This window comes from Onychostruthus taczanowskii, unplaced genomic scaffold, assembly GCF_017590055.1.
Source record: "Onychostruthus taczanowskii isolate IOZ18803 unplaced genomic scaffold, ASM1759005v1 scaffold22, whole genome shotgun sequence".
Lineage (NCBI taxonomy): Eukaryota > Metazoa > Chordata > Aves > Passeriformes > Passeridae > Onychostruthus > Onychostruthus taczanowskii.
Genome location: NW_024499462.1, coordinates 6293018 through 6364427, shown reverse-complemented (window position 1 = coordinate 6364427; position 71410 = coordinate 6293018). Strand labels below are relative to the sequence as shown.

Genomic DNA, 71410 nt, shown 5'->3' with positions numbered 1-71410 from the left:
TTTATTACACTCTCAGAGATTAAAGATCACTATATATTCATAACTACAAATAGGAGGGGTTGTAATTTCAATTGTCTAAGGAGATACGTGTTCCTTTGTGCTTACATATTTTGTTAAAGATATAAAAGAAATGCATGCTATTTCTTGCCCACACCAATATGCAGAATTAAGCTACTAACATCAAAGAATTTTTCTGAGCTCAACTGCAGCTTTTGGAGTTCTGTCACACCGGCAGTGTCGCACAGGTGCCTTTTTAGGGCTGACAGAGGACTTACGCAGCACAGCGGTCAGCATCATTGCTGCCCGACCCCAGCCCTGCCTCCCGGGAAGACCGGCAATGTCTGTCCCCGGGGAGCCTGGGACCGCAGGGCTCTTTCCCGAACGGGTCCCTTTGCTGTTCCTGAGCCAGAGCTGCCTCTCCGAACTGCTGCTGCCGGCCCGTGCCGTGTGCGAGCCGCGGGGGCGGGCCGGGGAGGGGCGGCGGCGCTCGGGCGGCGGCGGGCACTCGCCCCGGGCCCGCAGGAGCGGCGGCACCCATGCCCGGTAAGTGCCGGGGGCGCGGGGAGGGAGGCAGGGAGGGGGTGCCCGGCTCCTCCCGCAGCCCGCCAGGGAACGGGCAGCCTGGAACTGCAGGGCGGGCAGCACCGCCCGGAGCGCCTGACACAGCAGAGCTCGGCCCTGGAGACAGGCACAGCAAATGTGGAGTCTTGCCTCCGCTCCCCCTCAATTATTTAATTTATAGTGGGGTTTAGGCCCAGTATATCATTAAATAATATAAATTACTTAATTTATATGTGGGCTTAGGCGGTGTCTTTATATGGGGATTAAAACTTGTGTTGGAGAATGTAAAGCTGCAAGCTCGTAAACTTGTTCATAAGCCAAAAAGCTTACTGCAAAGTTAAGTAAAGCTTATTAAAAGCATACAATCACACAGCAAGCGAAAAGGGATGCAATTCCAGAGGAGACAGAGGATGCCTGTCAACACCTGCTCTGTGCTAGGATAAAGCTGGTACCTATTAGCAGGAGACAGTCCCCTGGCTCGGGTGGGGGGAGATGAAGGAGTCCAACAGGTCTCTTCCATCTCCTCTGCCATGATCCTGTTCCACAGCAGGATACAACACATCAATTTCTCACGATGACAGGTAGTCATTTTAAAAGATACATATTTTCTCCCTGCACACAATGGATGCACCTTATCTCAGTGGTCGATTTGTGACTAGTGCTACATTGTGCCCTAAGCCACTGGTTCTGTTGCTGATCTAATCAGACAAGATGGTTTAAAAGCGAGACAAATTCTCCTTACTCTCATTAAATTACAGGTAACTATTGAAATGAATAAAACTTTACCTTATATCTACAGCTATGTAAAGTTTAAAAAAATCCCAGAATTTGAGTCTATGCCTATGGGTGTGTCATGAATGCTTTTCATTCTACAGTGAACAAATTCAGTACAAACTCATTAACTAAGAGATTGGAAACTCCTTCTCTTACTCCAAAATCAATGCACACCTTACTGTCTTTAATGGTAAATGGTGACAAACTGGCTATAGGGGAACACAGGACTAGCTGCTGAGAGCATCAAAGATTTGTAAATGAAGAGGACAAGTTAAACAACGACCTGTACAGCTTGCTTGAAATGTTAACCTTTCAGATCCTTATGTTAGACAGTAAAAGCACCAGCCATATAGATATTTGTGTTGTTTACAGTGCACCTACACAAAGGAAACCATAATTTCTATTATGTTTATGGGTATTAAACTGAAGCATTTTTTCTGCATTTGGCCTTCTCAGATGCAATAAAATGTGAGTCTGAAGATATATTTGAGCATGCCCTGCAAAACTAAAAGGAACAAACACACAAAATTCCCATGCTCATATGCATTTCCGCATACTGCGCATTCTTATAAAGGAAAACCAATTTACCTACATGGCACAATCAGACTTGTCTCTGTATTAATATTAACCCACATCAAGCAGGTGCTTGTTTCCTGTTGCTCAGAATAAGGACTGCACTAATAGCCTGGCTGAGTGCTGGACCCTACTCAGTTCACCTACAGCTGCAAGGACAGCAAAGTGCTGTTGCTGTGGCACAGCCGGGAGCAGGGTGGCTGCTCCGTGGTGGTGCTGGGAGACAGGAGTGACTGTGTGACTCAGGGAAGCAGCCAGCCAATTCCTGCAGAGCATAAAGCAACACACCTGGAGGGGAGCTGCAAAACCAACTTGGCTCCAGTGACTCCACCAAATGCAGGAAAACGAGTCAAGATCAGATTAAGGCCTTTGAGGTGCTATGGCCAGGTTAATTTATAGCACAAGGTAATTACTTAAGTGTTCTGTAGCTGAAGGACACTTCATGTCACTTACTGCAACAGGGCAACACTGAAAAAGATCAGCAATATATGTATTTGCAACTCACCTCCCATACTCTTTAAAGCTCTAATGAATAAACTAAATTAAATGAAAATAGTTTGGAACACTTCAAAACTATTATTATTTGATTGTCAAAACTATCACTAGTGTTAACTGATTACTTTGTGCCTGTATTGTCTTTATTTCACTTGTACTGTTGTACAGAGATGGCTAACTGCAAGGTACCTACCAAGTGCAGTCAGATAAAAAGAAAAAGGAGTAAAGCATAATCAAGTTAACTCTACCTAAAAGCAGAGAAGAGGAAAAAATTCAGTACCAGCTATGAGAAAATGCCAGGTCACTTCACTACTTCAGTTTCAGGGGAGACCTTGAGAACTGTCAGCATCGAGTACTCAGCTGCTCCTGAGCTGTCTGCCATGGCTGCAGAGTGGAAGATAGTTCTAGAGTTTAGGTACAGAGCAAAATAATCTTTGCAGCCTAGCACTCCAGCATTCTCAGCAAACATGTGAAAGCAACAAATTGAGCCCATTATCAATTGTCTATCCTTGGTCTAACGAGAAAGTCTCACAATAGAATTTCTCATATTAATATTAAATATATTTCTTAAGTTTTATTTGGGTTTTGGTTTGTTCTCAGTAATTATAACAAGATTTTGTTGCAGTTACGTACTCACGGTTCAGGAAACTGTGTTTAATGGATATTTAACTTGGACTTCACAGATCAGGAAACACATGCATCCTTACAAAGAAAACAAGCCATAGCTTTACTTTGTTCCTTGTGGCAGGGTCTAGACTCAATTCAACATAGATGAATAGTTGGAAGAACAAACCAAACCAAAATAATGGTACCTTTCATATTAGGTGTTCCAGGGTTCTCTTTTTCTTCCACTATGCAAGCTCTAGCACTTCTGCCATGCTACAGTAAATGTTAATGCAAAACAAGAGCCTGAGCAATTCTTTGGCATTTGGTTTTTTTCATGTCTGTAATCTCATATTGCAGTAACTGCAAGTGCTTCTGAACACTGTAATCTGTCACTGCCATTGTCAGAAGTCTTCAGGTGCTGCACCATGCTATAACCAAACAAAAATGTGTATGTGAGCTAAATGCTTCAGTTAAAAATAATTTTGGAATGGTTTTTGTTAGCTTTAATATTCCTGTCTACACCCAAAATATACTTGACTTTGATCTTCCTATGATGTTTTGTGTGCTTTTATGTTTGAACAGAACAAGCAGTTGCTGTGGCTGGAGGTATAATAGGAGGGATCCTTTTATTTTTTCTCATTGGAGTAACTGCATATCTGCTCTGGAAAAAATTTTGCTGCCTCTTTTCTTATGAAAAGCTCATCAATCCTGTCAAAACAACAAATGCAAATGCCATTTTCCAGGATCAGGCAAATTCTGAAATTCATCTAAAAAGCACAAGGTACCTTTTTTCACTTTGTTTTTAAAGCGTATGCTGTGTAATTTATTTCAACTTGTCAAATATCAAATGAGCATGTGATCCAAATATATGCATGTACAGAAATAAAGGAGATCCCTAAATTATATGAAAACATCAGTCATGTTCTGTTATGTTTTGTTCCTTTAGGAACAAATGTTCTGTTCATGTTTTGTTCCTTTAGGAAAAGGATAATCTAACTATGAAAGTGATGATTATTCCTGATTTATTTAAAAGAGAGAATATATTCAAGTGTAATTGGTGAATGGATATCTTTACCTGCTAGACAAACCCAGCCTAGGTTCCAGAGTAATTTCTAGTCTAATAAAAAAAACAATAGGACTTCAGGAAGGAGACTCTTAAGAGAATTAATCATTGCAGGGGTTTTGGGCTCTAAAACAAGCAGCTATAGTTAATTCTTCCTTTCCTTTGAAAGATAAATTCTAAAGGAAAGGAAAGGGGGAAAAAGAATAATCTGTCAGAAGACCTAATGTGCCTCACTGTCTTTTTATGCATTAAGCAATTGATTTTATTTTTACCTTTGCATATCTGTAGAATTTTTACACTCTGACATAAGAACAGTAAACTTGCTACTCTTATCAAGTTTGATGTCCAGCTTTAAACCAGAAGAGTCAATAGGTGCTGTTGTCTTGAGCAGATCCAGAAGTGTTCCATTTATCATTCCACCAACGCTGCATGGGCGAGACTGGATTCACCTGACCAATGAAGAACAGGTTCAGCAAGACAGGGACCCCTTCATGACCCCTCAGTCTGGGCCACGGTCATCATTTCATTCTTTGGGTATGGCATTGCAAAAATGGCACTATTTTTAAGGGTAGGGTGGCTTTACATAATTTAGTAGTTTATTAGATACATAATTTAGTATTATGTATCTTGGGGGCACACCAGAGATTGCATTACACAGCACAAGCCCTAAATGCTCCATACATTTATATATTATATGTATGAGAATTGGGCAAGAATGTAGTCATTTTGGTCCCAGTGCTGTGGTACCTTGCACATTTGGCAGACAAAGCAATCTCTCCTCTCATATTTTGTAAAGGCCAGGAAGTCTCTGTTGTCCCCAGAAACAGCAGTCACCAGCTGCACACTGCAACAACAAATAGCTAGAACTAACAAGGTACAATCACAGGAATAAGAAAAGCAAAGTAGTGCAGCCTACAATTACTCCCCCAAATTTGAGGGAAAAGGAAATAAAATATTAAATTCTTAAAAAAATTGATTGTTAATAAAGAGGGGAATCTGATTTACCCAAATACAGCAGTGGTTATAAAAATGCCTGCAATGGTTCTTCAGGCTAATCTGAGGGTGCTTGTTTTGCCTTTTCTTGTAGCTGGAGCTTATGTTGTAGGAACCATTAACCCAGATCTGTACAAGTTTCCCGAAGACAAAAGTGAAACAGATTTTCCTGATGGCAGCATTGGCCGCCTCTGGTTCTCCATAGAATATGAGCAAGAGTCCGAAAGGCTCCTTGTCTCCTTGATCAAAGTCAGAAAGCTGCAGCCTCCTGCTGACTCCTGCAGTCCATTTGTGAAAATCTACCTGCTGCCTGATGAAAGAAGCTACCTGCAGTCCAAAACAAAACGTAAAACTCTTAACCCGCAGTTTGATGAAAACTTTGTTTTCCAGGTACTTTTTCTTTTGATGAGGCAGATTTTTGTTTGCAAATATTAACTTGTCAAACTACAGTAGATGTTTGTATGTTCACAGTGCTTCTACCAAGATAGAAGCTGTTTCCACCAGAGACAGGATTTTTTACTGGGGCTTCTGGAGAACCTGGGCTTAGAAGTGTGTGGCTCCAGAACTGCTCTTACCTCTGGTCTGTACCAAAGTTAAGGGTTCCAGAACTTGCCCTGGGAATAACAAAAACTCCAGTTTGAACTACAGCTGAGCAGTTCAGCCCAGCAGTTCTAGAAGCCCAGAAGGAGCCAATACCAACATAATGCTTTCACAGCTTTTGGTTTCTTTGCTGTGCAAGTAGGTTAGACAGCAGAACCTGGGAGGTATCTCTGGGCTGCTATTTGTACAGTACTGCACAGCTTGGCTTCCCATGCTAACAGGCTTGCAGCACACATCACAAGGCAAAAGCTTTACAACTAAAAAAAGTTTGTGTTACAGATTCTAAACATCCGAGTCTGAAAGTGAATGGATCACACACACTAGATCCATGTGAGCTAAAAAAGCACCAACTAACTTCATAGCTTTCAAATTAAATCATATTTTAGCTTGTATCTTGACTTTTGCATAGCTCAATTTTTAGGCAAATTTTAAATGTACTTCAAATAAATAAAGGAAATATCCACCTAACCTTACCACAATTTGAAAAATATTTCCTTTGAAGTCATGCTAGAGCAGGAAAGTGTCAGATGTTTTATATATTAATATTCTTCATTTTCCTGTACAGGTTTCCAGTAAAATGTTGCTCCAAAGGACACTAAAGTTTTTGGTTTATCATGTTGATAAACAGAAGAAACATCATCTCCTAGGCCAAGTTATCTTTCCACTAAAAAATGAAGCATTAACTGAGGACAACAAACTAGTCATATGGAGAGATCTGGAGAAAGAAAACTTGGAGGTAGGTGATACTGGGCTGCTTGGCACTGTGGAACTTCTGTCATCTTACAAGTATTGGGAGGATGTAGCTGAAGAAGAACTATGTTCTAATTCAAATGCAAGTACCTCAAATGCAAAAGTACTTCATAAACATTTGGAATAGAAATTCCCATCTTACCAACCTGCAGATCGACAGCTGTTGTAAAGGGAGTACCCAGATGCTTAAAAAAATTACATGAATTAGGAGGTTGTTACATAAGAACTTTTGTTATTTGCTTCTCCTTTCAATTAGTAAGAGCAGAAGAGACAAGGAAATAGATATCCCCGGGAAAAGAGTAATTCTGAGGGTTAGGAAGGCTGATTAATTGGTTCCATCAAAAGTTACAACAGCATAAATAAAGCCATTAGAACTCACTCATACACCTTAGTGTGACAGAAACCATAAGCATGAAAAAGGATTGGTCTCCCCATTTGACCACACAATGAGGGAGTTTTTCAGACATATTTGACAGGTGTTGTTCTGCTTCCAAAGCCTCCTTCAGAGCATGGTGATATCCAGTTCTCCCTGAGCTACAATGACTACCTGGGCCGTCTCACTGTGGTGGTTCTGAGGGCCAGGGGATTAAAGCTCCAGGAGGAGAGCCCTGCTGTTGGTGAGTGGGATTTCCTCCCTGCTATCAGCTCCACAATTCCTGTTTTAATTTGCTCCTTCCTCATCTGTACACCCAGGCTTGTGCTGTGGGACTCTGACAGGAACAAATAAACATCCTGGTGATTTGAGAGGAAACAAGCCATATTTTGTCCTGAGGCAATTAGATTTTGATAGCTTAGTTTTGATATGTTTGGGGTTTGTTTCATATTAAAAGGTTTGTCCTGTGGCAACTGGTGGAGCAACATCCTTTTGCTGCTCTCCAGGCCAGAGAAGGCAGCATTTCAGGGGATATTGACATGAACAGTTGCCTCAAGTCAAATTCCCAGAGGTAACAGCTGCAGGACAACTGCTTATGCTGAACAGCTGTCCTGGGAGGAGCTTGGGAGAAAAAAAATCCCAGTTTAGGGCAGCCTGGCTATTGTTCAAAGGATCATGGCATGGAGTCACAATTTTCTTCCTTAGTGCAGAGGGCTTCTTCTGGTACATCATACTCATGTATCCCTGGTCTCAGAGATTACCTCAAAATGCTCTTTAAAATTCAACACTCAAAAGCAAAAACAGATGAAGAACCAAACTTGTACCTCAGTCTGTAGTGATTTCTTGCAGGCCTTTGAAGCTAAACAATATAAATGCAAAATACACCTACAATTAAAAAAAAAAAAAGAAGTTAAGTCCTCTATATACACACATCACTATGAAGTTCTTTTTTGACTGAACAAATTAAGCCTTCAAAAAAGTCTCCACAAGATGAAAGAAAGGCATAGAAACATAAGATCAAGGATGCAGGGTAAGAATATGGCTGCTTATTTTAACAGCACTTAAATTGGAAAGTGCACTGCCAAACTGAACCCTCAGTGCTTTGTAGGCTCCCTGCTTTATGTCATGCTGTCATGTGTGTTCCATGAATCTTTCACAATCTGATGTTATAATTGGTATTGACTCCCAAAAGGAAGAAACTCCTTAAGCCATCTCCCAACTGCTTCTTGAAGATGTCTTTTAGTCTTGAATTTCTTTTTCCCCAAGGTGTGTATGTCAAAGTCTCACTAATGAACCATAATAAATTCATCAAAAGTAAAAAGACAGCAGCTCTTCTGGGAACTCCCAATCCTGTGTACAATGAAACCTTCAGTTTCAAGGCAGATCAGACAGAGCTGGATACAGCAAGCCTGAGTCTATCTGTGCTCCAGAGTAACAAAGGAGAAAGTAAGTTATATAAATTATTACAGTCAAGGTGTCAAATCTCTTACATATTTGAGACATATTTAAACCTGAGAGGAAGTAATTATTTTTCAGCAATAATCATAAAACATGTAAGAGTTCTGGAGTATTTCAAAGGCTGTCTCTTTAAAAGAAGAATAACTTATTTGTAGTTTAAGCATATGTCTGTCTTTCAGAGGCTAAATTTCACGGAACACATGAATAAAATCACTGCAGACTAGTCAATGCCAGTACAAGGTGCTGTGCCTTTGTTTCATTCCAGTATACCATTAAAACAAGCTTATGTGAACACTTGCATGTGTAACACAGCCTGAAAAACTGTGTGGCTGTTCACTCTAGGCCAATTTGAAAGAGGAATAGGAATTTTAATTCTCTCAGCAGTGAGAAAGATTAGCAAACATCCCCATTCCCCTGGCAGAAAACCTGATGCTTGAGGCCACCTCTTACTGTTAGAGAATCCATTAATCCATTCTGCTTACAAAAGCAAATCAGAATTCAGTATTTCCACTGCTCACAAGAAAAACATCTCTGCAGTGCAAATATGATCTCAATAATTTTCCCCATTCATAGCTGAAAAATCCAGGCATGAATAAACAATCTGTTTCTTGGCAGTGGCAACACACACATTACAGCTGTCTCAGTAACTGCATTTATTTTTTGTAAAGCCAGAACATCATATGAATCCTACTGAGGTTGCCGATGCCCATAATTAGGGCACACTTCCCCAGTAAACCTGAGGTCAAGGGGTAGGGCAGATACAGATCAGATATTTGTGCCTTGGAGATGTTTAACTGCAGGCAAAAGGACAGGCCTGAATTGACTAAACACCCACTTACTGCCATACCTTTTTTAATGCTGAACCTCAGCAGGCAGAAGCTACAAAACCTGAAGTCCAGAGTTATTTCCTTGAGGAATATTTTGGTGTAAAAATACCTTTTAGAACTGGCATTACTTGGAGAAATACATGTTGATATTCTAACGTAGGCAAGGATTTCAGAGAAGCATCAGAGGTGCTCATCACTAACTGCTTTCTTTTTTCCCAGAAACACTTCTGCTGGGACGAGTAGTAGTTGGGCCTTTCATGTACACACGTGGCAGAGAACTGGAACACTGGAATGAGATGATCAGCAAGCCCAAGGAGCTGGTTAAACGATGGCATGCTCTCTGCCACAGCACATGAACAGCACTGAGGAAAAAAAAACCTTCACATGGAAAAGCTCTTACTACCTTTCTCATCTAAAGGATACAAAAATCTTTGCTAAGATTTTGTACCCAAAGAAGAATAAAATAAAAATAAAAGATTTGGTTCCTGGTAGGCTGGGAGTCCCTCTTTCCTCTCTTCAAAATATATGTTAAATTTATTTAATATGCAGCTGAGCAAACAAAACAGCCAAAAATGACCTCTCAGTATTAATTATTTTAACTGGTTAATTCCACTTCTTGGTCATGAGTTCTGGGCACAATTGATCACACATGTAGACAGAGACCAAAATGACCCAAGAACTGCCAGTGATGACACCAGGCCTGTCTGCCCACTGCTCCACATCACCACAGTGGCTTCACCAAAGGGGAGAGAAGCCCAGTGAGCATGCCAAAACACATAAAGCCCAAAAGACACTGACTAATACATGCAGAACTTGTTCAAAAGAGCAGCATTGTATTTAAGACCTCTTTTGAATAGGAAGGGTGAAGGCACTGCTCACTGGTCGCACACCTGGAAGCAGCTGTTCACACCCCTCAGCACAGTGTATTTCCTGTAGGAACTCAGTTCAATGTTTTCAGCTGACCCCAGCTACAGCACTTTGTGTTAAAAATAAGGGACAAGTAAAGAAAAAAGTGACTGGAGGCTATTCCAGTACTGGAATACTCTGAGACAGTAAGATGAGGACATGTCCTGTCCTTTTATATTTCTCTCTAAACACATCTCTGCTGAAGACAAAGCACTGATTACAAGAGCCTTGGGTTTGACCTAGTATGACCATTCTTACACTGAAAATCCAATTAGCTTAAGGCCCCGGGGCATATGTCTGTTTTAGTAGTAGAGTCCTCTTCATTAAGTAAATTACTGCTCTCTAAAGTAATTCAGAGCAATTATTCCTAATCAAAATAAAATAGAACATTTTTCTCTTTTTGATTGCTCTCTGGGGACCTCAGCTCTGTACCCTTCTCACTGTACAGCCATAAACCAGACACACTGACTACTGCAGCAAAACATTTTGCACAATCATGTTCCATAACCTCTACAGCTGAAATCAAACCAACTTCCTTTCAAACAGGACACAGTATTAATTAATTCAAAATCTTAAAAATATTTGACTTCTCTGGGGAGATGAAACCACTTTCCATTTTGATAATAATGTTATTACCTAAAGGAAATGTTATGAATGAGAAGATACCACAGAGGAATTGCAAGATAACAGACCTCCCTGATCCACCATCTGATATGTTACATGGTATCCTCAGTCTGTCTTGCTAATTACAGCACAGGATACAAAACGAGCCTAAACTCATTACATTAAACTGAATTTGACAAAGTGCTTAACACTCATTTATCTTTGCTAAAGGCGTAATATCAGCAACTCAACACCAAAGAGCTGTATTCAAATTTCAGCCCCACAAAACTACTGCAAACCAATCTCATCAGCAAAGTTAATGCATGTGTTCTGGGAAGAAAAACTACTCAGTTATCACACAGTTTACATATTACTAAAATAAAGTGATTTTACCAAATAAATTTTGTATTTTATTATTACAATCATACCATTAAGGATCTTAAAAGTAAGCAGCTAGTAGTATTTCAGACAGCTGGTTTATGAGCTTGTGCAGAAGATGCATGCAATGCACAGTGTCTGTTAACAAATACCCCTAAGGTGGGAAGTCACCTGGCTGACCTGATGCACAGTATGGTCCTCTTCTTCTTATACATTAAAGTAACAATACTTCCAGCTTGTGTGTTCAGTAATTTCAGCTAAATTGTGAAGAAACAAATCCTAATGCACTTACCAATGTACTTGTACTCATGGTCATCCAAGGGAAGCAAATGAGAAAGGTACTTATTGACTCTACCTGAACAAGAGTTATTTCAAAGCAAGAAACATCATCAAATAAGGAGTTCTAATACAATGTTTTCAACTGCCACATAATGAGCAATTTTTTTACTTACTGCCTTTTATATAACATCCATCTGATCTTGTGCTTGAGACTTACCTTGAGCTGAAGGAGGTGGAATGATTACAAGACAGTTCTGTTTTACAAGAGAAAAGAGCAGCAGCAAAATTGCTGAGGGTAAATGGCAAAAATCCTGCTGTTAAAAGAAGGAGAGCAACCACAACAGCAAAACAAAACCATCAAGCTACAGATAGCTCATGGGATAAAGCAAACAACAATTGTGTAACTAAAATATTACTGAATTCTCTGTCTTCCTCTAATTTGCCAGGTCTCAGGAAAATTCAGTCTCTCACAATAGTAGTGAATTTTTCTGAGGAGAAAAAGGAAAACAGATACTTAAATTGTTGGCGTTTATTCACATAATTATTAAAATAAAAATCCATGTATAAAAATATACTTCATGAAAATCCACCAGTATTACTCCAGCAGTATATCCCATTAGCAGATATTCCATACCAGTCCTTTTGATAGTTTTGCTTTTTTCATAAGTTAAAACCAAAATCCTTTATTATAATTTTATGAGATTTGCTTCCTTCAGCTAAGTAATTTTTCTTCTGCTTCCCATCTGTGTGTCCTTGTAGTCCTTGTTACTCAGTTAGTGCAGAGGTCAAAGTTCAGGATGAAAATTCAGCAGATGGAAATCCTTTTGCAAAGGATAGCTGTTCTCATCTAGCACGAAGTGGCTTCTGATTTCCAACAAATAGGATGCTTCTGTATCTGCCAGCAGTGAATGACACAGATCTGCTACTATTGTGCTGTAGGTTATATCTGAAGAGGGCACTGCAAAACACAAAACAATTCAATTTACACTTGATTTTCACAATAGGACCTAACATTCAAGATCTACCTCAATGAAGCTCCACTGAATTACTGGAAGTGAAGTTCAACATCTGCATAAAAAATTACCTTTTATTTTTAATTACTTTTAAAAAACAATGAGCTGAGCCTATTTCTCATTAAACTGTTAACACCTGTGAATTACATAAAACACCTCAAGTCCAACAGGATGTATCAAGTGAAGCTTGTCTGAAACACAGCTCAGTGTTTCACACCATGAAAACATGCCAGCTCCTTCTAATGGCTCCTAAGACATTCTATTTCGCACATAAGGACTCTATTTAGCTATTGAATATTTAGGTATATAACTACAACTACTTAGTTATATAATAGGTATTCACACCTACTTAGTCATATAATAGGTATTCACACCATTCTCACCATCTCAACAAGAGGTTGTTGCAACCTCTTCTCTGAAATTCTGAGTTTGTCAAACAGCCACTGAAATATTCTTTGATGTTGGTTGCTTAGGGCTTTTTTAAACTGCCAATGATTTAAAATTTTGCTTCCATTGTGAACTTTGCTGCCTGTTTCTATCACAAGTAATTAATGAATCAGTACCTACTAATCTCTTCAGCCAGTCTGCAGGAATATTGAGGAAGATTTTTTCCACCAGCTCAGACACCACATGAACATAAATTTCGTATCCTCCATCTTCTACAGTCATCAAAGCAGGTCTAGGCCAGAAAACAAAGTTTCATGAAAGTCATCTGCTATGGTTTGTTTTTTGTTGAAGCAAAATTTTAGAAAGCACTACAACTTAGTCTTACTCTGCAATGTAATACCAAGAAATAGAAAAATGAGAAAATATCTCTGTACTCATGTGTCTAATCTGTAGAACTGGAATAAGTTTGAGCAATAAATAAGGAAACGGCCTTAAATTGAGACAGGACACCCAGAATAGACATTAGAAGGAACTCTTTTACTGTTAGGATGGTCAAGATTGCCCACGGAGGAGGTGGTGGAAATGCAAAGCAGGGACACAAGCTTAGGTGTATCACTAGGAATTGTACCATCTGTATCAACATCACTCTGTATTATCTGTCTTAATACATCACTTTATAGCCACACAGTACCAAGGTATATCTCTTGTTCTGTAACAAATACCAAATGTTTTCACAAACCACTGAACAAATAAAAATCCCTGTTTGGAAATACTCCCAAGGTGAAACTTTCTTACTAAATTGATCAGCAGAAAATTTCAGTGCAAAAATGCCAGGCTTTTCTCTGAAAAAAATGGCCACATAAATTCTACATCTGCATGTGATCCCGTGCTGAGAATACAAACACTGGAAATCCTTATAATTTTTCTACCATCTTTTATGCAGGAGCAAATTGAGGTCCTTCATGCCCATTGAGATTTTATACTCTTATGAAAGATTGGCAGAACCTTTTCAGTTCAGAAAAAAACCTTTCTGCACTTAATCCTCCCTCACAGGAAAATAAATAGCACAAAGATGCAAGATTATTTTGCTTAGAGGAAAAATACTAAGTCCCTACCTGGTTAGATAAATAAGATATTTAAGTCCTAGTTCTTTAAGTAATAGTATTTAAGTCAATGATTCATTAAGTTCATTATGAAAGAGTTTAGAAAGAATTTGAGAAAAAAGATAGAAAATTTACATATTCTAGAATTCTATCACATCCATGGTTGTCTCAAACATTCTCTAGCTACATGTCTTTCTAGTCACAATGATAATTACATTTCAAAAGCCCAAGATAAATGTGAGAACTGAACAATTAGTTAATAAAGATGTACCTACATCAAATGGATCCACTTAGCTTATTTTCTCTAAGTGTGAATACATGTGTCTCACAGTGCCATCTGGTGATAACTCACTATCTCTGCTCTCTGAGAATGTTTATTGAAAACATTTGTCAATATTATTTCTGCACAGCTGAAACTGACTAATCAGTTTAAAAACATGGTTCTGCATTCACGAGATTTCCGATTTAGGCTGGAACAAGATTCTCAAGGAGTTTTCCTTTGGTCCTCAAGCTTTATTCCATCTTAGCTTTATCTGACACAGTACTGGGTAAACATCATTCCTGCATGATATAGTATTCAAAGAAATTAAAAAGTTAGTTTTAAACGAAGAATATAATGTATAAATAATGACTATATAAACAGCAATTCAAGAACAACAAATTGAAAATTCATTAGAGAGACAGGGATTGCTAACCTCACCTTAAACAAAGAATTTCAGATATGGGGGATATTAAAATGGAGAAAGTTTACCACCCTAATAATACACATTACTTTGGCTCTATTTTGTTTACCTGTAGAATGTTTTTACTTTGCTGTATGGCAAACATCTAACACATTGCTTATAGATCATGTTCTCATCTGCCTGTAGTTCCAAACCACATTTGGCACAACCTGAATACGTAATCATAGGCAGAGAAGCCAAAACACATTCCAGTGAAGTGTCAGCAGAGAAGACGAGTTGCTTGTACTGCCCAGTGGAAATGGTAAACTTCAATTCCAAGATATGGGCTTTCACCTGAACCACTCCTACAAAAACAATTCATATATGAATTAAGCTTAATTTGGAACTGCAAGCAAAATCAATGGCTACAGCTGATTAGAAACTAAAATTGCTATCAAGAACTTTCTCTGTTTTTTCCTCTTTGTTACACACACTCAAATATTAAGAGATAGTTTATTCAGTCAAAAATCCTGGTAGAGGTATTTTATTCAGTGAAAAATCCTGGTGGCTAAATATTATTTTAAAATATATAAAAGTAGTACATTTTCAGGTACTATATCAGTAGATGCCACTATAGAAGCTGCCTGAATAAGAGATCAAAATTGTGTGAAGAATTTCCAAGTGATGTTCTTCCCCCTGTTTCAAAGACACTGAAAAGCATAGCTTTAATAACAACTTAGCTTTTCACTATTTATAGCATTAAACTGGAGTTAAATGCTACAAGAACAGCTTTAATTAATTCCTAGAATTTAACACCAACCATAGCAATCTTCTAGGTTCATCTTGGAGAGTATGACTGTAAAATGTCTTCTTTGTCCTTTCGTAAGAAGTTTTCAATACCAGTCGCTATTCTACATTAGAGAATTTTTGAGAAATGCTGATAAACTTTCAGTAATTAGTCACATCATTACTGGACTGGCTGGTGTGGACAACAAAAGTCAGCATTTCCCTCTGTGTTCCAAATCTGTCTTTGCATGGCATCACACACCACAGTTATCTCTCTGCTGGGCTCACGGGATGAAGACTGCATTCAGTTTGGCCAAGTACAGAGCAGCAGTCTCCACAATAAATTCAGAACCAGACCTGGGCTACCCTAAAAAAAACAACCATCTTACCTCATCAAGACAGCATCTATTTTGCCTACTTATGCATGGCACAACAGACATTACAGAGCTATGGCTAACATTTACCTGAGCATTTTTCTTCCAGGAGTGCCGAGAGCCTTGTCAACTCCATGAGGGATGTTTGACTTTTCCGAAACTTCTCTTTAAATTCAACTGCCCTTTTGTCATCATCAAACAAGCACTCACAGGATGACCATGGAGTTGTGTGCAGTTCCAAGTCACCTGAGACAGAACTACACTGGACCAAAAGGTATTTGAAGTCCCATATGTGGTCTACAGAACAAAAAAGCAAACAGAAGAGTTTACTTTCTACACCATGGTTAATTTACAGAAAGCCAAGGTCACTAACAAGACCGAGAAACAAATCAGAAGTCATTTTCATATAGCTTTGGCAACTTCCTTTTAAGGGTGATGACATGTAAGGTTTTTCCTTTTCCTATAAACTTTGCATGAGTTGTCCCATAACAGAAATTTCATTTCACGTCTACCAAATTCAGCTGTCAAGACAACTCAGCCTTTTGAAAAACAAACCAGCTCTGAAATTCATTGTCAGCACTAAGGCTGGCAATGTCTCAGAGAAAAACATCTTCATGTTATTAATCAACTTCCATTTTTAATATGTCCCTGTTTTTAATCTTCTATCTCCACAATTATCAATTTGACATCAACCTAGTTTAACTTTTCTTAAAAGAACAAGTCTAGGAATTACTAGTAAAAATTGGTAAAATTTGGTTGGAGTCACTGCTGAAACACAGTCTACCTAATTCTTGCAAGAGATGCTTTTAATAAGTTACAGCTGGACTTGATCTCAAGATCATCAGGATACAAAGCCTGACACAAGTAAAGTGGAAAGCAGAATTTTTTTTTTAAAGTAGTAGGAAAAAACCCAGTAATTCATGCTAAACCAGACAATGATAAGGAAGGCTCAGAAAAACTGGTAACACAGTTAACACTCATGGATTTTTACAGTAACATAACCAGGCACTACATAAGTAAGTGCATCTTGTATATAGATTCAAGTTTTTAAATATTTATGCCTTCTCAGTCTTCTGAAGTACATTCAAATTCTGTTGCTGATGGCACTGCTTCTAAACAGAGGAGATATGTTAGAATTAGCACAAAATACATTACCCCTCCAAGGGGACTATTTAAAGGTTGAATGGATAAATGTTACCAGCTGAATACTTAAAAGGCACTAACAGCATCACAAAAATCCTTTTAGACCTAACAATAGGTCTAAAACAAGGACCTTACCTTTTTTCCTCTGAAGCTGGGGGTACCAGGCAGCCCCTGATCCCCACAGAACCATCCTATAGTGTTGATCTCTGTTCTGTTCTACTGTTAGAATAATTTTTTTTTGGCTGCCACCTCTGTAGCTGTACACAGATTCTGAAAAAAATTGAAATTACATTACTTCTACAGTAAAAAGCACATAAGCACACAAACCCCACATGCCCCAGTATTAACAGTGAAATCATGGTGTTATCACATTTTTTGTTACAATTAAAAGCAAAGAAGAATACACCTATAATTTCCTCTGGACAGAAAATAACCTGCTTTCTTCTGCAACAGGAATCTAGTTTGATTGAGTGCATAAAGTATATTAATTAACTTTTATCCATCTAAGTACTCAGTAATTGGACAACTCCCTTTGAAGCAGGAGGTATCCAAGCTTCTTTCAGCTCCCATTCATCCTGACTTGTATTGAGTACAAAGAAGTTGTACTCAATCTCTCAGCAACTGTTGTAATTGGAAGTTCCCATAACTTCTGTGGAATACAGCAGAAGAAACATTTCTCTAGAAGTTTTGACATTGAAGAAAACTATAGGCACAAGGTGTACAAGGCAAACTAAAATTATTAGTAGCAGTACATACAAATCTCTACATAGCTCTTATCCAGGATACTCCATGTTTGTTTCAGTTCCACACTAAACTACAGCATTTTTCACAAATAATTTTTGAACAAGAACACCTGGACAAAATATCTAACTAATATCTAGTTCCAAGATTTACATACTAGAGCAAATTATGAAAATTTCTACCTTCAAAATTCTGCATTTAAAACTAATAAACATGATATTGATGATGTGGGTAGAAATTTGTATCCTACTAGTTCAAGATGATAGTGCAATGTGACCAAATTCTTGTGCAAAGCTTGAAATCAAGCAGTGAGAAACATTTTGCTGTGCCAAATTACTATTTAAGTTCCACCTACTGCAGAAGTTGAAGTTCAGTGCATGAACTTACCTGTTAACACAGAAATATTGATAATTTTCAGGACTGAGTGCACCAAAGTACTTGGCTGGAGCTGATCTAGCTGCACATACTGAACATCATCCAGTCTCTGAACTTGTCTTTGTGGAATGTCTCTGAAGTGTGGAAATTCTGATGATATGTATGCCAATAAGCCATGGAGAACACCATCATCCACAAGAGGATAAACTTATATGGAAAAAAGGCAAAGTCACATACTGCTTTTTATGATAAGAAGTATAAAACTTGTGACTTGGAACATGTTTACACTGAAAAAAATCAGAATGGTTTTAGAATAATTTTAAGGTAAGAAATTCCTGAGATATATAACACTCAATTTTAAATTAAACTGTACTTCAGGGTAGTATCAAGAGGAGGCAGATGAAGTTAAGCTAAGTGCAATACTTTAAAATACACCAAAAAACCCTTGTATCATAGCTTGGTAAGAAGAAAGCTGTTCTTGATCACTGACCTCAGAATCTGTCTTAAGAGCTGGCATCACAACAGTGGACATTACAAAGACAGGAAGAGCAATGGTAATACTTCCAGAGTTTTTTCTCCTCAGTCTCCAACCCTCCATGGCCTGCAATTAATCACTTTCCCTGAATGGATCTACTTACTCTATTTTGCAAAAAAATTAATCCTCATGCAATCTCAGACAGCACAGGGACAGGTCCTGGGATAACTGCTCTTTCCTACATTAAACTAATTTTTTTTTTTAGTTCAGACTGGTAGCCACCAAACTTTCTCACCATCTCCACATGCCTATTGATGTCATGTCCACATCTTGTGCTCAGGTGTTCCTGTCATATTTTTCTGTTGTGTTTTGTACCTCTCAGTTGCACACATTTCTATTCTACCTGATGTGTGAGGCATTGCCAGCAAAACGGAGTAATTGAAATAGCTCTTTTACTGTGATTTTCATGGCAACTTATGCACTACAACCTTACCTTTTTGTGTATTGAGAGCTGAGCAGTTCCCCAGATTCAGTAACTGGCTGGTAAATGTTGACTGAAGCATGACCTCTCCACACCAAGGATTTTCATACATTATTACATCTGCAAGAAAAAAGCAACTTTATCAACTCATGTGTTGACAATTTGAAATGTATCATATTTTTCTTGACTTTATAACCACCTTGCATACAGATGTGTATAGCACAGGGTTTGAAAGAGATCACTTGGAAACACAGTGATTATTTTTTTGAATCTACCAACACCATTTACAATGAGTTAGTAAAATTTTCTCATTAGTTTGATGTAATTCTTAAATTTATTAGCCCCCTAGCTGACACTGCTTAGGTCTGGTTTGTAGTAGCACTTGTACTTTTCAGGAACAACTGTTTTAAAACACTGACACCTTACAGCATAGCCCTGACTCTCCATGGCTGTGTCTGAGGGCAAACTTCCATGGAATAGCCAATGTTCCACTGGCAGGATGACTGAGGACTCAAATGATGTAAGAAAACAACTTACAAATGCTTAGCCATAGTTCCAAATTACTTGTTACATTCTTCTACTTTAAACAGGCATTTTTAAGATCCATATTTTAAAAAGGCAAACAAAAGAACTCTCACCTGTAAGCAGTATGATATCCCCAGGAAACACAGTAAGGGACCAAAATGCAGCACCACGCCACAGCACCACCTTTCTCTCAATTTCTGACTGGTCAATAACAACAATTGTTGCCACAGGAACTTTACATGAAGATTTTGGTTTAGTCTTCTTCTGTATCTCTTTGATATAACAAGGATGTACAACTGTGACCAAAATATTGTATTTTTGATTTTTGCTGCAGCAATTCTTAAGCAGTGATAGTTTCTTTTGGAGTTTCTTGAACTCTGCCATCCTGTCTGGATCCACTCTCACCCCGGAACCAGGTGGAGAAGAACTCAGTTTAGCTCTCTTGGATTTCAGCTGTCTTTTAAATGCTGAGTGAGAGAGATGAGAGGAATCTTCATGCTTGCGGGGTCTTTTAGAAGAGTTCTTGTGAGAACAGTTCCCTTGAGAGCACCGTATTCCAGAGCTCAACGGCTCAATAGGGATTTCATTTACAAGTTGCTCAGCAGGAACATTAAGTTCTTGAAACTTTTCTGCATTTTCCTGAGCACTTTCTTCCTGTTTTATAGCTTTAATTGAAACATTTTCCCCATCATCCTCAGAACTAAAAAGTTCAAGAGAACTTGCATTCTCTTCCTCATATTCATTTCCAGTCACAGCAGTAGTACATGTTCCAACACCAGAATCACATTGGAAATGACCATACTGTCCTTCTTCAGCTTTTTTGCCTGCTTCTGTTTCTGATAGTTTCACAGTACTTTCCTGCATCTCATTCTGTGCAAAAACAGCCACCTGACTCAAAGTCACTACACTACGAAACTCTGTGTCTGCTGACACTGCAAAGTCTGCACAGTCATTTGGTTCTTTTGGTTTGGACTCCTGACTTTTTTGGAAAAACATATCCATACATGGACTTAGATGTTTGTGACACTCACTCCTGTGAGCTGCCTGAAGTCCCACAGACCGTAGATGGATGCTGACCTGCTCAGTGCTGGCAACCATAGCAGAAATGTCAGAGCTGCTAATTTCTGAAGGAGGGGCTTTTCTCTCAGTGAGCTCTGGGCAGCAGGCACCTGATGGTTTCTCTTGTCCAGCCGATTCTGCACAGCCCTGGGGCAGGTGTTCATCTGCAGCCTGATCTACATTTGCAGGTGCAAATCTATCTTTGGATTCTTCACAATCAGAGCAAGTTAAACTCGTGCTCTTTTTAGGCGTGCTGGTACAAGTCAGTGCCACAGGGGCAGGAGATGGCAAATCTTTTCCTTCCTTTGCCATGAACCTGCCCTGCTGAGCTCTGTCCCCACTGGAAGGGACCCCTGTGGGCGTGGAGCTCTCTGCCTGGGGCACAGAGGGGGCAGCAGCACCCCGGAGATTCCCAGGAACAAACCCAGGGTTATCGCACAAAAAGCGCAGCTCCCTCCACTGCTCACCAGCAGGGGCTGAGCTTTGCTCTGACCCCTCCCGTGGCCTCGGAATACTGGGGGCTCCCACAAAAATATGAATTTCAGGTCTTTTTGACATTTTTGACTGCTGTGTAAGTTTGAGTACAAATACAGTGGTTTATGCAAAAAGCACAATAATAAATATTAGCAGATGCAAAGAAAAGGATTTTACTTTTTCTTTACAATTTTAAAAATACCTAAAATTCATGGGAATATTTCACAGTTTAGCTGCTAAAAACACTACTTAACTACTTCAAGCCTATAAAAATAGATGTACAAAATCTATAAAAGGGAAATTATTTTAGAAATATTTAGCATTTCTTTCTGTCAAATTTGCCCAGAAAAATAAATTTACAGCAACATTTAGTTTCCGATACATGGGAAGTTAAAATTAAGTTTAATTATGGACCTATTTGTCTTCATTTACTATTGCTAATTAAACAGTCAAATGTGACTTCACTATTCAGTACTTGATTTTAACTCATCTTAAATAGATGTAAGACATCTTCACAGCATAGTTAGATCATTTCATCTCCCAGAAAATTACAGTTTCAACTAAATGATTAAAACACTAGAGCTATTTAAAAGTAAAGTTTGCTAGGAATGCAATATTTTACATGCTGTTTTGGCATGAAACTACTGTTTCAGGCTATTACTGATAAATAATAATTATTTAATAACCACTAAGAGGTCAGTAAAGCTTGAGCAGGTGATTTAGGATTTGCTTTAATTCATTTACGTAGTATCAAACTACTCAAGGAATTACTAGCTTTTCTAGCTAATTAAAAATAAGCCCACTTACACAGCACACAAAAAGAAGACCTTTTATTTTTAAAAATTTCTGCTGTATAATTATTATTTTAATATATGCAGAAACAGCTATAACTGTTCCTTAAAGTGCTAATTACAGCTACTTGTTTTGGGAGTGCTGTTGCTGATAGAAGTTGCTTCAATAGGCAATTCTGCAGATGTAGAGAACACCAGGAAAAATAGGACAGCTAATCCAGCTGTAAATAGAAGGAAAAGACCATTGAAACAAATGCAGCATTGAAAAATATGCAAGGTTTTCATTCAGCACTAATTAAATTAGCAATTGTTTCCTAACAACCCCACTAGGGGTCAATAAATCTGCACGTTCATAAGGCTCACTGTAACATGGAAAAACCATAAACACCCCAGAATAGTGATCTCTGGTATGTCACTGCTGTCACTAGAAAAGCAACATACATCACTAAAATTAGATAGGGCAAAATACAAACAAGCTACAAAACCCAGAGACTAGTATTGATCACTTTTATGCTCATAACAAAATAAATACCACTTACATCATTGGAGTGTTCAAACTTCTGCAGTTGTACATTTAAATTTAGTCCCAGAAAATGGTAACTTTTAAAGGGCAATACCCAAAGCTGTGAAAGCTTTGAGTTATATAAAGAATGGTAACATACAAATAAACAGAAGAACAGAATTTATTGTCAATATTAAAGTAGTGGATCAGGTAAGGGAAAGACTAAGCAATATGATAGTGAATTTGAATCCCTAAAGAAGTGATGTTAAGTTTCGTAGATAAAAGGCTACCAATACATGATGTAAAAAGCTTAGTAACAGATCTGAGACAAACAATGTTACTATCAGTTCAAATGACCTTAGTAAATGTCCAGTTACATAGTAATTTATCAGCCCCTCAATTTAAGTACCACTTCTCTTTTGCTTGTTGACATGTTTAAAGGTTTATAAATCACACAAATTTCTCAAAGTTTTCCTTAACTTTCCAGTCTAACTTCTCTAAACTTAGGATTTGCTTTGCTGATTCACATTTTGCAGTGCCACTACTTTAAGGCCAGGCTGGATGGGGCCCTGAGCAACTTGGTCTAGTGAAATGTGCCCATGGCATAGGGTTTGGAACTTGATGATTTTTAAGAGTCTTTCCAACCTGAGCTGTTCTATGAGTCTATGATCACACCAAAGGAAATGAATATTGATGTTATTTAATGTATGTTTGAAATGAAAGTATAACTAATATTTTCAAAACATAAATTACCTTAGGAATGGCAAGTGACCTCTGCCAATTTTCTGATTCGTGTAACAGGTCCACTACTAAATGACCTACTTTGCGAATTCCAAGTGACTTTTTGGGTCAAAGATGTCAAACTCCTTCCTGTACTAGGAAACATCAGTACCTAAAATCATTTAAGCCTGTAAATCAGAAAGAAAAAAAAAATTAAGTTTACCTAAATTCTCCGTACACAAAAATGTTTAAAGAACTGTTGCTTTGCTGCTTTAGAACATAATTATTTCTCACTTAATGAGTTTTGTTAGTTAAGTACTACACCTTGTTATAAATAAAAGTCTGAGAGAACAATTCACTTCAGATTTTAAAAGGTGAGCAAAAAAGCTACCAATATTTTAGTAAAACTCTACTGCCACAAAAAAATCCATTTTATACTGTAGTTAAATTATCTGTGGGCAGACAGTAGGTTAACTAACTACACAAAAGATAACAAGAGCTAAAACTCATGAAGACACAACTGAAACCTGAATGCACACATCCATTATACCTGTTAATTATTACACCATTTCCTAATTTGTGGAAAGGTGCTCTACTCCCAGAAGCCAATGAAAGCCACGCTTTTTATCTCTGAAATGGTCAGAGTCTGATTGACGGGTCAATGATCTATTAAAAAACAGTAACTACATCAGCAAGTTTTACATTTGCAAGGCACTGCAACTGAGGTTCAATATACAGAAATATATTATGCTAGATAGTGTATTTCCTCCAATCTAAACAGTAAGACAGGAATTCTAAATTTAAAGGTTTTTAAAACAAACTGTCATTAACAGATTGTTAATCTCTAGTGATTTGCTGCACATGGAATGAAATTTAAAATAGCTTTAAAAATCTTCTTCCCTCTAGAAATGTTCTGATGCTACATACATGACCTTAAAGTATCCCTAAAACACCCTAAAAATACTCATCAATTTTATTCCGTATTTTTCTACTCATTAATAGCATTCACTCACCATAATAATCATTAAGCATTATGCCAAGGTAATTTGGATGGACAAGAGGATGACACAGCTTCAGCTTCCTATAATTCCTGAATATTCACAGTAGTCGCGTGTCCAAATCTCTGTTTTGAGAAGTTACATCCAAATAGTTTCATCAAGTCTTTACTCAAGCCCTGTACACTAAAAGTAAACCATGCTAATTCAATCTTGTTAAGAGTTTCTTTATGTCTGTTACACACTACAAAGTTTCAAACTACAAATAAAATTACAGAAATAAAAGACAGCAATGCATCAGAAGACAAAGAACTATACCAATATAATGCCAAAGTGTACTTTCCCCTCTAGAAACACTAAAGTTTCAGGAGATAGTGTGTTCTTTTAACTTTCTGCTTTGATTTGCTGAAGCTTGATGAACATCCAAAATGCTAAGAGGTTAATGACTTGATCCCTAAAATATGCAAGAAAACATTATATTGTCCTTTACCTGCTGAAAAGCTGGCCCAGTAAGTAATAAATACATAAAGTAGGATATTTCTTAAATTCTTAATTTTAACTTCTATTGTGGACTTCATCCTCCCTTATTCACATACTTGACTTTATCCTCCTCCTACATGTGGTATAAAAAACTAAAGGATTGATTCATCTACCTTACAACAGAAGAAGCTGAATTATTCATAGCCATCTTGAGAGTATTTGGTTTCAGCTCAATTCAAGCTGTAGGGTTGTTTGGCTGGGCTTTTCTCTTTTCTACAACTCAACCCATCTGATTGTGGAGTAGCAAATCTACTAAGACAGCTGCCAACCAAAGGGAAACCAGAAAAACTTCTTGATGCAGAATTCTGATTACATCGCAGGAAACTCTCCTGGCACTTTCACCATGCTGCTCAAATCTCCCTCCAAAATTCAACGTGATCTTTTTAAAAAGCCAGGCACTGGAGCTGTACAGTAACTTTGAAAGAATAAACAGCAAGTAGTGCAGTAACAGTTTCATACACTTAGAAACTGAAACAGCTCTGGGATGAAGTGAGGAATGCATTACAGTTTGCTTGCAACTTGTGCAAGAAAAAGAAGGGTGATCCTTCTGCCAGCAACTCCTGCTGGCACTGCAAGTGAATCAATATACCAGCAACAGCACATATCTACTAAAACAATAACCTTGGTCCAAATTCATATTGAGATGAACAATTGTGTTCGGAAAATAAAAACTGACAGAAGAACTCAAGCTAAGCACCTTGTAGCTGAAGCAAACTTACTCTACATAAAAGTGAGGGATGTATCAGGTGGGTGTAAAAGATGATATGTGTAAGTGAATGGCAGTTCAAAGAGATTTACATGGGTTGCAGTAGGCAAGGCTGGTGGCACCTAACAAGAACTCAAGGGAACACAGATGTGGGAGAACACACACAGAAGAACTCAAGGGAACACAGATGTGGGAGAACACACACACACACACAGAGGCAACTGGGTAAATGAACAGGTCTTATTTCTGTCATCCCCTGTTTGGTGATTGTTACAATCACCAAATACCTTTTATCTGAATTTTAATACAAGGTTTCAGGCAAAGACTGTAGTCCTGTCCATAAATGGCCTAACCAAATGCAATTTTACACCAGGAGGATCATTTGGCTCACATACTAACACTGTGTTAGCACATGGAATACAGTGCACAGGCACTGCTGTCAACCAGACCGGGTGGTATAGCAAGAACCCTGCTAGTTGATATCAAAATTGATGAAAACCACAAACCTTCACTTGCCTACAGCAGTACCTGTAATTAGCATAAAGTCACTTCTAAATGAGGTACTTAGGTAATTACTGACCATAAAATAATTTCTATTAGTACTTCCATTGAAGTTAAATAGCAGCATTCAGTATTTAGTTCTTACTGGCTATTACCAGAGGACTGCAATAACATTTGGGCTCAAAATAGGTACAGCTTGTTTACAAGTACATAAAACTTGTATTCAGCAATACCTAGCCATAAACACGAGGTATCCAATTTTTTTTCCTTATTTGGAGCACTTTCAGTAACAACATGATCTTTAGAATACAGAACACCTATGGTTTAGGTAACACAATAGAAACCTTCCTAAATACTCTTGCAGCAGCATGGAAATAATTTAAACCAGAAATCAGCGTTCTAAACTGTTCCGTAGCCTGACACCGTAAAAAATGTTAAATCAAAATACTGACTAAGAAGAGGCAAGTTGTTCTTCATAACTATTACTGAACTATTCATACACAAAAAGAAGGCAAGCAATCAAATGGCATTGCTATTGCTAATACTTAATGTGCACCTACTTGCCTGCAGGATCAGGGCCTGTGGTTTCTAAAGTTGTGCTCTAGAAGGAAAATATTTCCCTGGATTTGAAATGAAGACATTTCTTCTGTACATAAAAGCTTGGGTCATATAAAAAAGGCATCTACTGAGCAGTTGCATCAGCCATTTTATTTTACCATTATTATTTTTTGAAACCAAATGATGCAAAATTTGAATTCTGATAATACACTTTCAATTCAGCCACTGAGATAGTCTTCATTGTGTTTGAAAATTGGAGTAAAGGTGGTAGGCTTTGGTGATTAACTTGATAATTCTTTCCTCACAGCCTTTGTGCCTTTTGAGATGGCCCCTTAAGTAAATTCTATTTATTGATTTTTGTTTTGCAATACACTAAAACATATAATTAAGGAGATATGAGCATCCAGTGGCTGCTACAAACAAAAGAAGTCAGAAGTTCTAGAGAACACTGATCTTTTGAGTAGAAAAGAAAGATAAAGGTAGAAGGTGAAAGATACACAAATGTGCCATGCACGTTTCGTTGAAGAACACTCACTCCCTAACCCTTTATTTTTGAGAACTATTTAAACAACTAAACTGCTATACCTGCTGTCAAGAAATATGTTGTTCCATATATTTCAGCATATTAAAATACCTCACAATATCAGAATGACATCATTATGGCTTTTTTTTAGAAAAACTATTTAGTTTGCAGAAAATATTCCACAAGTATCATTACCAATGAAAATCTATGTTGGGACTGAAACCTGATAAACAGAGCTGGATAAAGCAATAGAGGACCTAAGATGAAAGCAAGGTAAATGGTGAAAGAAACATCACAACAGCCTGATTTCCATCAGATCAACTGCTGGTAGATTTGACTTATCAGGACCAGAAGATATAGATATAGATATAGATATATATATATATATATATATATATAAGAAATACTTAAAACACAAAGCCACCAATATTATTTTCCCATCTTTACAAAAGCCTTACTCAAAAAAGATGAAGTTTCAAAATGAAAACCTGGATGCTGACTGCATGTTCATAGTCAAAAATGGGATATTGTCACTGTTTTGTACAACAGCCATAGGTAAGACTGTCCTTTTGCTTTTCTACTGTGGGAGACAGGGCGTTGAAAAGGTGTAATTCTGAATTTTACCATAAAGTAATAAAGTAAAGTAATCTACTTTATTTTATTTCCACATACGTAATCTACTAGTGCCATGAAAATGTCTTTCACTCCCCACAAGTGGTTAAGCTAGCAATAGACCTTAACAGAAGCTGCACTTCCTCTTGCCTTTAAGACAAGTGGGATACTTCTCATTTGTCAGCATCACGAAACAATTAAAGGTCACTGTCTGTCAACTGAAAAATCAGCCACCCACGCCAAGAAGTCATATTGGAGAACACAAGTCATCACTACAGCAAGTAATTTTCCAAGGCTGTTCAAAACGACAAGCTGCACAAGGAGCTCCAGAAGAAGCCATGTGGCACATAAGCCCATGAGACACCTTCAGACCAATAGCTCAACTATGAATTCATCTACTTCATCACTGTATATACAGGGTCCCTCCAGAAGAGCAAACATTTAACCTTGCTGCAAACATAAATAGCAGCAAGTACTTTTTGTCAGGACTGAACCTATGGCACCAGAGCTATCTAATTCCCTCCCCATGCCAAGCAAAATTGTGCATATTTTATCTGTTCTTCTAGTGTGCAGCTACATCCTTCATGTGGCATCATCAGTGTATTTCTGTGAGGTTCAAAGGATCTAGCAATCCAGTCCAATCAATAGCTGATCTCCTCAGTGCTTCCATATCTCAGGAAGATGAAAGCTAGCTTTACACATTTCTACAGATCCAGTGTCTCAAAAGAAAAGTTCAAACACATGCTTTATTTGCAAGCATTGTAATTTAAACAAAACTCTTGAGAGATGTTAACTACATGTTAGCGTGACAGTAATGACTTTTATATCCAAATCTAGAATTTCAGTTCTTGTAAGGGCAAAGGATTTTCAATATTATGTTAATATTTCCCTTTTGCATGCACCCCAAGAATACACTTCAGCTGTAAATGAAAAGGATTTGCTCTTCTATCTATAAGTTGAGAGCGTTAGGATTTTTTAAGAGATAAAGCTCCCTTAAGGAAACATAACCTTCAGACTTGAGCCAAACTGTCTCTGTACACTGGAGAAGAGCATTACAAAGATCACTGACGGTTCACTGCCCACACTTGCTCCTTGTTGTGGCCACAGAAGGAACACACCTACCTACTTCTTTGCGGAACTGCATGAACGTCAAACACTCTTTTCTGGCCATTCCAGTAAGTAGTAAAGTTGTAAATTTACCAGGGCACTGCAGGAAAACAACACAAAAAATTCAAATTATTTTAAGTGAGTGACAACTACAGTGAATCTTCTGGAAACAGAAACAAAGTTTTCAAGTCTTCTGGCATTTACCTATGAAAAAATTAAGATATGATAAATAAAGAAAATTAGCATTGGCTTTTTAATATATAAGCCTTTACATTTCAATGGTTTAGATGGCTGTTAGTTTAGCAAACTGGTTAAGCTTTAACAGGGAACAGGTGACACTGAGTAACTATCAACATAGCTGACTGAGCCAAAGGTGCCTTTTAGATGCAAATTTCCTTATTTCAAAGGCGTAGCTTTTCTCTCAGACTTTAGGACAGCAATGCACTTTGACTATTGATTAAAAGTAATTTGACTGATTATACTTCAAGAAATTGTACATCACAATTTTCTATTCTACTGCCCCGAAAAGTTAACGGAAATCATTACAATTGAAGAAAATGTGAATGAAGTGTACTAATTAATGCCAGAAACGCTGATTTGGCCTGTACCCTTTTCCATAGTAATTCAGTTGTCTGAAAACACCTCAAGAAAAATCAAAAAAGTCAAGGTATGATGTAACAAGTCATCCTGGATCTCCCTCTACTGTTCCAAATCATAGTGTGTAGCAGCAGGGCACAGCAGCATAGCCACAGGTAAAAACCTTCTTGTACCTTTGTTCTCAAAGCACATAATTTTCTTCATTGTTTTTGTTCAAGGCAATACTTCAATTATTATCTGTACTGTGCCATTATTGCTGAGTACCTTCACTCAGCTGCCTTTGATTCAGTAACTTTTAGAAATGTTTTTATTACTTGCAGTACTGCATAGTTGTGCCCCTGAAATTTTAAGTTGTTTAACTTGCAAAGCTCCTGAAGTATGAAGAGTTAAGGATGGAAACTAAAGGGATTTATCTATTTATTCATTTGTCTTCATACAGAAGTTGCTCCAATCTGAAGTAAAACTATAAATTGCTTCTTTCTGCAATATAATGCAAAGAGAGTAGAGATTATAAAGAAATGGTCACCTCATAGTTTAACTCCTTCTGTATTAGAACTGCAATCCTGTTTGCAAATGCAATTATTTTTCTGTCTGCCTGCTGTTGCAAGTTCTATACTTGATTTTCACTAGAATAGAAACAATAGGACTGATGTACACAAGGCCCATATTGGCTATTAGTATATTAGCATATTCTTTATCTAGAAAACCATGTGAGCTGCTATACAAAGCTAAAATCACAATAGTCTTCAAAACATTTTCTGAAAAACACTAGCAGAAAGTTTTCACATAGAACAGAAACGACAGTGCCAATGTTAGAAATCTATCTCTTCAACAGGAGTTCTGTTTAATGCCCCAACACACATATGGTCCTAAGGTAGCTCTGAAGAGTGTTTTGTAACCCACCCTTACTCCATGTCAAGTGACATCATTTACAGACAGACAGCTACTGCTCCGTGTAACTCGTGGTGCTTTAATGCCACACACATGCACCTGAATTTTACATTCTGTAAAAACATGAAAGGGGAAAATTAGAGGTGAAGAAACACAAGCAATTTGCAATCCATTCCATATCAAAGTACTCTTTGGTATCAGCTAATGACTTGAGTAACTCCAGGTTTAACTTGCTTGTGTTAGGAAGCACGTGGAATATAAAGAATAGCTTTGGTAGTATTGAGCATATGACAGGAAATTAGCAAATACATATTGGTTTTCCTTCCAATAAATTTCACATTAAAACCTGTTTATATGAGCTTACTTTAAAAGATTTTAAAATTAGCAGATAAAGCAAAAAATCCAAAAAGCTATTACACTAAACACGTGATCCATTATCTTTCTCTAGAGATTAGTAATCTTTACAACAGACCAGAGATACAGGAATTCAAAAAGCAATACAGTTTGTTCTATCTTGGCTCATGTTCTGAATTATCTGGCATTGCATTCCAAGAACTACAATTATGTTAACATTACATTTTATATTAAAACTTTATCTTGTAGGTCAAACTAGCATATCATCTAAATGAGTGCCAACTTAGGAGCCATGTGCTCATAAAAAACATTAAGAGAGGTATGGCAACAGTTCACGTTAACCACTATGAAACACTGGAGCAGAAGAAAAATTTGAGATAAATAAAAGACATAAAACTAAACCACTAAGACATCATATTTGTCAGCACAATCTATAAAGCAGCAAATGGAGATTTAGTTTATATAATGGAAATCAGACTAAAAACTAATTGAAGGTATCTTTTAAAAAATAAAGATAGCATTCATTCAGTAAATACAAGGTATTCAGACACAAGTGAGAATCAAAATATTAACATACTTCTCTCAACAGCAACTTTATGACATTACAATATATAAACAATATGTTATGAACTTCAGCTGCCAACAGAAAAACCATGCAGAAAACTGAACAGTCTGATCACAGTGAGAAAAAAATTAGTAAGTGATGGGTACAGATGCAAAGTTTGACAAAAATGAGCAAGTGCAAGAACATGATTTGATGAAGCTAAAAAGAAAACCATCCAAAATAATGTCCATTAAAATGCATTCAAAAATTGCCTCATTAAAAAGGCAAATATAGAAGAGGGAAGAGGTAACATTATAAGAATTAAGAACTGTGCAATCATAGTGTGTAGTTTTTAAGTCCTTCATACATTATGATGTTACTTGCCATTTCTTTCTCTATATGGCAAACAAGTAAGTTTTACTATACCAGCTCTGATGGAAGTTAAGATTCCAATCCCAAATGGGAAGCAGCTGTCAAGTCCCTTTACCTATGCTAATCCCTTTAACTGGGCAAACACAGTGTTTAAAAAACAAGCACTTCCATTTTATTTCCAGGCAAGTTTAAAGGATAAAGTTCTGATCCTGGAAGCTGTTCTGTGCAGTTCCCTTCTCCAGGCAGCTCTGAAGTGACAAACTGTTTAGTGGGCATCTCAGCTTTCCTTGAAGCATGCAAACATGGAGAAGGAAGCTGTCCATCAGCAGCATTCTCCACAGCTTAGCATTTGAAAGCCACTTACGCTGTACTTCTGGGTCCTCTCCAAAGAGAGCCCAACTTCCTAAGACTGAGAATATCAAAAAAATGAAAGCCCCTTAAAAAATGTCTTGACTCACATTTACCTTTCAACAATGAAAATTTCATTCTTGCAGCCAACATCAGTATTTTAGAAAGATGTGGGGAAACTTTACCCAAATAGGCCAAACTCTATTCTTTCAAATTCTCAATAGATTGCCTTATATAAATCAAAATACAGTTTAGAGGGGACTGAAGCTGTTCCAATGTAGAAGCTATCTAGGCTTTTCCACATTACATTGGCTTTCCAGTCTAGTTCCAGGCTCCATGACAGAAATTTGCCACCACGCTTCACATTAATAAGAGTACTCATGATACTTCAAGAGTAGTTTTAGCCCATTATTGTAAAAATTAAATAGTGACTTCTCAGCACAGGAACTAGATGTCAAGAGCAGAACTAGTGGCAGAAAGCTTGCCACTGATCTCTAGGATTAGTACTGCTTTGCAAGCATTGATGCAATGAGGGGTTTGAGCTTATTCCAAGAATGAAAGTCTCACACCTGGGAAGCCAGAGCTCTGCCTCCTGGGGCTCCTTTGCTGGACACAGGAAGGCCAGGGAACAGCCCAACTGCAAAATCTTTATTCCCAACAGGTCCTTTAGAATTAGCAATCCATGCAGTTACAGAGCTAATAAAGTCACCTTCCTCCACCTTATCTCAATTTTATGCTCTTTTACAATCTAGGGTGGGAAAACAGAAAACAAAACCAACTCTAAGTTCAAGAAACTACACTGCTTTAAACAAGCTGAACTGACATTCTCAGCAAAAAAAGCACAATCATATCTACACTGGCACATTCCCAAAGAACTCACGCCAATCCCAGTATTTATTTTCTTTGCTTGCTGAATAATTCCACCTTACTTAGCATTTCAGAAATTTTTCTAACCATAGGTCAAATTATATTACCTACTCCTCACCTGCCATCATGCAACTTGCCAGATGAAGATTTGCTGACAGACTGACTTCACTTCAGACATATTAATCATACAGTATGAAAACAATTGAAATTAAATCTGCTGGCAAAACACAAATGTAACATATTTGACAACCATTACTTTTATCCAAACTGACCCATTAAAGCAGCTTATGGATGAAGCCATGGATAGTACTTGTTATTTCCAAGAGCACTTCTGCTCATTCCTCTATTACTTGTTTCTCTGGATTCTTTTAATTCAACAGAACCTGCAAAAGCTTACATAATTTCTATTTTTCATCATCTTCAACATAAAATTAATGAGCTGCAGTTCCATTAGACCTCACTATTTCTGTTCCTAGGAATGAGTAAATTGAATATGCTCCGAAAATTATAAAGATTCAAGACAAGAAGTATTTTACTTATCACTTTGGAAAATATCAAAGACTTTCCTATATTTCTTGAAGAAATCAAGTCTGATAGGAGAGAAACTGTATGAGTTTATTAGAAAAGCAAATTCCAGGAGCTTCTCCTTAAGAATTCATACCCCATACTCCATAACTTCTGGCCCATATTAATTCAGATACGAGTACCTTACAAGTTTGTACAACCAGCTCAGTTCCAAGCAATACTTAAGGTTAATATGTCCTCCCCATATATTTAAGACTTTGGGAATAGATTATCATCTTTTTTGCCTTTTTTTTTTTTTTATGGGAACTGAGGCAATGAAAGGTTTAAGTAACTTACTTTTGCTTGCACAGTACATTGAACCACATGTAGAACTCAGTGAGTGAGTCTTACATACTCCTACCTTAAACATGGCACTGCCATTCCCCAGTGCATAATCCCTCACCTTCTGGATAAGATACAAAACTACCCTTTCCAGCTCAGCTTTTCACCCTACCTCTTGAGATTTTAACAGTCATCATCCCTGGTTATACCATTTCTATATCTACAAATCTCTCTTCCTGCAATATGAGATTTATTGTCCTCCTCTGCTTTTATTCCTTACTTGAGGTCTCAGGTGCTGGTTTACAAGCACAAAATAATCAAATGATTCAAAGTCAGGATTAACACAAGGCATCTGATGTAACTTTTTTTTCTTTGTTAAGTTCCTGAACCTCATACACTATTTGAATGAAGTGCTCTCTTACCTTATATTGCAAAAGTCACCCACACAATCACACCTTAGTTTTCAAAATGTTAAGAATTACTTTAAGTCCTGAGGCAGTGCCCTATATTGTATTGTGACTTTAGGACTCTGGGAGAAAAAAGACAAGTGTTTCGCCACATAACAGGCTTTTTTTTTTCTTTAAGTTAACAGCCCCATTAACTTCTTTAACTTACATAACCTTCACTGAATTAGCCATCTAATAAACAAGAATAAATTGTACCTAAAACTGAGTAAGATTAATGGACTTGCACTACAAGCGTGAGTTCAGTGTAGGTGAGGGGTAAAGTATTTACAGAGAAGAGAAGAGAACAGTGAAGGAGAGTGGCTTCTAACTCCATCCTTCACCTATTCATTTTTACTTTGAGGTTTTTGGTCACACAAGGAAGAAGCTTAATTTCTGCTTAGGCAGCCCAGTGTTACATCGATGTAAATGCCACCATGATAATGCAGCCTTAAAACCTGAGGAGAACATCTTAGCATCCTTTGTTCAAGCAAGCTGACCTCTAATGATAACTGAACAATCTAAAAGCATGCATGATTTAGATTGCCATTTAGTGTTTCTTCACTAAAGAAAAACAGCAGGCTTATGTGAAAACTGGTAAGACAAAAGAAACCAGGATAAGCTTTTACAACTTCCATGGTGATTTTAACTCATTTAGTCAGAAAACAACAATATAGTAGTCCTTCTGAAAGCAGAAAATCTGTTATGCAGAGACCCTACCTTTCCAGTAATTCAAAATAAGCTTCATTTCAACCTACTGCCTTTCAAAGGAAAAAGTAGAAGAGATGAAATAGAACAGGTAAGTTAGACATTATCTTGCCAACACTGACAAGATTAAACAATAAATAATAATCACGAAAAACTTGACACAGTGTTTTCAAAAATTGTTCAAGTGTGCTCAAGAAGGAACAATTTAATTAAAACAGAAATATTTCCTTTTCTGACCTACTTTCTCATTCTGAGATTCCTCTGGGATGAGCCATCCACCAGTGATTTTGTGCTGGATCTCTACATGCAGTGGACACCACAAACAATCCTGAGGTCTGTGAAAGAAGACCAGGAAAAGATATCACTATACACTTTTACATCTTTTCCCCCCAAGAAATCCATGATGTGTTGAACAATACCAGCCAATGTACTCCTGGAATATTCTGATAACACCAATTTCAATTATACCAACAAACTTGAATGGTAATTCTTAATACTTTGTATCTGGGCTTCACCCACCAACATATTTCACAGAAGATTTAAGCATCCAAGCATATTTTAACAATCTTGATTTCCATAACCACTCTTCCAAAGTGAAAGAGGCTAAAGTTGATTTTGCTAATAGAAATGCAAACAAAAGCACTGCAGGAAACTAGCATTCTCTAGAAAGTTCATAAGAGCTTTAATGTTTGTTATTTAAACAATACACACTACATTTATGTCAACAACTTCTGACTGTCAATTGAGTATTAAACCAAGAAAAAACTGGTTTGCAGCCTCTGATGCTTTGATTCCAGGCTGGAAAGATTTGGGGTATAATTTTCAGCCAGACAGCCAAGGACACCAAGAGCTGCAAAAAAGATCCATTTCAATTGTAGATGTTACTTTCAAACAATTCTTATTTCACTCCTGGCAAACCACTGTCTACTATCTGTTATTCGCTATGTTAACTGAAGTAGACAGAAATTTTCTAAAAAACAATTTCCAGGAAATAAACTGTACTAATACTAATAACTGTACTAACAAATAAAACTATCTGTTATTCGCTATGTTAACTGAAGTAGACAGAAATTTTCTAAAAAACAATTTCCAGGAAATAAACTGACTAAAGTACTTTATTTTCCCCCTAACCTTATTTAAGAGAACAAAGCTGGCATGTTCTGAGTCCATCTGTGGAAGATTTATCAGCTTTCCCATTACCAGCTTTTTCATCACCTAATTTCAAACACACTTAACAGCAAATGAAAATCACAAATATTTCAGGATTGGGTAACTACATCATGCCCTCTTTTGTCTTTTAAATCAGAAATGAGGAAATACCAATCAAAAGCTAAAGATTATGCCACAATGGCACAAACCAGCTGCTTACACAGAATCTCACTGATACAGGAATTGAGAAAGGAGAAGCCTTCACAGTGACCCACAAAAGCCTCTATCATTAATGGCCACGTTGATGGGAAGGTCACTGAAATCAGATTAACTTGTTACTGATTTCAGCAAGCTTTGGATCAGACCTGCTGCCTCCAGAGAGAACTACTTTTTGTCCTAGCCATCTGAAAATCAGAAGTGGTGTTACAGGGATAAGAGTCACTAAAAAGCATATTTAATCTTTATCACCTAGATTATCTGGCAACACTCATTATCAATGTATTGACAGTAACAGTGCCAAAACATGGCACTGAGAATTTGTGTATCTATAGACTGCCTGACCAAGAGATGAGGGCATCAGCTCCTATATACATGAAGAGCTTTTTTTATCTGCTCTGTCACAGAGCTGAAGTAACCAGTTGGCAACATCAGTCATCATGCACAGCAACTATATAAACAGATGGAGACAGAAGATCTTTAAAGCTAACAAACATCAGCACAGCCACTTTTCATGGCAATTAAAAATATTTACTCATGAAGTAGTTATCATAATTTAGTCAATGTTTTGATTTCTGCAGCAGAATTATTAGCAAGTTAAAAGCTCAGAAAACTGCTCTGAACCACTTACTGAGGTAAGTTTTCCCCAGTACCTTCAACTTACAAATTAAGAATCCATGACAAATTCACATCATAAATAAAGGGCTAATAGCTCTATTAGCAGAACTTCTGGAAATGTAAAGAAAAACAAAATCTTATGCTTAATTAAATAATAAATTTAAATATTACTTTGCTACATATTATTTTTGTAGCAATGCTTCAAGCAAAAAAACAAGACACACTCTAGCCTACTCCCTACTAGGCTAAACCTAGAACTTCCTAATTTACTTGCACAACTTTGAGTTTCACTCCCTACTTCTACAGTGCTATAGCCAAGCAAAACCATTACTATTTACAGATGAATTAAAAACCAGCAGCTTATTACTTTAACTTAGCAGTCAGGAAAAACTTCAACTTAATGCAAAGTAATACATAAAAATACTAAATAATCAGACCACCAGTATCTAAGTATCTCATTAATAAGACAAAGTATTGAAAGGTTTAAAGCCTTTATCTCAAATGGAAATAATCTGAATACCTCTTCTCCAATTTTGCAACATTGCAGCAAGCACATCTCAAATTTGCAACATGTGCAAATTAACTTCTGCATCCTGCCTGGAAAATCACCAAATTCGGGTTCTTTTTGTCAAGGCAAAAGGAGTAAATGAAGAAAACCTGTAAGTCTGCTCTCCAGAGCTGCTATGGCTCAACACAGCTGAAGCTGTTTATAGAGGAAAGGCTCTAAACCAATAGATCTCAGTACTGGCATCTTATGCCATCAGTAAAAATGGCTTTTAATAAGCTTTGGTCTCTGACTGGTTGTAAACAGATGACTGAAATGAAGATTTCTAGTCAAGTGTTCATTTGGTAAAAGTGGTCATATAGACGGTCCCAAATTAATGGAATCTTCTGGGATTCACCTACTTCATGTGCTGCCTGTGGCAGCATCTTACTGGGACAGCCCTCCAGCAACAGCAAAGCCTTGACAAAACTGCTCCACACGTCCCAGTTTGTTCCTGTCACATCACGTACTGGCTAGGCAAAAAAAAGGGAAGAATATAATCAAGAAATATGGTACTCAGAGTAGAACAATTTATTCACAAACTTGGAATTAAAATTAGTATCAGATTACATTAATTATTCCTTAGATCCTTTAATCTGTAGCATATTTGTTTCATTTAAAAATACATCTTTGAAAGAACAAATGCTGTACCAACATTACCTCCCATTACTCTGACTGAATGCTGGTACATTCTCCTGCAGATAGAGAAATTGCCATCTCTACTTTGACATCCTATGCCAAAACAAATTGGACATGAAGTTTGTACTTTAAAGCATTGGTGGAAAATAAAACCCATGAACTTCAGATGTTCTCAAGTCAAAGATCTGGAAAATAATTAGATTTCTATTTGGTACTATTTTAGTACATTTTGCCCCAGTATGCAGGCAGGTCCCATGCAGAAGGATTTCTATGAAGTCCTACACACTTGATGCTCATCGGCATCGTCTCCATTTAACACAAACAGAGAGGATTTTAGCCAAGAGGTGTGAGAACAGCACTACACTTCCCATTCCTGTCAGATTCACATCCTCCCATTCACCCAGCAACTATTATGCAACTGTCCAGAGATCTGTTGACTCGACAGAGGCTGAACAGTTTCTGCAGCAGTTTGGGGTAAGAAAATAACCCCAGCTCTCACCTATTTAGCTACACTTCCAAGGTAGCTACATAAAGCAGTACAGCATAACATTTAAGCCCAAGAAAAAAAGCTTCTGGTTTTTTTTTTCAATTTCTGGTGCAATGAGGAATGGAAACATAAATGCTCATATAGGCAATTCAAAGGCAAACAACTTGCTTCAATTTTTACTTGGAATTTATCTCCATTAATTCTTTAAGCAAAGGGACTTGGCTTTATCTGTCAAGTGCTTAATGTGGTATGGCTCACAACTTAAAATCAAATTTTCTGAAACAACTGTAATTCCATCTGCAGTTTATTTCAAAAGCAATTTGTCTTCCCAGAACACAATTTACCTCAGAAAGGAATTGGTCCTCTGTACAGATCAACTTTCTTCCTGAGTGTGTTGTCCAACAGAGGCTCAAACTCTGCACTGGAGGCAAGCCCAGGGTTACCCTGGATTTCCAGGGCTCAGGCAGCCAAGGGCACAGCTATCCAGAGCCCTGGGAGGATCCCTGACTTGCAGCTTCTCTGCTCCTTCTCATCTGCTCTGGTCAGCTGGTAATAAGACTGGGAAGTGAGCTGGGAATAGCTATTCCAGTTCCTGAGGGAATTCAGCACCAGTACACCCTGGGAATGTTTTAGCCCAAATAGCTAGTACTTCAAATAATAAATGGATTAAAGCAGGAAGTATTTGATTCTTGTCTTAGATCCCTTTTCTCAATAAAACTTTTAAATCCGACACAGAAAATTATTCCACCTGCTACAAAATTTCTAATAAATTTTAAGGTAGCAAAATTGCTACCTTAAAACAGTAGATTGCTTTAGGAAGGCACAATACAGTGCTCATTACAGTGCTTATCTATAATAAAAATAAGCTGTTAAAATTTATACACATTTAAAAAGCAGCCTACAAGAAATTAAATCAAGTTGTTTGCCTCCCTGAGTTATACTTCACAGATTTTAAATGGAAACTGATACCTGTCATGTACACACAGTTGAAAACGACCTTGCTGCAAAGTCCATTAATAATACAGACAGTTCCTACCACACAGGTAGGAACTCTACTCATCTCTCTCTTCAGATGTAGTCCTAAGACCAAAACTTCATATAAAATTAATGAAGTTAGTGAAGCTCCTGACTGTGAAGACAAAAAGTTATCTTTTAATCCACCCTAGCGATTTTGTTTTCACCAGTGCTACTCAAACGTGAATTTTCTGATGGCACCCCACATGGCATATGAGAGCAAAGAAGATACAGCTCCTCTTTTAGTATTGCAACTACCACTTTCATGCCTGCTAGAACTCATTCTGAAGCATGCCATTTCTAATTTCCTCTGGCAAACGGATTTTGATTCAACTGCTCAGTGCTTAGCACATAAGAATTGTGGAATGAAAATTCTCCTGCCTCCAGAAAGGACTTGAATCAAACAGAAATTCAGTACAAACCTGCTGAGTTTGGTAAACTGCACACATTATTTCAGTCATAAAAATATGCCAAATAAAACTCCTTAGTTATCTTATCTCCTACAATGTTTAAATACTAAGAAATTTAACATGCTGATTTAGTTATTCTCAGCATTCAACACACAGCTTGTAAAACATTTTTCCGAATTCCAGTCTTGTTTAGAAAGGAGGGTAGGTATGGTACAGCCATTGCTCCAAATACAACTGTGTGACTGAGCCTCTGGAGAGATCCACGTGGTTCCCACGTTGCCATGTCCCATGCTCAGCCTCAAATACATCCACAAACGTGTGCTACAAACAGGCTGATACCGCAAGCAGCTGATAATTGAGTGTGCTCGGAAATCAGAGAACACAGCTGAAAGCAGGACAGGAGCTAAGCACATTAACCTTAACATCTAATTCTACATGCTTGAGCAAACTGGCTAATCACATTCTTCATTTAACCTCTGTGTTTCTGCAATGATATTCCAACCTACAGAACACGGTGGAAATAATTACCTGATAAGGACTAATTGCCACAATACCTCTCATCACCTTCTTTCCTAGGCATTTACAAAATTTAAGCACTTGTAAAGCAAGTGAGCTCTAGCTAATGAGAACATGCAGATGGCTGAAATCAAGTAGTAGCTCAAAGCTGATACAATCACTGAGAACACTGCAGTTCTGTGAACTGAAAATTAACACTAAAATAGAAGTTTTCCATAAACCACCTATACTATGGACTGAAAACCAAATTAGTAAGCTTATTTCTGAAGCCCTGTGTGAACATCCAAACAACAAACTGGCCTAAGAACCAGCTCCTTTCTTGATTTTTCCCCCTATATCAACTATCAAGCATCTTTCTTCTCTAGACTACAATTATGAACCATCTTCATCACTGATAAAAACCAGCCTGATTAGTGGTCCTTAAGAGAACTTCTTCAAATTCTCAGGACAGAGAGCAACATTAAATCAAGATAAAAATAGAGCATCAATTGCCTGAAGAGTTTATTTGAGTTAAAGAATCTGTGACTAATCTCCCTGCTGACAAATACACACACAAGTTAAATTGCTTTCCCACAAGCCTTGTAGCACAACCCATAGTGGTTAGAGAGATTCCCACAGCGATAAAACAACTTCCTGGTTATTCCTGGCTTAGGGGCATTGGTCTCCCACAAGCCTAAGAAGAAAAAATACCCACCGTATTTTCCAATTAGCACCCCAAACCGACAGAAAATTAACAAGCCACTTAAGTATTCTAAAATAAAGTTAGTTCAATAGTACAGGACACTATCTCTCATACTCTGAAAGCAGACCTTACACAGTTTCAAGAAATGTTCTTAAGAGATGGTGCCTGAGGTACATTTTAAAAATGGCCTTGAATGGACCAGGACCTAGCAAGATGCAAAACAGTGGAGCAGACAGAGTAGACAAATCTCAAGGTCTGTTCCAACCTCCGTGATCTAACGGTTCTGTGAACGCAGCCACGTTAACACCTTCACTCGAGGCCTCTGTCCCCTCTCGGCAGGGCAGTCCCTATACACACGTGGCTTGGAAAGCTGGGTTCTCCCAAGGCTCCTTTCCCCGGGAGCGCAGCCCACGGTGTGTGAGCACGCCCTCGCTTGCGCTGTACTTGCGCCAAGAGAGGCCTGCTTTTTCACGCGGCACGTGAAGGCCGCTTGCCGCGGGCTGTCCGCGGCCCGCAGCGCAGCCGGCCGCCGCAGGGCCCGGCGGGGCGGGCCCTTGGCAGCGGCCGCGGGCGCGCCGCCCCCCCTGCAGCCCGCGTTTAAAGGCGGCGGCGGCGGCGCCCGGCCCCCGGCCCCTCCTGTGACAGCGGCAGCACCGCTCCGATCCTCGCTTCTGGCGGCCGCCGCCATGTACCGCTACTTGGGGGAGCTGCTGGCGTCCCGCCTGGCCGCCGGCTCGGTGCTGGCGGGCTCGGAGCCGGGCGGGCCGGCGGCGGCAGCGGCCGGGGGGGCAGTGGTGGCGGCGGCATGGGGCGGCGGCCGGTGTCCGCGGCGGCACTACTGCGAGGCGGCGAAGAAAGAGGACGACCCCAACTTCTTCAAGATGGTGGAGGGGTTCTTCGATCGCGGCGCCAGCATCGTGGAGGACAAGCTGGTGGAGGGGCTGCGCACCCGCGAGGGCATGGAGGAGCGGCGCCACCGCGTCCGCGGCATCCTCCGCATCATCAAGCCCTGCAACCATGTGCTCAGCGTTTCCTTCCCCATCAAGCGCGACAATGGCGAGTGGGAGGTGATCGAGGGCTACCGGGCGCAGCACAGCCAGCACCGCACGCCCTGCAAGGGAGGTGAGCCCCGCCGCCTCGCCGGGCCCGCGGAGGGCCGGGCCGCCCCGCCCCCCCCGGCCCCCCACCACCCCCCCCCCCCACCAGCCCCCCCTGTCCCGCCGCGCCTGCTGCCCGCCCGGCCAGCGGGCAGGCGGCTGCCTCGCTGTGCCACCCGTGGTATCCGATAGCCGAGGGAAGGCACGCGCAGGGCTGTTCCTCCAGCGCTCCGCTGTCCCGGCCCCGCCGGTGACCCCCGGGCCAGCCCCGGGGCCGGGTGTCACGGCCACCGGCCGGGCCTTCGCCGCACCCACCGCCGGTCTGGCCCTAGGCATGGCGAGGAGATCCCCGCCTGATTTTAACTCGATGTGACTCAGACCTCGATAGTGTTTGTGGGGAAAGGGGGGAGCACCCTGCTAGAAGTGTCTGCGCGAGTCGAGAGCTGAGGGAACCACTGTCCCTTTACACCCAGCTGTGTTCGCGAAAAGCTAGTGCTCACACAGAAAACATCCGTAGAGAAAAATAACAAGTTTTAATAACAAGTTAACTGTGGTTCCAGTTACCGGCTGGATACATAGTTAGACAAAAGTGATTTTTCTGGAAGTGGCTAGCTCTAGATAGGTGAGACCAACGACCTGCTCAGGGACCGAGGGGGTGAATCCCACCGGAGCTGAGCAGAGCTGGGCTCTCATGGGATCAGACTCCCTTTTAGTCTGGGATAGATGGCATTTCCTTGAAAAACAAATACAGATGTCCTTCAGCATAACTTACTCAAGAGCTCTGATCTTTGTGGACATTTGAGTATTGGAAACCATTTCAGGTCTCTGACCCAAACCAGAGCTTCTGTAGTCTGTAAAGACTTTTTTTTTTTTTTTTTAGTGTACATCAGCTTTATAGTAAATAATGACAGTTACAGAAACCAAGCAATTCCTTATAAATGAAGTCATCTAACTTCAAGACTAGATTAGGAGGGGTGTCCTCAGGTAAATGTGTTTGTGAGAATCAGTTCAGCTGGTATATATATGACATGAGGATTTCTCTCTGCAGCACAAATAGTGTGTCCTGTTAATGTGATTCCTAACATTGCAAAATCAAATGTCTAGTGAGTGTCCTGTAACATGCTAAATTCTTACCCAAAAGAGGCTAACTCAACTTTTGATTGTTTACTTGAAGCAAGAATTACCATGAGACTCCAGCCAGCATGGGTGTGGCTGAAGTTGACTCTGTGTGAATCTACTGTTCTATACCACTGCTATAATTTCTTTTAAAATACCGATGGATATCATACTGCTGTTGTATTACTCTTTGCTGCAGCTTAAAAAAAAGTCCTTTGCTGTACAGTCTGTGTTACTTTAAAGGTCCTGCTTGCATAACAAAATGCAGTCCAGTGGCAAATGAAGTAATAAAATAATATTAATATATGATAGCTTCTGATCTTTCACATTAGTACTGCTCATAAGGGAAGGAACTAATGTTTACACAACAATTAATTATAAAATGCATTGTACATGAACGAACCCCACCAACTGGGTGATTGGACACTGTCCATTCTGATACCTACATTTCTAAAGCCTCACCAGAATTTCTTGCTTTTTGGTGGCGTTTGTTATGCCTGTCTGCACTCACACTGAAGCAAACACTGGAGCACTTAAAGGCAATTGAAAATGACAGCTCAAGAAAGTAGGAAGTCTCAGTAGTTTGTCCTTTTCTTCTTGTGTTGCTCCCCACCCCCTCTGAATTTAGGGAAGGAATTGCAAATGATATTTCCTTTCCCTTCTTCAGCACAGAGATCATTAATGGGTTTCACCTTCTACTGCTGTCTAGGAACTTGCTCACTATCAGGTGACAGATCTGAATTGGTAGTAAATTTAAATGGGGTGCATGATAAGCAAAGATCAATTGCTTGACACCTGCTATGAAAAAGGAGTGAGGAAGTAGAACATTTCTACTTTAATGACAGAGGAGTGGTAGAGATATTTCTGCATTTATTGTGCATTTGATCCACCTGAAATGCAGCAGCAACTTGAGCTTTTGTCCAAAAGGGATTTTTGAACTAGAATCCTAATACAATTCACAGGGATAAAATATGCACAAAGTCCAATGAAACCCAACTCCAAACTTCATATAACAGAATGAAATGGGGAAACTTGCTGAAGTGAGTGTCCCACACTTCCCCAAAGTGGACCCCAGAGTCCAATGCAAGTAATTCTTACCATCAAGAAACAGCAAGGGATATAAGAGCCCCTTCTAAAAGAAGGGGTGAGTTGGCAAGTGGAAGGCTTGCAAAGATTTAGGAGGAACACAGTTAGCACATCTTTTCATATGCAAAATTGTGACCTTTAACTTTGTGCTTCCTGAAAAGTAAAATTTGGTAAAGCAAGCTTATCCATTCTGCTTTTGGTTTTTTTTGGGTTTTTTTGGTGTGTGTGTATTGTGTGTATTTGGTACTAAGAAAGAAATAGTGTTTAGTTACTGCTAGATGATTGTAAGTGGGATGCTTTGTCCTGTCTATTTCAAGGAGCATTGTGCTTTAAAATCTCATCTCTTATATTTCTTGATATTTACATAAACTGAAGGATAAGAGATGCTGGTTAGAGAATATTAAATACTGTTCTGTATGCAGATTAGACAAATGATCAAAGTACACTTTAAGATTCAAGTAGGAAATGTAGGAGTACTCAAGTTTTTAAGTCTTTTAAAGGCTGTCCTCCTTTAATTGTTCTTAATTTTTTCAGTACATTCATGCCAAAATGTTTCATTAGCAGTTGTACATTACTTCTGTATGTCGTTCAGTTTATAAGAGCATTTACAGATTTAACCATGAACTAAGGAAGAATTTATACCATAAATCAAATTTTAAAATCTTGATTTAAATGCCCTAAACTTGGAGGCAGCTGAATTACTCAAAGAAAAAGAGTCTAAATAAACATTTTAATTATATGCACTTTATCAGCACCTTCTTATTTCTACTAAATGTTTGTAGTTAACAGTATAACATTTAGATTATGTTCCTTCTGTCAGAGGTATCTGCAATTTCTTTGCCTGCTCATTCTCTGCTGGAGTGAAACCTCAGTCCCTGTTGAGTGGTCCAGCCCAAATGTGAAAACTGCCAGACTCTAAGTGCAAGGTTTATCTTTATAAATCTCACATGTGCATGCAAATGATACCTGCAGGTATAAACCAGCAGTTCCTTGACTAGTAGTCCTTCCATACCTCCTCTGTACTGGCTTCTCTTTTGCTGAAAAGTAGAAATACCTCAGTAGAGTGAATGCCATGAAAATACATGCCAAGAAAATGCCATGACTCCTTTGAAAATCTAGGTCCTGAGTGGATGGATGACTAGCCTGATACAGCTGCATGAGGGCAAATCCGAGATCAGTCTTACATTTTTTGTATAGGCAAATTTCTACAGCTTGGTGAGAAACTCGACTGTCGTATTTCTATTCAAGAAGTACAATGCCCTTAATACCCTAATTCTAACAATCAAAAGCATTGTTAATAAAAATAGGAAGTTATTTAAAGGCTTTTCCTACTTTACTCTCTCCCTTCAAAGCCCATGTAAGAACACAAGTCGGTTGTGTTGGATGTAGCTGTCATTACATAGCAAGTGATTCTTCACTGGGTGAAGAAAAGTGCTTTTCTGGAAAAGAAGCATGAGGTACTGAAATATGCTGTCTTTTCAGTTTACAACTTTTGGTGGTTTTCCACCTTATTGAGAGAACCCAGAAATAACACTTCTTGTTGAATCTTGTGGTGCTTACCTATTTAATTGTTGTAGGAGTTAACCTTTAATTCTGCTTTGGGGGTTGCAAACTTTTGCAAGTTGAGAGAAGGTGGTGATTCTTTTTCTTAGCAGTGCTTCTCTGCTGTACTTTAGGAATCTTTACAGAACTGTCATGAATATCCCATTTAAGTGGTAGGTCATGCAATATGTCCAGCGTGCAAATCCAGGTTTTAAGGACTCCATTTTCTGCAATGTAACTGTTTATTACAAAGGAAAAATCAGTTAGATGCCACCTCATCCCACTGAAAATATGGAATAAGCAGCTTTCTTGTGTGTTGGAACTCAGGTTGCTTGTGCTCCAAATATAGTATTTATACAACTGGACTGATGCTGCCTGGTAGGTGGAGTAATGCTGTGGGTCACATCACTCTTTCCTATGCTGATGTGGTGACTTGCATGCCAGTGGCCAGTACTAACAGGAAACTACAGCTGCTCTTGTTCACTGCACTGACAGCTGCCTAAAGAAGTAAAACAAGCCAAATAGGGTACAGGAAATGAGATGTCTGAATACAGATGACTTTGTTGGAAAGTACTCTGGCACTTCCTACTTAATAAATTCTTCTAAATAATTTCATCAGGGTCTGTGAAAGGTGTAGAACTGGTTAAGCTACTTTTTGTGTGGTTGCTGATGGCTAACTATCATTAATTGGTCAGTTTCAGAAAACAAAATGAACTTACTGGATTTTTACCTGCTTAGTAGTATGGACATGATTCTGTGTTTGTTAGGCAGCATTTACTATGGGAATAATGCTGTTAACGGTTTCAAAACTTTTCCAAGCTTTTCCATGTTAACCAACTGTCCAACAGGTCTGTTATAAAGGAAACCAAATGAATCAGAGCCGGAAACAGCCTAACTTGTTTGTGCTCACCCAAATTGCTGTAACCAAGTCCCAGCTGCTTCCTCAGTTCAGAAAGGCTTTAAAACCATCCTTAGTTCTGGACTAGATTTAGTAGAACTTTCATTTACAGAGTAATTTTGAAAGCTTTGTCAAACATTACTTCTGAGTTCGCTCTTTTATGTGAAGACAAATGAGTCTTACTTTATTTCTTCAGTTGACTTGGAGGTGAATGAATTTGATTTCCTCTGTGGTGCTGCCTTGGCTGGTTAGTGGAAGGAGCTATTCTGCACTACAAAACTTTTCCTGTTGTCTGGTCTTGGCTGCATTTATTCTGCCTATCAGGATTTATCCTTCTCACTTGGCTCATGAGTTCATATTAATGAGTTTCTTACTGCATAAGGTGACTTTTATTTGTGCCAGCCTTGCTGCAGTTTTCCAATTGCAGAGGTCCAAGGCTGGCACTGATCTCAGTGCCCAGGCACAAAATTCTCTTGCAGACATTATTGTGGTTAAAACAGGTTACATACCTGATGATGGAAACCTTACTTGCAAAAGAAAAACCTGTACATGCAGGACTTGGACAAGTACATGTGCTGTCCCAACATTATTTATTCCTTTTCTAAGAGAGTAAGGAGTAGTGCTATAAGGTATCTTGGAACCTGCAGAGCTGTTTATCTTGGGGTTGAATTAGTGTCTTTGATTTTTTTAAATCATGCATGGGTGAAAGTCAAGAGCTTGTGCTTTTGGCCCGTGGTCTTTCAAGTAAGACATGGAAATGTACCCTGTGGAGCATGCAACAGATTGAACTATAACATGGACCATCTGTAACCTGAAATAAACCTTGGAAAGTGATCTAACTCCAAAGGAGTGGGAGAGGTTTTTTGGGGAAAAAGGGGTAATTAGCCTAATTGTGATAACACTTGCAGTGTTACAGCTAAGGCTTATACGAGTGCCTTACTTTCATAGAATCATTAAGACTGGAAAATACCTCTAAGATTTGAGTCCAACCTTTGACCAATTTTCATGGATTTCTATTCTCTTATTGTAACTTATCTAACTTCACAATTAGTGCAACAGTGGATATACATTTAAATTGCAAATGAAAAAATTAAGAAAAGGAATGTATGTCTTGTCTTTTATTGTCTTTTAATATGCTACTTATAATGTGAACCATATCAGTTTTTTGTTTCTACCTTTGATATTCTTATAAGAGGCTATGCCTTGCTCTTGGTTGTGAATCTTTTTAGTCTCAGCTTTTTCATATAATCAGCTCATACCGTTGCTGCAGTAGCCAGCTTTGTCCTTGATCTTAAATAGTTGTTTTCCCTTGCTACTGTTGGCTCTTTGTCTATTTATAGAGAGATCATACCTCTCTCAGCATTGGGCTTTCTGCATAAACACGTGTTGGGGAGAGGAATCTCCTGTGTGATAGTCTCCCTCCTGTTCTCTGGGTGATCCTAGCAAACACTTTCTTGTTGCATGAATTGCAACAGCTCCATCTTGTTAGAAATTAGACTCTTAGGAAGAGCATGGCATTTGCCTGCCTCATGTCAGCACTCTGGTGCCTTCTTGTTTTGTGGCTCTGCACACACCCTCCTGCACATGGCAATAATAATAATAATAATAATATCTAAGTGGAAGCAGTTTACTGTATCTCCCTGTTTCTGTCCTTGTTACTACAGTGTTGAGTGCACTTTAATGAATGATCTAATCCTTTAGGTGGGGCTGAGGTAGTTCTGTAGGTGAGAGACTTTACTTCATAGCCAGATTCCAAGTGCATAAATTCATGCCCTACTTGCTTGCCTTGTAGATTTGCTGTATTCACATTTGAAGCACCAAGTCTTATCAATGCACCAGAGGTAGTTTGAATAGTTTGGTAGAGTTTTTGAATAGAGAAAATTCTTCGCTTTTCCCAGCATGGATTGAAATAAATGTATATGTTCAAGCATATTTCAAGTGCAGCTTATTAAAAACACAATAAGTGGTGTACTGCCTGGCTGAATACCTTATGATCATTTTATACATACTGGTGTTTAAAGCAGAATGGTGGTGTGTGTCTGTAGGAGAATGTCTGTCCTGCCCCAGCTTTGTAGCTGGCTAGTGCTGTGTAGGAAGAGATAAATATTTTTATCTCCTCTCTTGGCAGTTAGTGAATTGAATTTAGGAATTAGTGGTTCTTGTTGCTGATTGGTGTACAGTGTTCTTGTTTTCCAGTACTGAATTACTCATCTTGCTTTGTTAGGTTTATCTGGAATTTCTTTGTCTTCAATAATTACAAATTGGTCACTGAGCTGTTTACCACACTTTCCAAATGGTTAAATAAGGCTCAGCAGTTTCCTTCATGGGAAGGCTGGATTGTTTTTCTGAGTCTAGAGAAGTGTGTGTGTTCTGAAAGAGTTTAAGAATTGCTTGGATGATATGTCCCTACTGAGTTAGGTGTCAGTGAATACTGAGTTTGATGGTAGTACAATCACAATTGCAGTTGTTTGCTAACCTAACATGAAAATATACATAATCCAGAGTTAAAACATTAAGGAACTAAGGTACTGCAGTAAGTGCTGGGACTGATTTATGGATTTTGCAGAATCTATAGGTGAGCATCTATACTGAAGCTCCTTCACACTGTGGACTTAGACTCAAGCCTTTGGACAGGGTCAGGCAAGCTGCTAACCCACAGAGCTGCTGCAGAATCCAGTGTTGCTAACTGGGAGATTAACATGCCTGTAGTCAGTCCTAGGAACTTCCAGAGGAGATGATGACATCTGTGTTGCCAAATGCTGTACGGGTAGTGTAGGATAGCTGCTGCTCTGGAAGGTTTCTTTTGATGAGCAAGCACTTTGCAAATAGAGGTGAGCAGAACAAATGCACCATTTTAACAGGAATTGTCATCTGTAAAGGACCCAAATTAGTTCCAAAGTACACAAGAACATGACAACCAGAAGAAAACACTGAAGTCAAAGCAGGATAAAACCCTTGGTTATATATTAATAATTTAGGCTGAGATGCAAATGTGTTTCAGGTTCTGGGGAACTTGAGAGACTTACTAAAATTTACAAGATATTTAGAACATGAGGAGTAGTTTACCAAGTGTTTTGCTTTGAACTGTTGCTATGGCAACTGTTGAGGGTTTTTTGAGACTTTGACTACCTCATGCTCGTTAGTAGCAAGGGCACATGTAGGTACTACCATTTAGGATCGCTGCAAAGAAGCTCAGAAAGTAGTGACACGAACTTCCCTAAATAGATTCGTAGGCGTACTAGAAAGGCAGTAGTCATCCTTGAAAAGTTGGTGGTTCTGTACACCACATTTTCTAAGGAAGCCTAATAAATGTACTTAACATCACAGAACATACTGAAGTCTGTACAATGTAAAATCTAGTAGGATGTATAACCAATTTTCTTGGAAATCAGGGTCTTTGTTATGTGTATGTTAGTACACCCCTTGCTACAAAATGATAAAATGATTAAAATTATAACTAACTGCTGTTATTATAGAATCCAAAGTAGCCTTGCTGATAAAGACTACTTTCATGTGAAGAAGTAACTGAGTGAAGTATATCTCCATAATACAGATCATAAAAAAGAAGTTCTAAAAGCATAGACACTGTCGTGTAGTGATAAAGCCTTCTCTTTATACTGACCAATACTAAAAAATTAAATGAAAACTTATTTCTTCATTTAGAAGCCTCTGTGCATAGAAAAACAAAGTTACTCTTAGCATACTGTTTAACTTCTTGGGGCGTGGTGAGGAAAGAGAATTCTCAATTGGAACAAGAATTCGTATGTTTTTTCCAATGAAACGTATTTTCCATAGCCGTGAGTCATACTGTAACTTGAGGCTTTCTTCAAACTATTTTTTGTAGTTTGCTGTAAAAGACACAAGTTTCCAGAGACTTACTCAGTGGGACTTGCCAGAGTTTAAAAAAATTGTATTCTTGCTACCTAACAGTGACTTTGTTTGCTTTTATGCGGTGAGAACCTTAAAAAAAAGCCAAAAAAACCAAACCCAGTATTTTATCTGTGCACATGGTCCATTTTTAGACTTAGGCTATTGAATGCATAGTAACACTGCCAAAAGATGCCACACAAATGTGTGGCGATACTCCTGCCAAATTATGAAGCTGTCAGACTAAATTTCAATGATGTCCAAATAGAATAGAAATTAAATGAGTCTTTTATCTTTGTACATCTGTTTGCAGATGGAATGTACAGAATTCTCAGATGCCTGCTTCTCATCAGTCTTAACAGCTTAGCACAAATAACTTCCCTGTCAAGAGGTGGCCCTCCTGTACAGTAATTACAATTCCTGGAAAACAGCAGCTGGCTGAATTGTGAAAAGGAATGAAATGTTAGCACATCTTAAATGTTATGTGCTTCTGTCAGGGAAGGGAAAAATTCATCACACCTGTCAGAGAACTTGGGTTCACATCCTGAACTTCACCTGAACTAGAGAAGAGTGACCAGTAAAGTCCGCACAACTCTCAGAACTGACTAGCGTTTCACTTACTAAGATAAAGCCAGCAGTCAAATCGTTTTAATTACAACTGTTTAAAAGCCTGGAAAAGGAATTAAACCTTATTCAGAAGTACAAAGTTGTCCAGAAAATAACAGTTTTGACCTCAAGTCCAAAAGTTTCCTGTGTTCTGGTATGTGTACGTGGCTGACAGATAGGCAGCTCAGTTGAAAGCCTGTCAGTATTTTGTTAGTTTTGGGGCTTTTTCCCTATTTACCTTCATAAGAAAACTTAACATTTATTACGTCAAAGTTTGTGATAATCCTTGACTGGAATACAAGGAACCAGAGGTCTAACTGTTCTACATGCACTGGAGTAAATATGTGCACCAGCACTTCCAGTTAAAGTGCTGCTTGTTTACCTCTTCAGATCCTATCTTCTGTATGATTTGCAGAAGAGGATTCCCTCTCTTTTTGAATTTTGCTTCTCTCTTTAAAGTGTTCAAGATAACTCTCCCAAAGTATTTAGTTTCCCTGCTGGTTTTCATGTACCAATAAACAACATTTTGTGTGCCTGCAGGAGTACATTTGTAGCAAAACTGCTTTGTATACACAGCTTGGAAGTTTGAATAGGTATATGGGTTGAATAAATACACAGTGATCTAGTTCAGCTGGGGGCTGGCGGGGCAGAGTTCACTTTTGGCCAACACAGGCTGTGACTCCAAACTTGGCTGGCTTGAGCAACACTCAGATGAGACCGGTCCCCAGAATACCTGCTCAACCAAGAGGGAATGGTTTCCCCAGGCAGGACAGTCAGTGCCATAGGTAGTGCTCATTCTTGCTCAGAGCTTGACAGAAGGATAACTGCTGCTCTGAAGGACCGGAGTAAGACATAGTAAAAAACCCCAACACATTCATGTTCTATATTTGACTGGTCTTTTGGGCTCTGATAAGTTCTACTTAAATTTTGAATATTACTTCCCATGAGAATGTTATTGAAAGTTCAGACATTAACTCCTTGCAGCTAAGTCAGAAACTACTTAGTTTGCTTTTGGAGACCACCCTTCCCCCATATACACAATAAATTTAAATTCTATTCTGCAGAGGCATGGTACTTTCTTTTAGTGATTGAACTCACATAAGAAAGCAGCACTTGGCCCTCAGCTTTATTTGAGCAGCACTTAGTTCCTTTGAAACTGGGATTGTTTCCAGAGCATTCAGGAATGGCTTTCATAGCAGCACAGTCCTTTAGTTTGGCTAATGTATGCTGGTCTTTTTTCACTCCTGAGAACCTGAATATGGTCTTCTCTTTACATAATAGGAAATTTGTGGTGCCATGTTCTGGCATCTAAAGGACACTCTGTGCCTGCTACAGACCACCGTGCAACTTGGCAGAACCTACAGCCAAAGATTTGGGGAGTAAAGATGGGAATAATAAATTATTCATGGCTCTGTTGTATGCTTGGTTAAGTAGGAGAAGCTTGGATAGAAACAAACATACAGCTGTAGGACCCTTTTGGTTGTGGCCACATGACTTTGGGTACATGTTGATCTTAAACATCATATTCAAGCTTTTCTAGTTCTCTGTATCTGTCTGTCAGTTTGGTTATATATTTCCTACTCTGTAGCTACCTTCAGATACATGAATCTTAACTTTGAATTCAATAAATTTATTGCATTTTTCTGTTTTTCAGAAGACTGGTAAGAGTCAGGCAGGTGAAATATCTCCTTACCATTGTGTAACCATTTTTTCCAGTCAGCTTTGAGCTGCCTTGAATGCTGTGCTCACCCATTGTGCATCTGAGCTGCTGCCAGCACACAACAAACTGAATTTGCATTTGTACCATGTGTCAGCACACACTTGCAGCCCTGCTGAGTGACTTGGAGCAGGGAATGCAGGTGGGATGTGGGATGGGTGGTCTTGTCTCACAAGTTCACTGGTGTAGGACTATTCCTTCAAAATGTTTTGAAAAAATTCAAACTAGCAGAGTGGTTTGTTGCTTTTTGTTTTGTGGCTGTGCCTGGCAGTCAGGGCCTTAAAGCCAAGGCTTAGAATTTAACAGGAGCTTGTATTACTCCATCAAAAAGATCTTGATTATAATCTGTACTGATAAGTTATGTTCAGGAACAAAGTTAATCTTGTATATACAATGAATGAAGTCCAAAGCTAAAGATCTTGGGAATGCTGAAGAGCTTTATCAGCCTCTCAAAAACTCTGTTCTTAGCTACCTGTCAGCTTGATTCATCTTCATCACAAGGAATATTCACTTTTTTTCCCTCAGGCTGGGTGCTGCCATTAAACTACTTCATAGAAAATTACTGCTACATAAAGGTAGACATTGAAGTAGGGGAACAGAGTCTTGTTCTTTACCTCTTAGAGTAAATAAGTTGGTAAACAACCTACTTGCATGTTAAAGATTGTTGGTGTAGAATTACCCTTTCCAATTTATAAACACTTATGAAGGTGTTTAGTGAATTCTTATTTTTTCTCATGTGTCTTCTGCAGGTATTCGTTATAGTATGGACGTTAGTGTGGATGAAGTGAAAGCCTTAGCATCTCTCATGACATACAAATGTGCTGTGGTTGGTAAGTGGTCATTTTTCAAGCAAGATTTCAATTTGAATTTCAATCGGTAGTGATGTAATTACATAGAAAAAAACAAACATGTAAAGGATTAAAATTAATTTCAAACAATAATTTCTAACTTAAATCTGTAGCAAGGTGGGATAAAATCATAGTGACCAAAATAATCATATGTATTCCCTCTCCTGTCACTGAAAATACTTTAATAAGGTTGCATTTCCATTTGAAAAGTCCAAATTCTGCTAACTACCCTCTCCCATAGAAAGTACTACATCTTGAACTCAGATTCAAGTATGACAAACTTGGATTAGTAGGGGACTAATTTTAGGGGGAACAGATGGAGGCTGTAAAGGATTCAGGCAGGGGAGCTGTGGAGAGCAAAGGATGAAATTCCTTTATGGGTTATGAAGAAGTATAACTTGTACACAGCTACTAAATCGTAGAGGAGTTTGGAGAGAATCTGCATATTATGTGTAAGAAAAGAAAATACTTTCCTAATTTACATAGATGTTCTTAGGACTCCCAAAGTAAATTTTTTGAGGTAAACCAGTAAAATATAAAAGGTAAAACTTATTATTTCTACAAGTGTCAAGTAAAACAAATATTAAAGCATAGAAAATTTAAATAATGAATTTTTGACTTTAAAGACCATTTTCAAAGTGCCTTAAAAGATCTCCCATTTTTCTAAGAATACCTGGATCAGATTATAACTAACACTTCAGAAGCCATAAATGCAGCAAAACCACAATCATCACTAAAATCAAAGATATAATTACACATCTTTCTCATGTGTTCTGCCTTTATTGTTGAAAAAGTAAAATGATTTTCCTTTGCATTCTTGTAGATGTGCCATTTGGTGGGGCAAAGGCTGGTGTCAAGATCAATCCCAAGAACTACACAGTAAGCCAAATCATAAATAAAAATTTGGGTATCTGCAATACTGAAGCCAGCCAGTTAAAAAAGCTCTTCTAAGGGCATTATTGACCACTTAAAACCTCCTGCCACTTCTGCCTCTGTAAAGGCTGAATGTAGCCTGTGCATGCAGTAAGTAGGAAAAGAATTTTTAAAAGGTCTGTGTTTCAGAGGTGGAATACTTCAATTACTTAATTGATTTTTTTTTTTTTTCTGAAAATCAGGAGACTACAAATAATAGATATTGGAACCTGGAAATTTTTTTAAGTTGATACTGTTAATAAAAGCTTATATTATAAAGTTACTCTTAAAAAAAAAAGTTAATGTTTTTGTTTATTTTGACTAATAGTTTTATGCTCCATTAAACCATTCTATGCAGTGTTCTAGTGTGAATAATAACTAACTTGGCTTATAAAAGGTTTACTGCAGGCTTGCCTTCTTGCCCTAATTAAAACAACTTGTACAGAAAGGAATACTAGAATACATAACAGAGATTCTAAGCTCAAAGCTCCTGTAAGGATTTGTCTCAAGTCATTTGGCTGTGTTGATTGCACAGCTGGCAGGGCCAGCTCTTGCTGTTGCCGGTTGTAAATCGCTCACACGGGATATCAGATTTGTTTGCTGGAAATCTCTGCAGTGGGCACAGGTGGTTCTTCCTGTGCCATGCTCCCAATTTGTCATGGATCAGAATGTACAGAAAGAAAGCCCAATATTTCTCATGCTGCCTGAATACCAACGGTCTGCTAGGGAGTGGCATACAAATTATATAAATTATGAATCATCCTTTCTTCTAAAAGAGGAGGGCGTTGGCTTGTGCTTGGGCTAAGTTTGAGCAAATACTCATAAACACTAATGATTTCTTCTGATATTTATTGCTTTTTCTCTATAGGACAATGAATTGGAAAAGATCACAAGAAGGTTTACCATGGAGCTGGCAAAAAAGGGCTTTATTGGTATGTTGGGCACCTTTACTATTCAAATTTAGGAATCTGATTTATTGTGCATTGGCAGTGTCCGTTAGGTGATGTTCTTAAATAACAGTATTTTTGAGAGCTGTAAACTATTTGGATACAGAACTTTCAGCAAAAACCACAAAGAATTGAGTCATTGCATCTTAGTGCATTTAAAGGGAACTGTGTCTTAACTTTTTCTGGTGGCTGTTCTGCTATGGGAAGCCACAAAAGCTGAGGTCACAGTACCCAAAATGAATCACATTTCTGTCAGAGTTAGATCATAAAATGGTGACCATATTTGTTGCAGTTTTAATCTCTAATAGCAAGCTCTTCACTGTTACTGTTTCCTGTAGTCTCAGTTGAGGCTTTTGGCAGGTATCTGAGGAAAGAGAGGAAGGAAATAGAAGATCCACCCCAGCAAAAGTTGATGGCTTCACCCATGGCAACCAGAGGCTGCAAGGGAAGCGTAGGCAAGAAGCATAGGAGCCTGTAGTAACAGAACCTCAGCTTCTGTAATGCCAGTAGGGGCTTCATGCACACTCAGCCCTGAGCTGTTCTGGTAGCTTTGCTGTCTGGACATTTCCTCTGCAGAAAGCTGACTATTACCAGCTCAACTTTTAATTGAAGGGAGCAGCTTTACCCAGAGAAGGTTCTTACTCAAATGAATAATGAGGTGTGTAACTAGTTAAAGGTCTGCCATGTATTCCTGATATCTAACTGCCCTGGGAAAGTCTATGCTTTTTCTTGCTCTTCAGCCAGTGTTTGTTGCTCTTCCAGACAGAGCATTTATCATCTAAATTAAGCTCCTTTATAAACACACTTACTGATATTACATGTGACTCTGGTTTTGCTATACACAATGCAAGCTACAGTGATAATTAGTTCTGTGACAATTAAAATGATTTGGTAAAATTATCTTCCTTTTTGGCTCTCTGGTTGGTGCTACACAACTTTCACAAACTTTTTAAAAATACTTAGGAAAAATTGTTGGGGCAGAGTTGCATATAATATCCTGATTAGCAAGTTTCTACAATCTTAAATAGTCTGGGGAAATACTATTCATAGCTGTCTACAAAACCAGATCTTTTTTTAAATTTCAACAGATGTGTGAGATTTCTTTTAAAGGTTTATTTCATCAAGAAAAAAGAAATGAAACCTTCCTTGAAGTAAGCAGTAAAATGAAATGCATGTGCTACAGTGCAGTGACTAGGTAGAGCCTACCTTCAAGATTAAACTCACCCAGGAACAGAAAGGAAATTCTTATGCAGAAGAATCCAATCAATATCACAGTATATAGAAATCATACCCAGATAGCACCCTCCCTGCAAAATAAACCAAACCACTGCTCTTCTTATTGACAAAGTGGCCTTCACCTTTTATCAAAAGGCTTATGTAAAGGTTAGGGGTTTTGACAATATTGTAGAAAGGTGTGATACAGCATCTAAAACTGCATTGAATCCGGGAGAATATTTTGCTTGCATAATAAACTGAGGATTAAACAGGAAAACAGTTCTTCTCTGCCAAGGCCTGCACAGTTCCCAAGTGAATAATGATTGACAATAACTATTTGTGTTAGATCATTAAGAGCTGTTTTCACTGTTGCCAACAGGACCTGGTGTGGATGTGCCTGCTCCTGATATGAGCACGGGGGAGAGGGAGATGTCCTGGATTGCTGACACCTATGCCAGTACCATAGGACACTATGTAAGTCTTGTGCAGAGGCTTTCAAGCAGAAAAACTGCCTAATTGTATCAATTTGTTTACTTATTGGATCTAAAAATATTCTTGCAAACTGTGACAGCCTCAGTGGTGTGAGGATTTTAGGGTACAGCAAAGGAAAAATAGCTTTAAGGATAATATTCTTACACTAGCCTTAAAAGAAGCTTCTCTGATACAATACTGATTGCAACTGTTCAACAAAAGAAAATACACTGTTTTTAAAGGTATATAGTCTAAAACTGGTTTCTATTTCTATCATTTTCCTCTGTTTTTCATTGGTAATGTAATTACTAAAGTTTTTAACTGATAACTGAATTTACAAGTTTTATTGAATACATGCTTTTGTTTATTCAAAAGACCATGCAAATTACATTCACACTATTGGTATAACTTCTAAAAATTTTGAGACTCTTTGCAGTGTCCTAGAAGTAACAAGTTTCATTGTGGACTTCAGCAAATTCTTCAAAGTGTAAAGCAAAAGGACACTAACATAATTTATAGCCCAGGAGGCAATAAAAAAAAACTTAAAGTTTTTAAAAATTACTTTTTAATGCTAGCCCTTGGTTTGGTCTTTGTCCTTGTGTCAGTGGGGTTATTTGTACCTGTTAACCAAACACTTTAGTTGTATACTTTCAACAGGTCTGTTAAAAAAAAATGCCTTTTGGACAACTTATTTGTCAGTAGCTGTGTATTAGTGTGTTAATATGCTATTCTATTGCATGTTTGCCTATCCCAGCTCCTCTTTCTGTACTTAGTGCAGTCCCTTCCAGCAGCTCCCCTGAAGCACTGCAGGGTGTGTGCCTTGGGCATTAGTGCCACCCACCACGTGCCTGGCTGTCCCCAGGCATCTCCTGGCACAAGACTTCTCTGAGGCCTTGGGCAATAGGAGATGGAATAGAACAGGTTATTCTAAGTCTGAAATACAGTCTGAGGTATCTTATGGAAGGAAAAAAAGAATGCTTGAGGAATCAGCTGTGGCATGCTGATTAGTTGAGTTAAATTACTTTTGTACAAGGCTCTCTGTTAGGGATATCACTGCAAAACATCATTTGCTTTTTGCTATTCACATAGGTAAATATTTTAATTAAAACTTGATATCTGATAAAATGGCAAAGTTATGACTTCAACATGTAGGGTGGCAGCTAGTTACTTCAGTCAGAACTTAAAATTCCAACTTAGAGCAAAACTACTGCCTCAAAGCATTGAGTTTTAATATTTAACCCATTGCACTAAAATGTGTATTTCACTGTGAAACAACAACACTGTGTTACTGAGACTGACAAGAAGGATCACAGCAAGTGACCTGCTTTAACATTTGCTGTATTGAAGGGTTTTATACAAAAGCTCATTTTTTTAAATGAAACTAAACCCTGATAGAGAAGTTTTCAAATGGATGAATTTCTTATTCTTACCACTTTATAAGCTCACCTTATTGTATAGTCCTACATATTCTAATGATTCAATGACAACAGAAATAAAAGAACTACTGAGGATTAGAATTGGAATTAGCCTACAACAGCTTCTTTTTAGACTCCCTCTGTATGGCAGTATCCTATTGAAAAATAAAAAAAAACTGAGAGGATTCAGGAACACTTTTCTGCAAACTTAAAATATGGAAATAAGGGTTGGGGTGGGGAGTGTTAGTTTCCTTAATTTTGTTGGGTTGCTTGTTTATACTTAAGAGAGTGGTAGCCACTGTGGAACTCCAAGCTATTGTGGAAAATTACCAAGTAATGGAGAAGGAAAGTGAGAATTCTGAAAAAGCTATAAAAAGGGGAATAATCCATCAAAATCAGTTTCTAGAGGAAGATGTTTCAGATAACCATCTGGTTGGGACACCAAGAGCAAAAATAAAGGTGATTAAAGAATACTAAAAAGATAAAAGTGACCATGGGGGAAGAAGGGAAGGGAACTAAAAGCAGAAAATGAGCAAGGAACAAAAGTGAAACAAGCCGTAATTGCAAACACAGATGGAAGCTGTGCAAGGGACTGCATTCAGTGGAGTGGAAAGATAACTCTGGTGAGAGGGATCTGTCTGAGATACAGGCCTGATGGCTCTGTCCTTGCACACTGCACACAGCTGTGTTCAGGGAGTTTCAAGTGGGAAGGAAAAATCAAATAATGGATCTAAGCAGATAAGGGAAGTGTGCTCAAAACCCACCATACAGAGCAAGGAAGCTGGAGAGACAAGGAGGACATCATTGCAGGGGGAAAGGGGTAAAGAAAGGAGCAAATGTTAGTGCCTGAACATCACCAACTAAGTTCATAAGCTACCAGTGCTGATATAGAAGTCTTTGATGCCAGGTATAACCCATTTTTCAAGGTTCTCAGTAAAAGCCATGCTCTTTGGTTTTCACCCAAGATGTGTTGAAAGTTTTTGCTTATTGACTTGAAACCAAAGAGGACTTTGACATCAGCTGTGGCTTTTATATGTGACTTCAAGAAGACCTGGATCTGCCCTCACTTCATGCTCTATTTTCTTGCCAAACCATGCAAGTTGTTAATAACTACCATGTTAACTGTTCCAGAAAATCCATCTGAAGTTGCTGGATCACTGAGTTACATATGGTTGAAGTTTTTTATTAAATTAATCCTTTCCGCTCTTCTGTACTTCCTGACACAATCAACTGACTTTTGGTACACAGGAAAGGACTTTGATAAATACATCCTTATATATGGTTGTTGGAAGCTGTATTTCTTCACATATTTATAAAATATATTCCCTCTTTTGTGAATGCACAAAGCCCAAAGCATAGTTTAAGACCACATAACAGAATAAAAACCTGAAAGTCCATCAAAGCATCAGGCCAAGAGAACACCCCTGCCAATGTTTGTTACGGTTGACATGCCACAAGAGGGAGCATACAGCTTATGGAGAGCAGCGAGCTGTGTTTTGGGAGGCCGAAGTAGGAATTCTGTGGCAAGCCGAGCATCACCTTCATTGTTCTTACAGAGGCTTATATGTTAACTCACTGTCGTTTTCAAACAGTGAATAGTTTTAGTCTTGATTATGGCTCTAGTCTCCTCCAGCCATTCTGCCTCCACTTACTTTTGTCTGCTCCTTTCCTTCCTCTCACCAAGCACCCTGCACCACAGGCATGCAAATGCCTTTGGCACAAGGGATGGAGCAGAGGGAGCCTCCCTCCATCAGTGAATGTGTGGAATGGAAACCCATCCGGCTGCTGGCACTCTCATTTCAGTGCATTCTCTTTCATCCCTACTTTTTTCACTTGTGCTGGAAGCCAAGCCACCGTGTGACTGTGCTCCCAGGGTGTGGGAGCATGGGAACCACTGGTGACAGAAGAGGGAGTTCCAGTGTCTGGTTTGGAAGAATTTCTTGTTATTAATTCCAATTGGAAAAATCAGCTATGGTTTTAAATAGCTATTTTATCTTGGCTATGTGAATATGGAAAACTTAATTTTATTGCCACCAAATTAAGAATAGAGGCTAGATTGTAAATGCTGCTTTTCTGAATAAATGTAGTAATTACACAACTTTTCCCATATGACCTTCAAACTCCAGATTTCCTCTGAGAGCATCCCTCTATTCTGACTACAGACCTCATGCCTCATTTTGTAATTGTAAAATAACTGGATTTGTTTTAAAGGAACACTAAACACTGTTTAAAGATGATTAAAAGCTAGTTCAAGGATATGTCTGAGCCCTTAAAAAATTATTACATCAAAAGTAGTGATGTAAAGAAATTGTGGCTGTAAATAGGAATTGACTTTAAGAAACATTCCTGAAGATTTTTGATTTGTCTGCTTGTGGATGTCACCGTGATACTCAGACTGAAGTTAACACACGCACTTAGAGGCAACAAAAAAATCACAGACCATATCCACTACTGCATTACACAAGTTTCCTGACAGAATATTCTGAGGTGTTCACACAAAGTGAGGAAGGAAATCATCTTTACAAACTAAATTCATTTAAGCTATATAATGTTCTGACTCTTAAAATTTCTGCTTTCCCTTATGTCAGAAGTGTACAAAACTTCTTGTTCCAGCTGTTTTTTGATTGATTCATTCCATGTCTCACAAGTCCTTTGCTGTTTTACAGGATATTAATGCACATGCATGTGTAACTGGTAAACCCATCAGCCAGGGTGGGATCCATGGACGTATATCTGCAACTGGCCGTGGTGTCTTCCATGGAATTGAAAATTTCATCAATGAAGCCTCATATATGAGCTTATTAGGAATGACTCCAGGATTTGGAGACAAAACATTTGCTGTTCAGGTAACTTTTTTCCTTGGACTGTAGGAAAAGAAACAGTACATAGACTTTCAATACAGCTGTTTTTAAAACAGGCTGTAGCCCTCAAAAACTGAGAGAGCTTTAAAACTTCCAAGTTAACCTTTACTCTCAAACTTCAGAAACATTTTTCAAACAACATACATGTACTTTATTTTGGACTGGTTTTTATAAACTGAACTTTCAATTGCACTCTACAGGCACAAAGCCAAATCTCTATAGTCTTTATGATCTTGTAAGCTACAAAGACCTAATGAAATACTTTTACAGTAGGTCTTTAAACTAAGCACACTTTTCAGTGAGCTGTGACACTGGTTTTACCTACACAAAATTTGTTGCGATGTTTTACAATAATAAATTTAACAAGAGGAGAAATTCAGGGTTCCATTACGGAATAAGCAGTTGGAAAAATAGAAATTAAGACCTTATCCTAAATTTGTGTGGTTGAATGTACATTTTTGGTGTTCCTAAGACTTGGGGATTTATGTAGATGAATTTTGAAAATGTTTGATAGTCAGTAATATGCATTATTGTTCTTAAAATTTCCAAGAGAGGAAACTTGTTCAACTTTAAACAGCATGTTAAATGGAGCGTTTGAGGAACTGATTTGTTTTGTTGCTTTCAAAAGTGCTTGTTTCAAAAGAAATAGCAGAGTAATTGTAACCTCCAAGTTGTCCTCTAGTTAACCTGTGGTCTGAACAAACACCTCTGCCCTGCACAGGCCCAGTAGCACACTCCTCTCCCTGCACTTTGGCATTTTCGTGCCTGGCAGAGGAACCAACAGGCCTTTACGCAAAACGGAGACTGAAAATATTGCCATAAGAAAAGCAGAAAATTCTGATAGAAAAATGAACTAGAGCATTTCAAAGAGACCTAAAGCAGGACAGACTCTTCTATCAAAGTTTACTTCTAATACATAAGCAAAAATCCCAAATATAATTGAAGCTGTGTTATATAGGAATTCATTATTCAGGTTTTTTTTTCAGCACAGAATCGTACGACAAACTTTCAACATTGATCATATGACTTTTTGTCTGCTATGTGTGTTCTTTTACTTCCAGAACATCAGCATCCTGGAAGTAAAGGAACTTAATGGCCTGGAATTAAGTCAGTGGTCATACAAAAATCCATTAATCCCTTTAAGAGGGTGCCAGTCATAAAGTGGATACACAGAACATTCCCAGGTTGATAAACATCATAGTTTTGACAATTTCATAGTAGCATTATCCCTTCTTTTCTATATTTCCAGTATAAAGCATTTATCACAACTGTACATTGCTGGCTACAGTGCATAATTTCTGCAGTGATTCAGACAAGAATGGAATGAATGTAGATTTCTCCCATCTTGCCTATGCACATCATCTGATGCCAAGATGTGCCAGTAGATGAAGAACTATTTAAAACTGTATTAGCCCTAGCAGTAATCACCATTTTAACTGGAGGGTTAACTACTTTTCCCTTTCTCTTTCCACCCTCAGGGATTTGGCAACGTGGGCTTGCATTCTATGAGATACTTGCATCGTTTTGGCGCAAAATGTGTCGCTGTTGGAGAGTTTAATGGTTCTATCTGGAATCCTGATGGGATTGACCCAAAGGAACTAGAAGATTTCAAATTGGTATGAAACTTAGCTAAGTAGAAAGAGTTTCATTTTTGTCAGCTTCGCAAGTACATAGAATGACTGATGACTGTAAACTGGTGGTGTGATATTTAAAGCATGCTGCAAATAGTCCTTACAAAATGGCTTAGAAATATCGATTCTTCTGACTTTCCTTCTTATCCCCAACAAGAAGGCAAACTCAGGTTAAAAGCAAATTAATACACCTTTTTTACCCTTTGACGCGACTCTCAAAAAAGTCTGTATGTGTGCAGGCTAATAACTTTGTTTTCAGAATTGGAATTACTATTATATTGCCTTTCTTATGCCTAAACTAGAAAGGAAGTCTTAAGGAACCAGGGCGAGGAGGTTCCTGAAGGATTCCTGACTGAGAATCACAAGCACATGGTCATTTAAAATGTACAAAATGTACTTTTGCTGTTTCTTACCTATTAGATGTTTCTGAAAGAATTAAAGCCTGCCTGGCAGTGTGACTTGAATGTGTAGTTTATAATGAAAACTGGATGTGGTCTTTTTATTTCAGCTTCCAAGTGAAGCAGACTTGAGGGGACAGTTCACAGGCACTAAAATACAATCTTCTACTTAAAGCTTCTTAGGGGCTTATTTTATGTGTCTTCTTTTATATGGGGAATGTTTGAATTTCTTTATCACCCTCTGTCTCAAAAGAATGTAGATTCTATCACTAAACAAAGGCTATCATTCTAGTACTAAATTTTAAAAACCATTTGATTCTTATGTGGTGCAACTTATCCTGGGTGTAGCAGACTAGTGAGTCATTTTGGTTGTTTGAAAACTATTTTAAGAGCTAAGAGGAACCTTTTTTTTTTTTTTAATATTACAGAGCCCAAATGTTTCTCAGTGTCTTTATGCAGAAAGCAGTTATGCTTCAGTCTTGGGAACTTTGTTCCTGAAGCTTTGTAACTTGCTTTTTATGTCTAAGTAAGCATAGGAATTACATTATGTGCTGTCTCTCTCTAGTACTGTTGCTTCTCCCTTTTCTCACTCTGGAAGTCAGAAGGGAAGAAATCGGCATGAGTGCACAACACACTGAAACCACTGTGGTTTGTTTTCTTCACACAGCAACATGGGACAATCATGGGCTTCCCTAAAGCAAAGCCACTTGAGGGCAGCATTCTGGAAACAGACTGTGACATTCTCATCCCTGCTGCCAGCGAGAAGCAGTTGACCAAGGCCAATGCACACAAGGTTAAAGCAAAAGTAAGTTAGAGAGTTCAAATGGAAATGAAAACCAGAGATGGTCTGTTTAAATACTAATATTCAATAATCAGCACGAACAAACCCAAATCTGTACCTCTGAGTTTCTCTGTGCTGTGGTTTCTTTCAGATTATTGCTGAAGGTGCCAATGGGCCTACAACTCCTGAAGCTGACAAAATCTTCTTGGAGCGGAATATCATGGTTATCCCTGTAAGGTTCTATCATCACCTTTGATTTTCATTTCAAAGGAACATTTTTGTGAAGAGTACCAAGACCTTGTTATTGAAGGTTTTTATTAATAGCCATTCATTCTCTAAGAATGTTTTTTAATAACTGACGTCTACGAAGTGGGACCTCACTACAACTGTGAATGACCAAAGATAATGATTGTTAGCTGACATTTGCTCAATCAAAAGTGCACTAAACACAGAAAAAAGGAAGAGTAAATATTCTGGCCAGTTTGTGGACATGGTCTGTGTAGGTGATGCTCTGACAGATCTGTGTACTGCAGAGAGTATAGAGTATGTGTAGTGATAGTTTGAAAGAATAAGACCTATCCAGCTGTAATGACAATTTTTTTCACAGAGGAAGGGTGTCCTGATCAAGTGATCTTGCTACATAGAGTAGCTAATACTCAGCCTTTACTCACTGACATGGCCTAAGAATGCTCTAATTTTCTTCAAGTCTTGTGCTAAAATAGAAGTAAGTAGTCTGTCAAGCACACCTGCACTTGATGTGCTCTGAAGTAGAAATAATCCCTGAATTGAAGAAGAGAATGTTGTCCTGTAAGAGTAAGAACTGGATTGTCTTCTGTACTGCAGTTTAAAGTAGTGCTTTTGTAAAATATGATAGTGCTTTGTCATATGGTCACAATTCAAAATATTTCTTCTTTCTGTGCAGGATCTTTACCTGAATGCTGGAGGTGTAACAGTATCCTACTTTGAATGGCTGAAAAACTTGAACCATGTCAGTTATGGCCGTCTGACTTTCAAATATGAAAGGGATTCAAACTACCACTTGCTCAGTAAGTGCTCACTTCTGCTTCCATGCACTGTTTAATTAATAGACTGGACTAGCAAACACCAAATGGGAACAAATGGAAACGGAACTCTTTTAAATTCACCACAATTTCCCCAGAAGTCTGTAATTGCTGCTTACTCAAGAATAGAAAAGATTTCATAGGTTAACTGACCTGAAACTAAGTATAATGACTTAAGTTAAATGTATATTTTTCTGGTTATCTTTAAATTCTTTCCTCAGTTTTGTAAAATGGTGAAATCAAGCCACTTAAGTGAAATATTACTTCTTAATAAACACCTTTCAGCTGTACACTTGGTATTTAGGAAGCATTCAAATGAAGTTCAAGCAGGTGCCATTGTTCTGCACATACAACAGCAAAGGATTTCTATAAAGGCAAATAATATAATAGAGACAGGCACTGGAAAAACTTGCTTATGGCTCACAGCTCCATTTGTGGTCATTCTGTGCTGCCTGCTTTCTGGAAAACAATAACAATTGTGTGAAGAGAGGAAGCTCACTGGAGAACTGGAGGATGTTGCTCCATTTTAAACAGTGCTCTGTAGAAATTATTAGAATCTTGAGACACTGGACTTGACAAAACATACACCTGTATAGTTTTTTTAATATGACCCATTCTCTCATAAATCATACATTCTAAGGTGTTTCTAAACTAGTAGAGAGGTATGGCCATTCTCATTTAAATCCCTTTCTTAACTTTGAGACTGTGTTGTCTCAAATGCTCTTTGTAGCTGTTTAGGAATTTCAGAATTTCAAGAACTAAGATGAAATGAATATCAATGAAAATACCAAAGCACTGCTCATGTCCTAAGGAAAATAAAATCCTAAAATATCACATTTGTCAGTTACCTTGCATCTACTTTTTTTTTTTTTTTTCCTAGTGTCTGTCCAGGAAAGCTTGGAAAGAAAATTTGGGAAACATGGGGGAACTATTCCAGTTGTGCCTACAGCAGAATTTCAGGATAGGATATCGGTAAGTAGTTGCTGCTGGTTTTATTTTTTACTATTAGGGGAGCTGTGCTCTGATATTATAACTGAAATCTAAATTTCACCATTGTAGCTATCATGGAGCACTTTTCCCCAAGCAAAGCATTAGTATATATGATTACCCTGATGGCCAAACAAAGCAAGCAAATGATCTGAACTGCTTCAGAATATTGGAAATAAGCTATTTTTGATTTCTTCTACTTCAGTCCATGTAAAATACCTCCAATATAGTAAAAAAACGTACAGTTTTAATACAGATGCTTTTTGTATTTTGGAGCTCTTGTTGATATAGTTTGCCTGGTTTTCCAAAAAACTTTGAACAAGATATCACACCACAGACAGTTTGATGTTTCTGTAACTCCAGAATAACAACTGGGTGAAAAACTGTAGCTTGTTCCTTTAAGAGTGAATCAACAGGCAAAGAAACATCAGGTAAAATTCATTGCTGTCTGTTGTGTAGCAGTACATGGTGGGGAAATTTCCACATGAAGGGATGGATTGTGAGCTCATCCATTTGCATTTGAAAGGAAATTGTGGAGGTGATGACAAAATACAAGCCTAGAAATCCACAGCAGTCAATAACCAAATCCAGCATTACAAATTGTTCTGATAGGGTGAGACTGACTAATGATGCACCACATGAATTCAGAGTGTACTGCCTTCTGAATACTGTGTGCAGGTTAGGTCTCTGCATCTTCAAACACTGGAAGGGTGGCAAAAGTTCAGAGCAAGATGACAAGGATAGATAAAAGTACAGGAGCTTCTCCAACATGGAACAATGAACTAACCTAGGTCCTTCTAGCCTGGGCAAGGCCTGAGGTGGAGACAGTGGTCTGTAGAATGAGGGATATGGCAAGTGGTGGGTAAGGATAGTTTGTTTCCTGCAGGGAATGGTGGAAGAGAGTGAGATGTGTTCCAACCAAACCAGCGCAGTGAGGTGAAGAATGAAGAATAAGAGAATAGTTCCAAGCAGAGCAGACAGTTCAGGTGTGCAATACTCTGCCAAGGGATACATAGAACATCAGTTGGTTAGGTTTTTAAACTCAAATTCAGGAGGAGGTGGGACAAATGAGGAGCAGGGGAAAATTCAGCAAGTTGTGAAAAATGTTGAACTATGCTTCCTCAGGAAGAAATCAGGGGAAGTGCATATAAACTTGGACTACAGCCAGGTGATAGCAATAGACTTTAGCCTGATCCAGAATGGTACATTTTATACATGTTAGGCTATTTGCGTAGCATGTGATGGGCTCTGTGGCTTAAAGCAAATGCTGGATCTCTTAAACACAAGCCATAGAAACTGGCCTAGTACTTTCTGCTTCCAGCCCAAATTGGTATTTGAAGGAAAGCAAGTATTTTGTGGACCCAGATATCAAATTACTAGTAAATTACAGCAATCAGGATGATAGGACATTGAACCTATAATGAGTCATCTTAATTCTTCAACTGCTTATTGTTCTGTGTATTTAAATTTTAATGGAAATAAAGCTATGGAGTTGCTAAGGGCTAATGTAATGTGGAGTACACCAATTTGGGATCTATGCCCTTCCTAAAACCTGTCTGTCTTCAAAACAATTGCAATTGGAAACTTTTTTGTTTAATATTTACTGTGTGGCCTGAAGGCAGAAAACAGTAATTACTATATCAGTAGATAATGGTAGCATCATGCATCTAGAAGCTAGGCTCATAAAAGTCTTCAGTGCTTACATCTGAGGTTTCAGAATTGAATTGACCATAGCTAGCTCTTCACATAACACAGTAAAGGCTATTTAGATTCTTCACCAATCATTAGAAGAGAATGAGTGAGCAAGCTCCAGTAATGACAGGAATCTAACGTGTCATTGTCCGCAGCACACAATGAGGACCTTTTTGTGTTTTAGGACACAAAAGGACTAAAAATCAAGGATTAAACCTGGATTTTATTCTCTGTTGTTGCAGGGTGCATCTGAGAAAGACATTGTGCACTCTGGGTTGGCTTACACGATGGAACGCTCTGCCCGGGTAAATATTGCATGACTCTATACACTTACATGAAGGAAAACCCCATGACTTTGGGACAGTTTTTGAATAGGTTGTACAAAATTTCTTTGCAATTAAAGGATAAGATAAGTAGTATGTGGTTAATGAAAGTCACTTAGAGTATGAAGAATTTCTGCTCTGTGCCATCATGGCCAACTTTTACTGGGTACAATAACCATAAGAGATTATTCTGGTAGAAGTTGTAGTAAGTAGAAACTTTTTTGTTGTTCTTTTGTACCTGGCTAATCTGGGACACCTACATAAGAATGCTTTACTTCACCATTAGCAGTTTTAGATCAGTTCCTCTATGCTGTATGTTTAATTAGTGGGACAAAGGCTACTTAAAACATCTCATCTCTCCTATCAGTGTAAGACTTGAAAAGGGGTAATATAGTGACCTGGGAAAGATGTCCTTCCCTTTCAGTTCTCAGTTGTAAGGGCAATCAAGAAATTTCTGAATTGATACACAAAGGATCAGAGCTCTGACACCAATCTAGTCGCTCCTTACTTTTTACTCCTTACTTGGATCCTACAAGCAAAATTGTTGAGCTCCTATGGAGAAACCTGCAGAAACTACATGTAACCTTTTCTGTTTCAGCAAATCATGCGTACTGCCATGACATACAACCTGGGTCTGGACCTGAGAACAGCTGCCTATGTCAATGCAATTGAGAAAGTCTTCAAAGTGTACAATGAGGCTGGTTTGACCTTTACATAAACAGGCCATGACCGCTCCTTGTTGTATCCCACCCCTCGCTGTTAATGTACCCTCTTCTTGAGAAAGCTTATCACAAGTTTACATGTAACCACAAAATTTTCTTTCTTCTGACATTATAGTGGATTCTATTCTCAATTAGTTTCAGTTCCAAACTAGTCTTTTTTACAATAAAAATCCATGGATTAGGAAATTGTATAAAAGTATGTATCTGAAGATAACAGTTCATCTGCACTTGTGGGGGCCATTCTGGGTGTTTCGCCTACAAAACAAAATGGTACATTTTATGTATGAAAGAGTGGTCTTGCCACCTGAGCCACTTCTCAGACTTCAGATCAGATACTGTACTATATGAGCACTTAGCTCATTATTACTTCATGCACTTTTGTTTAATGACATAATTTTGGCTTCAGCACTTTCAGTAAGGCCTTGTATGATCAATGCTGTGGCATTGTCAAAGGAAGAATGGGCCTCCAGCAGGGATTAACTTTGATAGGAGTCTAGTTTTTATTTGTAGTAAAGCTTCAGACCAGATTCTCTTAAGGCAATATTTTTTCTTTAACTGTGCTACTGTTACAGGACTGCCTTTCCTTGCTTGTTCAAGCTAGTTTGACTATCATCATGACGTTTGTAGCGCTGACAGACTAATATTTTTATAAGCTGAAACTATTGAGCAACTCTAGTTATGTTTTTTAATCAAGTATCTACATAACTACTCTGACTATAGGTTGTTTCCTTTTTTTTAAGAAAGGGATATTCTGAATTTGGTAAGCAATCATACTTAGGTTTTTTTGGAATTATTTTTCAGTCTTTTCCTTTCAGAGGCTTTCTGAAAATTAGATACTGCCTCAGTGAACAACTAGAGTGAAACTGAACCCAGAAATCATTGGCCAAACCACAGAGGAGTTAGAATGCTGCTATAAACTTAATTCACTGTCTTAACACACACAGCCTTTTTTTTTTTTTTTTTTTTGTCATCAGGAGGTCTTGAAAGTTTTGAACATAAAGTACAACAAAATGGACCTCAACAAAATATTGGATCAAGCACAGTTTTTGAAGTTTAAGGCTTTTGTCCCTTGGAGTCCCCTTGAAGTGCCAGATGTTATTTATGTAATGGATATGAATGGTTTTTTTAAAAAGACAATTAGTCCCTCCCAGAAACTCATGCTTTTTTCCTAACTACTTTGTAACTGCATGACATAACCTGGAGAGAGAGCAGTTATTAAAAAAAAAAGTTGACCTTTCCAAACCAACTATGCTGGTGTATTACTGTTTTCTATTTCATGCAATAGCTACAATCTGCATCTCTTCACAGCACACATGTCAGTTCATTACCTGACCACTACTGAGATAATGTCTCTGAATTATCTGAAGGGGCTCACTAATACAGATCTTTGTCTCTTGAACTTGCCTGCCAGCAAGATTTTGAAGTTGCATATATTTAGTAAATGATTTCAGGTCTTTTTGGCTTATCCTCTAAAACTTGTGTGAAGAACTATTTAGTAGTTAGCATGGAGCAATAAACCTGTGTGAGGCATTTAATTGGTGGCTTACTTCATCATATATGCTGGCATCCAGGGTTGTAAAAGTACTACAGATAAAATAAGTGCAGCATATCCATATACACACTGATACTATTTAAAAAAATATGAACCCTTAGAGCTTGAGAATTATTGTGATAAAGATATGGATCTCTAAACACAAGATCTATATCCTGGATCATATTCTTCAGTGTCGTTTTTACATAAATCATTATAAAGTAAAACAAAATTATGACTTTAACAGTTCAGCTCTGACAAGTTGTAACCAAAACTTGGAGGCCAAAAGCTCACAAATAAACAGTTGTATTACAAAAACTAGAAATACTCTTAACAGTAGTGTTGCATTATCTGGCAGCAGATTAATTTAAGGCAAAATTCTTACTGTTGTTCTCCCTCCCCTGCTTAATTTCCTCTATAGTTGGTAAAGCAGCCCTAGTTTGGCTGGGCAGACTTCAAAAATGGGACCCTTTCAGTGCTGGAGCATACAGAAAGCTGGCACAGATACCTAACTGGGACATCTTCTACCTCCTACCAACTTGAAAGGGGAAAAAAGCAAAAGCCTGCACCATGCCTGTATTCCCCAGTACACTAGCATCCTCTATTCTTGTGTACACACACATTACCACTTCTGTTCTGGGGATATCTTGGAAAAAAAAAGCCAGACCTAACCACCTGGCATGATTTTACTAAACCCAGAGATGAGCCCTTAAGGTTCACTTGACCTCTACTCAGCAGCTTGATTGCAGTAGTTACTGACCTCTCGTTAAAGAATCAAGTGCTGGAGACATGAATCCAAGCATATCCAAGGGCCAGTGTTACAACAATTTAAGGTACTTTCAATCAAAGAGTTTAGATTCTCGAGGAGACAAATGCTTGGAGGCTGACTTGAGAGCACATCAGCTGATTTGCGCTTTGTAGCTAATTACAAGAACCAAATCCTTATCAGTGTCCCCAGACTTCTTGTGATAGCCTGCTCTGAAATAATCTCACACCCGTTCTGAGCATTATTGGCCTCACTTCTAATGTGATCAGACAGTTAAGAAAAA

At 38.3% G+C, this 71410-nt stretch overlaps 4 protein-coding genes across 17 annotated transcripts in view; 2 read left to right on the top strand and 2 right to left on the bottom strand.

Moving 5' to 3' along the window:
- GPRIN2 (G protein regulated inducer of neurite outgrowth 2) overlaps positions 1-412 on the bottom strand; it is a 30735-nt gene extending 30323 nt beyond the window's left edge. Inside the window, exon 1 of one of the 4 annotated variants that reach the window (XM_041405161.1) lies at positions 276-412. Coding sequence is in view for 1 of the 4 variants with exons in the window: in XM_041405160.1 (XP_041261094.1) it covers positions 180-181 (2 nt within the window). In the remaining 3 variants the exon portion in view is untranslated. Of the gene's footprint in view, positions 1-179 lie in introns of all 4 variants that reach the window. The other 3 variants (XM_041405164.1, XM_041405162.1, XM_041405160.1) reach the window with 3 other exon arrangements.
- On the top strand, positions 409-9564 carry LOC121336211 (synaptotagmin-15-like). 2 transcript variants are annotated; one of them, XM_041405169.1, is made up of 8 exons: positions 409-543; positions 3592-3790; positions 4464-4606; positions 5160-5455; positions 6231-6401; positions 6912-7032; positions 8055-8238; positions 9293-9564. In XM_041405169.1, the coding sequence occupies exons 1-8, from the start codon at positions 537-539 to the stop codon at positions 9366-9368; spliced, it is 1197 nt and encodes a 398-aa protein (XP_041261103.1). In that variant the 5' UTR covers positions 409-536; the 3' UTR covers positions 9369-9564. The 2 variants fall into 2 exon arrangements, with proteins under 2 accessions (XP_041261103.1, XP_041261102.1); XM_041405168.1 differs by having other exon boundaries at positions 410-543; positions 8055-8234.
- A 1978-nt stretch (positions 9565-11542) lies between these two features.
- On the bottom strand, positions 11543-41012 carry SHLD2 (shieldin complex subunit 2). Of its 10 annotated transcripts, XM_041405152.1 has the most exons (15): positions 38360-40931; positions 37252-37362; positions 34604-34697; positions 32068-32246; positions 28408-28492; positions 23864-23973; positions 22884-23038; positions 19418-21849; positions 18792-18899; positions 17836-18030; positions 16843-16977; positions 15655-15861; positions 14535-14769; positions 12816-12931; positions 11543-12197 (listed from the first exon to the last, which is right to left on the bottom strand). In XM_041405152.1, the coding sequence occupies exons 8-15, from the start codon at positions 20919-20921 to the stop codon at positions 12025-12027; spliced, it is 2673 nt and encodes an 890-aa protein (XP_041261086.1). In that variant the 5' UTR covers positions 20922-21849; positions 22884-23038; positions 23864-23973; positions 28408-28492; positions 32068-32246; positions 34604-34697; positions 37252-37362; positions 38360-40931; the 3' UTR covers positions 11543-12024. The 10 variants fall into 10 exon arrangements, 9 of the variants coding, with proteins under 9 accessions (XP_041261086.1, XP_041261088.1, XP_041261087.1 ...); XM_041405154.1 differs by lacking the exon at positions 32068-32246 and having other exon boundaries at positions 34600-34697; XM_041405153.1 differs by lacking the exon at positions 32068-32246 and having other exon boundaries at positions 37252-37358.
- A 196-nt stretch (positions 41013-41208) lies between these two features.
- Positions 41209-70076, top strand: GLUD1 (glutamate dehydrogenase 1). Its single transcript, XM_041405167.1, has 13 exons — positions 41209-41759; positions 53316-53396; positions 54238-54293; positions 55195-55258; positions 56868-56962; positions 61041-61220; positions 62714-62851; positions 63932-64069; positions 64197-64277; positions 64968-65091; positions 65987-66078; positions 68028-68090; positions 68707-70076. The coding sequence occupies exons 1-13, from the start codon at positions 41324-41326 to the stop codon at positions 68824-68826; spliced, it is 1668 nt and encodes a 555-aa protein (XP_041261101.1). The 5' UTR covers positions 41209-41323; the 3' UTR covers positions 68827-70076.
- The last annotated feature ends 1334 nt before the right edge of the window (positions 70077-71410 follow it).

Bases quoted from the DNA above. Each gene is read 5' to 3' on its own strand.
- LOC121336211 (XM_041405168.1), top strand. The intron at 4,607-5,159 runs GTATGGCATTGC...CTTTTCTTGTAG, and splicing joins GTCATCATTTCATTCTTTGG to CTGGAGCTTATGTTGTAGGA. The intron at 7,033-8,054 runs GTGAGTGGGATT...TTTTTCCCCAAG, and splicing joins GGAGGAGAGCCCTGCTGTTG to GTGTGTATGTCAAAGTCTCA.
- SHLD2 (XM_041405155.1), bottom strand. From the start codon at position 20,921: ATGTCAAAAAGACCTGAAATTCATATTTTTGTGGGAGCCCCCAGTATT. The intron at 18,031-18,791 runs GTAAGGTTGTAG...TTTCCATATAAG, and splicing joins AGCTCTCAATACACAAAAAG to TTTATCCTCTTGTGGATGAT. The intron at 12,198-12,815 runs GTACTGATTCAT...TGTGTTTTGCAG, and splicing joins CTGGCTGAAGAGATTAGTAG to TGCCCTCTTCAGATATAACC.
- GLUD1 (XM_041405167.1), top strand. From the start codon at position 41,324: ATGTACCGCTACTTGGGGGAGCTGCTGGCGTCCCGCCTGGCCGCCGGC. The intron at 54,294-55,194 runs GTAAGCCAAATC...TTTTCTCTATAG, and splicing joins TCAATCCCAAGAACTACACA to GACAATGAATTGGAAAAGAT. The intron at 62,852-63,931 runs GTATGAAACTTA...TTCTTCACACAG, and splicing joins AACTAGAAGATTTCAAATTG to CAACATGGGACAATCATGGG.